At 39.7% G+C, this 72,089-nt stretch overlaps 2 protein-coding genes across 2 annotated transcripts in view; both read right to left on the reverse strand.

The window, feature by feature from the left end:
• Window positions 1-15,491: 15,491 nt before the first annotated feature.
• CAV1 (caveolin 1) lies at window positions 15,492-56,695 on the reverse strand. The gene is made up of 3 exons (XM_075274191.1): window positions 56,545-56,695; window positions 42,629-42,790; window positions 15,492-19,668 (listed from the first exon to the last, which is right to left on the reverse strand). The coding sequence occupies exons 1-3, from the start codon at window positions 56,572-56,574 to the stop codon at window positions 19,327-19,329; spliced, it is 534 nt and encodes a 177-aa protein (XP_075130292.1). The 5' UTR covers window positions 56,575-56,695; the 3' UTR covers window positions 15,492-19,326.
• Window positions 56,696-68,476: 11,781 nt separating this feature from the next.
• CAV2 (caveolin 2) overlaps window positions 68,477-72,089 on the reverse strand; it is a 9,926-nt gene continuing 6,313 nt past the window's right edge. The window contains exon 3 of the mRNA XM_075274292.1: window positions 68,477-70,444. Within this exon, the coding sequence (XP_075130393.1) occupies window positions 70,291-70,444 (154 nt within the window). The 3' untranslated portion in view covers window positions 68,477-70,290. The remainder of the gene's footprint in view (window positions 70,445-72,089) is intronic.

Genomic DNA, 72,089 nt, shown 5'->3' on the forward strand with positions numbered 1-72,089 from the left:
CTTATAGTCCATCCATAGTGCCGACAGAGTATAATGTCCTAATAGTGCTCCCACAAACTATAATGCTCCATAAAGGCCCTGCATTGTGTATAGGACATAAGCTGCTTTGTACAGCCTGGTTGGGCAATGAGGGACCAGCTGTTGATCCCCCACCAATCAGCTATTTAAGAATTATCCTAAGGATAAGACATGCAGACCTTATGCAGGTGAACAGACAAGGGGTACAGGTATAGATAGCGCTGTAACCCATGAACATCAACCTACAGCCTTTTTCAAAGAGACCACAAACACAACAGTCCCAACGAATTCTGCAAAGTATTTGAAATTATATTCTACCTTCTAAATAACTGTATTACTGAAAATCAATGTATCAATAAATGTATATATAACATGAATTGTTACATAAATGGTAAAATAATCATTGAAACTGATGTATTCATATGTAATTTTATTTCCTATGCTTTGTAATTTGGTGTGTTGCCTATAGTGTGGGTTAATAAGGAAAAGGAAGTTGTGTTTTATAATAATATCCAGTAGATGGCAGTAGATGCGTTACAATGAGTTTTAACTTCAGTTTTAGAATGGCTACCATGTATTGTAGATGGATTTTGTGTGGAGGTTTATGTCAGGCTGCTCTAAGGCTTGCTATGGTAAATCATTGTCATTTGTAGCAAATCTATTAATACAGGGATTCGACAAATTATGACATAAAGTTATGTGTTATTTCTAATCTATTAAACAAGAGAAAAGCATACACTGTGATGGGCTGCTGCTGCAGAACTCTTTGCTGAATAGCTTGCTGCCTTTTAAAGCTTTGGAGTTCTGTTCAGATCCAACAGCTTTCAGACTGGAGCTGTCAAACACCCCTGGCAAACTACTAACTACCCCTAAACATTTTATATGACTTGTACATAACACAGTATATGGCCAGTGGTTGCCTTCGTGTATAAAATGTTCACTTAGGAGCCTGCAAAGTTGTCATTTGTCAGAGTAACTCCCATGCTATAGGACTTCTTCAGACCAGGTAATAAATGATGGCCCATGTATATGAATGGCTAGCACATAATATCACACATTCAGTGCATATCACATAAATGGCTGGATGTAACTTCTTCTGGCCAGACACAACTGTGCCTCAATAAACTGACCGCCAGGATGATTATTTTCAGATAGGTCTGGATGATACATAATACTGTATATATTAAAGCAGTGAGGAGCTCATAGTTCTAATAGTAAATGTATAGGAAATCTTCATTATAGGTATTATAGTAGTAATGAAATGGATTGTAAAGCCTGAATTTTGTTCCCTTTTAAATGCCCTTTTCGCTGTGCAGTGAAGCGTCTTCTATTTTTGGACAACTTCTTTTCAAGTGGCTTTTTTTGTATATTCTTGCCAAGTGGGGAGGGGCAGGTCTATTCGACTAATGACTAAAACTGAGAGCTGCGTCCAGATGTGGCCCTGAGTATACACTAGAAGTGCACACAGTTCTGCTGGTATATAGCAGCTCCATAGTCATAATCTGATAAATGGAGCGTCAGTCTCTCCAAAACCCACTTTATATTGTGGGGTGTAACTACTTACATTGCCTGATAACTTTTATAGCATTTTTTTCACAGTTAAATGCCACCATTGTATCTATATGATAAGTAGTACAGCAATCCTAAAAAAAATGTGTACGTATATATGTATATGTCCAAACCACTGCTCTCGTGCAGGAAATCAGACAGAGAGGAATTGACCTCGGCTCCCCATAGACGCTTTCCTGCTCTGTCAGCAGAATATAGATACTGTCTACTGGTCCTAGTGTGTTTACTGTGCCTGCAGAGAGGAGGGGGACTGTTAGGATATCTATTAGCACATAGTGACATCCCCTCTGTCGTGTCTGATCCCAGGATACAAGTCTCTGTCTTTGGTGGATGCTGTCGAGAGAGATGGTGTCACCCACCTAATTTATTACCGAATACAAGTAACACATATACAAGGAAAGTGTTATGGCAATGGTGGAGCTACCCTTTAAGATTACATACACCTGTAGGAAATTGTTCTGCTCCATATTATAACATAGTGGTAACATGAATACAAATAATTATTATTATCATTACTATTATGATCATCATGCTGTAGCAGGTATATGTTATGTTGCCAAACTAGAAATCCCTTTCTACTGACGGTATCACACTGACACTCATCTAAATCCCATCAATATTATACACGCTCATTGGAATTCTATAAAATCCCTCATGCTTGTGTCTCACAGAATAATACTGCTTCAAAATATAGGTCATTCTTTGTAAAGATTTTATATAGTAGAAAATAATAATGGCTGGTATTATCATTCTCTTTTATGTCAGGATCTTATTTTTTGCTTCAGAAGAATACTGGTTATTCATGGCCAGGTTTCCTTTGAATTTGACCCATATAAGTATGACTTTTTGAAAGAGTTCCTGAATATGTCTGTATGATATTTCAATAAAATGGTTTTAAAATAAATACTACAATCCTCAAGCCTAGATAAACACTAAGGTTTTATCCTGACATGAACACGTGTTTGGAGAACAGAAGGTTTCTGCCTTTGAGGATTTCTTTTAAACCTGCACTTGTGGTGAAGACACGGCATGAACACGGCTGAGTACCATTGATTTAGGAGCTTTAACATATGATCGTTTCACTATTCCCACATTATTTTCTAGCCTGGTATGATGTCTCATGCAGCGAAGATTTCCACGCTTAAAAAAGATTTAACATGAAATATGCTGTTCTAGTGTTGTGTGCACAGCCGGCATCAAGGAAAATCAATGGGCGGCTCACAGAGTCAATATCATACTAGTTGTTTATGGAAAGGAAAAATATCATCGGAGAAAAATAGAAATAAAGGAACATTGTAAGATATATTATTAATTATGCCTTGGATTTATTCATTTTTAAATGTAAATATTTGGCTATGTTCTGCATTCATATACTTATATAATGAAGATAAATAAGGACATTTTAGTTGGTCATACATTTAATGAAAACTGTGTGAATTATGACCATGGGCACTTTCCTTCCAAAGCCTAGAGATGGTAGAAATATTTCCAAACACACAATGATAATCTTTACATAGTTACAGTTGCGAATTATGTAAAATCCATGAAAACAGCAAAATAATTGTAATCTCTTTGGATGCAAACTGAGTATTTTGTTAAAAGAATTGGGATGGGCATGCACATGTGTTTCCACCATATTGCTCTAGTGTAGATGCCAACTAAATTTGTAATGTCCATTGAAATGAAGGATCTTCTCTAGAGATGAGCGAACAGTAAAATGTTCGAGGTTCGATATTCGTTTCGAGTAGCCCCTCAATATTTGACTACTCGAATCGAATATCTAACCCTCTTATAGTCTATGGGGGGAAAATGCTTGTTTCAGGGGTAGGCAACATTCGATCAAATTATACTTACCAAGTCCAAGAGTGAGGGTCGGGCTGGATCCTCCGAGAAGTCTTCTCCTTGCAGCGTCCCCGCGGCATCTTCCGGCTCTGAATTCACTCTGCCAGGCATCGGCTGCATTAAAATGAATTCATTCTAACTAGTCGATTTATGGCCATTATAACGGTTTACGTTTTAATAGTCTGTCTAAAAAATAAGACTTGTCCTATTTTTGTATTTTTTTCACAGGTTCCTCAATAGACTCAAGTCAGAACTGATAGCGGTCTTGATTTTGCAAGTGCTGAAGTGGTGTGAGGTTTGATAATGGAACAAGTGGAATAAAGAAAAGTCATCAAGTTCCTTTACTTTGAAAGACCACACACCAAAGGAGACATTCGATGAGATGAAAGAGGTTTATGGTGATGATTCCTCATCATATGATGTAGTCAACAACTGGCATCGTCAATTCAAATGTGGTTGGACTTTGGTGGAAACAGCTTCAATTCGAGGGAAACTCCTCTCTGCTATTGATGGATACACCATCCAGCAAGTGGAGGTCGCCATTTTGGAAAATCGCCACGTAACCATTCGCCACCTAGCCCATAATGTCAAGATTACTGTGGGTTCCATAGAAAAAAAATCATTCAAGAACATCTTCACATGCATAAGGTATTCAGTTGTTGGCTACTCTATTTCTCTTAGAGGAACTTTTGGGCCCCCTCAGGCACAAGGGCCTGGGTGTGACTGCTACCTCTGTATTCTCTGTTCATACCTTAAAAACAGCCAAGGCAGCAGATGTTGGACTTTGAGCCTTGAATCAGGCTTCTTGTAAAAATGAAGTAGAACTTCAAAGTTTAGTAGAATTTCAAAGTTTACAGCAAATAAACCACTTTGGTTTGTGTTCATTTTGACAAATATCAGATGCTTACACTATTAGCTCACGACAATAACGCTTGTCTGGATTTATAGGGTACATTTGGTTTATACATTAAAAGTGATGGCATATTACTAGGAACCCCCAAACAAAATGCCCAAATTTTGGGATTCCCATTAATCTTGAGGAACTTCAGCCCCTTTACTGAGCTCCCTTGAGCAGTAGTGCTTCAAGACACCTGGCTGTGCAAGGAACCGTAGCATTAATCACTGAATGATATTGTGTGCTGTAAATCCCAGTAGTACACCGTGGCTCGGTGGGCAATACTGTGCAAGAAAAGACTGTTTAGGAGCTGAAGTGCTGAATAATTGACTGCATGCAGTCAATATATTCTTGGTTGGCTGTCAGTTCCTGAAAAGAAAATCTATGCAATAAAGCTACACTTTCTGTTGTCATTTTTGTGATAAATGGGTCCTACAACTAAATAGAAAAACAACATATATGTTGGTTAAACAAACAGAATTACTATGTTTGACAATAGTATCATTGCTGACAGATGTCTGAGCTTACAAGAGTAAGGTGGTACACAGTTGTGGTAAAGGGATTCTATCATTAGAATTCCTTTTTAACTTACCACCACCTCAGAATAGCCTTAAGAAAGGCTATTCTTCCCCTACCTTTGAATTCTTCTGCGTGCCATCGTTCTGTTGATATTTCTAGTCTTCGCCGTATGCAAATGAGTCTCCAGACAGCATAGGAGGTGTCCCCTGCACTCAGACAGCACAGGGGTGTCCGCTGTGCTGCCTGAAGACTTTCAAGCGACGCCATTCATCTTCTTCTTGAGACCGCCTCTTTGCAGCATCTTCATCCGAAAACGCCGACTGTGCATGTTCGATGGCCATTTCTGTTGGCTGGAGAATCTTCAAGCAGCACAGGGGACACCCTCTGTGTTTTTTGAGAACAGGAGACAGCCCCCTCTGCTTTCTGGAGACTCATTTGCATACATCGAAAACCGAGAATATCAACGGAAAGGCGGTGCGGAGAAAAATTCGAGAGATAGGGGAAGAATAGCCTTTTTTTAAGGCTATTCTGATATGGTGGTAAGTTCTAATGATAGAATCCCTTTAAATTTTGCTGGAGGTATAATTAAGGATAGGCTCACATGGCAATAGTACACATGATTTTTGCTGTGGAAATAAGTCTGGAGCGTTTGCCCAGTTTGCATACTATTTTTGCTGTGCAGATTAGACCCAACACTTATCTGCAGAGTACCCAGATTATATAACCTCAACCATCTTCAAGTCCTTAGGTTCATCCTTAGGATAGGTTGTCTATTGACAATAAGAACCAACTGGAAATATTAAACTGAACATAACTGAGTGCAAAAACATGATAAAAATGTGATGTGTATTTAATGCTATGTAGCACTCAGGCAGTCACCTACTTTAACTACTCCTTAGCCTTGCCCTGATTGTACATATTTTTCTTAAAGGAGTTATTGTTGGGTCACTGCATTCTAGCCAGTGGAACTCCCATAGTTCATAAGAATAGGGTCTTCAAGAGCCTCCAACTATTTGAACAGTTAGATTGACATATAATGTATTTTATTCTGAGACAGACTTGTTGACACACAAATGTAGTTATTTTTTAATACACTTATGGCACCAAAACTGAACAAAACTGCAGATTTGGAATTCCGTGGTAAAACATTGCTACATGTAAAAACGTTATTAACTCTTCATCACAAAGCCAAATTCATCTACACTAAGATTTTCTGTGAGTTTTTATGCAAATCTGGCCCTTCACTTCTAGAGTCTGGTCTCAATCTGCTCAAATATTTTCTCATATAGTTAGAAAACGTTTTACTAGGCACTGCTTGACACACACTTTATATACAAAAATCTCAGTGTAGATTCTAAGAAATGCCTAGCAATCTCTGAACCACTAAAAGCATAAAACTAATTTAGTATATATAGCTACGATTTCTAAACACAGAAAAACAGTAACTGCTTTATTAGGCCTACCTGTACACCTTAGGGTCCATTCACACGGAGTTTTGAGATTTTGGTGCTGAATCCGTGTCAGAATCCACGTGGAAAAATCACCTCCCCATAGAGTTCTATGGGTTCTGCTAGCTTTTTTTTTTCTGCTAGCGGAAAAAAAGCTTCCTTCAGGTGGATTCTGTTTGCAAAATCCAATGCAGTCAATGGGAGGTGGAAAATCAACATGGAATTTGTAAAAAATACACATGGAATTTGCATATTTCCTAATTTCTAAAGTGGATTTTTTCCTCGCCAAATTACTCATCAAAAAAATCAATGTGAATGGACCCTTACTGAGGATTAAAGGATTGGTACATAATTAGAAAAACAACTCTAATAAACCAGTAGCACAGCTATACGGGGAGCAGCAGTAGCAGTCACAATTAGAGATGAGCAAACAGTAAAACATTCAACTATTCGAACGAATATTGAACCCCATTATAGTCTATGGGGAAAAAAGCTTAGTTTCAGGGGAAACCACTCTTCGACTCAGGAGAGTCACCAAGTCCACTATGACACCTCAGCAAATTGGGACAACACCTCTGGAATGCAACTGGGACAGCAGGGGAAGCATGCCTGGGGGCATCCAGCATGCCCAAGTCCCTGTATTACGCCACTAATAATGCGGGAGCTGACTTTTTCCCATAGGAATGCACTGACCAGCATTGATTGGCCGAATGCCATACAAAGTACAGCATTCAGCCAACCAACGCTGGTTCTGCCGGAGGCTCGTCTGTGAAGACGCAGAGTCTAAGATCGGTCCACAGCAGTCTCCATTGTGGTCTGATCTCAGGTATAGCAGAGTTGACACAGCTCTGCTACATCTCAGGTGTAGAAGAGCTGTGCACTGAACTCTACTACACCTGAGATGCAGCAGAGCTGGCCGTGTGCTGACCTCTACTACACCTGAGATGTAGCAGAGCTGGCAGTGCGCTGAACTCTGCTACACCTGAGATGCAGCAGAGCTGGCCGTGTGCTGAACTTTGCTACACCTGAGATGCAGCAGAGCTGGCCATGCGCTGAACTTTGCTACACCTGAGATGCAGCAGAGCTGGCCATGCGCTAAACTCTGCTACACCTGAGATGCAGTGGAGCTGGCCGTGCGCTGAGCTCTGCTACACCTGAGATGCAGAAGAGCTGACCGTGCGCTGAACTCTGCTACACCTGAGATGTAGCAGCACTGTGTCAACTCTGCTATACCTGAGATACAGTGGTGTAGCAGTCTCATATGAACCAAATTTGAAAACTACTCTTCGTATAAAGTGGAGGCCACCTGATTTAGCCAGCCAATTACTTTTTCAAATTTTTTGTCAATGCCTACATTGTCGTAGTTCCTGTCCCACCTCCCCTGCACAGTTATTGTTGCAAAAAAAGCACCCGGGAAGGTGGGAGGGGATATGAATTTTTAGTACGTTTGCCGCGTGGTATTCAATTGGAATCGAATATCTCGAGCAGCCTGATATTCGTTCAAATACCAATTCGATCGAACAGTGTTCACTCATCTCTAGTCACAATCAGTACCTGAGGGGTCAAAAGGCTTTATTGCCTGAAAAGGATCTGACATCACTCCGAATTTGGCCCAAACTTTCCAAAAATAGAACTTTTTGTAGTTCAGTTTGCATAAATTAGCTAAAACATGCTGCCACCATATGAAAGCATGAAGAAAGCACGTGATCTCAGGGTTCAGGCAGGTTTCCCGAATAATGCCTCACAATCAGCCCCTACAACGCTCAATCATGGGGAGCTATAGGTCAGACATCACTGATGAGTTATAGGCATATAAAAAAACCTAGACTAGAGGACAATGTGGGGAGAGATAAGTCGTAGACAGTCGGACTGTAATGGAGGAGCAGTGAAATGTTTAGATACATGTTTTTATTCCATGGTAAAAACAAGAAAACTATGAAGGAACACATAAGGAATTAAGCCGAACAAAAAAAGTATTAAAAATTTAAATATGTTTTATGTTTTAGATTTTTCAATGTATTCCTATTTTGCTTTAATGATATATTTTTCCTGTTGTCTGTTGAATGCAGAAATAATTCACCACCTTCTCCACGCTCCAGCATGTGCAAGATGGAATTCCAGCAAGTTTCAACATATAGGGCGGTGGGTGCAAGGGTTCACCATTTGTCACTGGGTGTTTTTAACCACATAAGAATAGCTAAGAATAGCTGAACTACAGATACACCTTTCTGACCATGATGAGCAGCTCTTTTAAGCCACTATAAATTGACTTAAGGGAGGATACCACCAAATTTAATACATGGTCCATGCAGGGACAATGTTTTATTCTACCTAACTGCAGTGCAGCAACAATATTTATACCTTTGTTGCTGGCAAAACTGCCCTGTTATAATTGGTGGGGAGCCATCCAATGGGATACTTTCTGCAAGATACAGTGGAGCAGCTTCTCCGCTGTGTGACGTCCCTGATACAGGCTCATTAGTTGTAAATTCGTATAGCAGTGCTTCACCTTACACCCACGAAATGAGAGAGGGGAAGTGTAAGCAACGGCTTACCTTAGTGAAGATGGGAGTGTTAAATGGTCCAGACAGGAGGGTCCAGAGGAGCTGGATAGGACCCACATGGTGTTGTAACTGAGCCTGAACAAACATAGTGGTATTGGCATCTGGTCTTGTTGCATTTCTGGACTGTCTCTACTGCTGCTCAAAACAATGACCCAGTCGGTCATGAAAGCCATGAATTGTCCTTATCCATAGATTAGTATGGAAACCCCAGGGCAAACAACGGCAATAGTGTGAACTCCCCTAAGTCTTTTTGGATGTTGAAACAAATATATTAAAAAACTAATAAGACAAAAAAATGACAAACCAGTAGACTAGAGTAAAAAAAAAAAAAAATCAATTAAAAAGGTACTACAATACAAAAAATTCCTATTTTGGATGTTGAGTCTGTGAATTGGCTGAAATTTTTACTGTCACCACTGTAATTATCACCACTGCCACTCTATTCCTCTGATGTCACCTTGTTACAATGATACAGTTCTCAGGTTAACCTAAAGAAACATCAACAGTTTTTTTCTGACTTATCAAGACTATGGGATTCTTGTACATCCTTATAATTTCCACCTCTCTTTTCATAAAATATTTTCATAAAAGAAATTGGAACGGTCTTACCAATTTCAGTTGTGGTTTGAAAACAATTAATGTGAGGCCAAAAACCTTAAAATAAACAAGGGAAAAAGAGTCAATATTGTTGGATTCTGGAAGGTATACCCTAGTTTTTCCCTAACACCCCATTAAAATGTAATTCCCGCCCTTAGACCCTGACCCTAAAAAAACCTGATGCTGACCCTAAACAACCCTAGATAGGCCTCCTTCTGACACGTTTCGAAACCCATTTGTGCTCTTCAGGGAATATTATGGAGATAAAAATGTACAAAAGAGGTTACAAGACAGCTCACCATTATGACCAGTAAATTAGAGCCACACAAATTAGATCCAGGGTACACAAAAAAGTCCTGGACTTAGGGCTCAGAAGAATCAATAGATGAAATAAAAATTCAGCACCCAATATGAAAATGTTAAAATTTTAATCATAACGTTTAATGAAAAACTAAAAAATCCATGACTCTATAAGTATGGTGGACAAGACCTACACGTTTCAGGAGAAAAGTCTTGCCATGAGTAAGGGAGTTTTCTCCTGAAAGGTGTAGGTCTTGTCCACCATACTTATGGAGTCATGGATTTTTTAGTTGATTATGTAGATAAACCTAATAGTTTCAATACAAAGAATACAATACATCCGCAACCCCGTGTGCAGCTACATTCATTCTCACAGTGTAAGTGTGAAAGTACTAAGAGCAGTGAAAGGGTGACCTGGTCAGTGAGTATTAGACTAGAACACATAGGGGCATATTTATCAATAGACACTTACCTGTCCACATTTGTGTCAAAATTTATGTTGCACGGGATTTAAGACATATTTATGAACAGTATGTGCCAGGAATAACACAAAAAATAGGAAAGGTTAGACACTTTTGAAAACTATGAAAGGGATTCAAAGTTTGACAGTATTAACAAATGTGCCCCACTGTATTTTAATGAAATTTTTTCTGCAATTGTTAAAAAACAAACTGTATTAAAAAAATCTTAACAAGATGATGAGAATTAGCATTTAAAAACTTGGCCTGGTCAGTGAGTATTAGATTAGAACACACTGCATGATTAGCTGTGAATTGTTGCCGTGATAATGGCTCTTTTTCTGTATTGGTTAACAGAGAACACCATTGGCAAAAAAGCCCATATTAAAATGAGATTTTGCAATATAGACTACAACATGTGTGAGTCAGCTTTTTTATGTGATAATGGCAATTTTTTGCATTGATTAACTAATAACATTATTGCCAAAAAAGAACCCTGAACAAAATGAGATTTTGCACCAATACTTTTGGAAAATTTGGCTCGAATCTGGTTTGTTAAAAATTGGTTCACTTATATCTAGTGCTAGTGAAGAACAAATGAAGATACAACTAAGTGTAAACCAGATGGAATGCCATACCGCTTCTAAATGCTGTGGTATCCGTTTGTTACTATACATGTACTTTGAATTTTGCAACCAGTATTTTGTAAGCATCAAAGCATCCCCATACCACACACCATCAGCTCAACTTTTCTGCCCATCACAAAGACCAATGTAGAGATTTCCACTGATGGCCATTTCTTGTGTTTCTTGGCCCAAGCAATTCTGTTCTTGTTGCTGTTTCTCAGTAGTGGCTTCTTTGAAGCAATTCAACCATAAAGACCTGATTCCTATAGTCCTCTGAGCAACTAAGCTGTGTCTGGTACTTGATCTCTGCAAAGCATTGATGTCATCCCAAAGTTCTTGTTTCCTGATTGAACCTTGACCTTCCTGTCTGAAAGGGAGTCTGTCACCAGAATCCATTCAAATGTGTTTTTTTCCATTGTTTATTAATGCCTCTATTGCTACGGTAACACCATTTTTTTAAACATGAAAATTAGCTATTGTATATTGACACATGGTAGGTGTGTGTCCCTTAGAAGATTCTGCATTGAAGCCCAGGAGTGTCAAGGGATGCCTCCTTATTCAGCCAATTAGATGGCAGCAAATGTGTGCATTTGGAATGGTCAAGAGGCACAACTGTTTCAATAAAAACATCACTGGGAAACAGATGTGTATTCAATGACTGTAGCTATGGAAAAAATTCTTGGTGTCAGACCAGGTCTCTGGAGTATTTCAGAAACTGCTGATCACTTGGGATTTTCATGTACAACAGACTATAGAGTTTACAGAAAAAGAAGAAAGCAGAAAAAACACCGTCCCAAATTATTGGTTAATGAGGACAGTCGGAAATTAGCCAACCTGGGTCAAGGGGACAGTAACTCAAAATAGCCTAGCAATATGCAGAAGAGCATTTCTGAAGACACATTCTGCAAATCTTAAAGTGCTACAGTAGCTGGAAGGTTACACTCAGCTCATTAGACCACGAAACTAAGGCACAGTGGCAACAAGCTAAAATACTTGATTATTCTTATATCTTGTCTTATCCAAATATTTGCACAGTTTTTGTTGAAGGGTTTTTATACTTTACTGAAACTTAAAACTGAAGCTGCATGCATTGTAAAAGTCACTGTTGTGGACAAACAACTGACTACACTACAGTTTGGACCCAATAATCTGTAAATTCAGGTAGTCATATCAGTATACTGATAGTTTGCATTAAGTTTGTAGCTATGGATTCCTTTAACAAGGACAAAGCTTCAATTTGCTGTCCTAGCCCTTTATCTGATTAACACCCTTCCCCTTGGCAACCTCACCAGAGCCCCAGGTAGATCCCTTTTTATAATATTTTACTTGTAGGTTAGAAAAATTAAAATGTGAAAAATATATTTCATATAACTGACCCCTTGATAAGCTATTAAACATTATGTGCTAGACTATTGTTACAAAGGTTGGACTGGCTCATTGGAGGGACCAGTGAACCCCCCGGTTGGCCCTGTGCTTTTAGGGGGCCCTACCAGACCCCTACTGTTTTTTTTTTTTATTAATAAGCAGTGGAGATGCTGTAAAAGCTCCTAACTTACTTCTCCCTGCTCCTGGCCAGAGGGCCCGTACGCTGCACATTACATCATCGCAACGTGATGTGTGGTGCACAAGGACCCAGGATACTGTGGGAAGAGGAGAGGCCACGAGCAGGAGCGTGAAGCGGGGAGAGGTAAGTGATGCAACCAGCTTCTCCCTGGTTTTGCAATCTGGTTTTAATAATCGGATCACAAAACTGAGAAGTGGCACTGCCAACTTAGTTCTGCCACTAGTAGAGCAGAAATCCTGCTCTAATACTCACAGACCTGTAGGCTACGGGCCACATTGAGCCTGTGGCCTACAAACAAAGCTTTGATACTCACCTGACTGCTCTCCAGCGTCTCTTGACTTTATCTGGTTCGGGCATGCATGCATCACATCAGTGCGCCTGGAGCAAGAAGAAACACGACAGGGGGGAAGACAGGTAAGTAATCACCCAACACTGCTATAGGGGGGACCAATAAAGAGGCACACAGTGGCCCCTTCACTGGTCCCCCCATACAGTGACTCTTTCACTTTTTCCCCCATATAGTGGCCCCTTCATTCTCCACCCTAATACAGTGCTCCCCCCTCCACTCATACAGTGGCCCCTACACTGGTCCCCTATACCATATAGGGATCATTGATGGGGCCATTATATTTTAGGAGGGGCAGTGGTGGTGGAGGCTAATATTTTGGGGGACATCAAAAGCGTTGTCCAGGACATTTTTTTAAAAAATTGGGCCGCGATAGGTCAACCACAAGTTTTCTCTTCTAGCCCCATTGTCTCCCAGCACGGTTCGATATTGCAGCTCTCTTATTTTCCCATTGAACATGACTACTTGTGCCAATGAGGACTTCTGGCTAAAGAGCTAAAGAAAACAGCGGAGCTGCAGGACCGGACCATGCTGGGAAGGCATCAGAGCATGGGGGAAAGGTGAGTATGTTTTGGGGTTTTTTTTGGGAGGGGACAACCTCTTTAAAGTGTGGTGTATTTGGGGGTGTAGATTAAAGAAATTGTCCAGGCATAATTTTTTGTGGTTTGACTTCAGAATAGCCAAAAGTACATCATCTGTAGGGGCTGGTACAAGGACCAATCAGTAGTACAGAGCAACTTCTAGTGTCCGTCCTGTACACAATATGGGGCCAGAAGCAGAAACCTCTGTCTACCATGTATTAGTCGGGCACATTCACTGCATCTCAGTACATATTGAAGTTAGTGGAAGCTGAGCTGTAGTGAAGGCACTGGGCTGCTATACAGCAAATGGAGCTTTCTGCTTCCACCCCTGTGTTGTATACAGAACGGGTTCCAGAAGTGGCTCCAGACAGCTGATGGGGCCGTGTGTCAGGCCCCTAACAATCAAGTACTGCATTTATGGCCTATCCTGAGAATTGGACCTAGACAACCCCCTTATAGAGGTTGTCCATAAATTGGAATGAACATGGCAGTCAGGGAGAAGTAAAAAATTTTTAAAAAAAGCATACTCACCTGTCCCTAGCACCCCATTGTCCACCGTCTTTGTCTGTTCGGTCTCATTCCTAGAAATCCTTTACTAATTGGTCTTAGCGGTCACATGAGGTGAAGGACTCCCAGCAAGAAGGTGCCGGCACAAGACAGAATGGACAATCTAACAACAGGGACAGGCAAGTATGCTTTTTTATTTATTTATTTTTAATTTACACCTCCTGCTCGCCACATGGTTTGCTCCAATTCCTGGACAACATTACATCAGAATGTATCCATCTTTCTAATACTGATTGTCCTTAGGATTGTCCATCATTATTAAATTTGCGGGGGTCTGATAACCAGGATCTCTGCTGATCAGCTTTTCTAGAACAATTCTAGGAGCCGCGCTGTTCTCTTGCTATATAGGGAGTAGCAGTGAGTTTAGGTAGTGAAGTGGGGCCCATTGTATGGCAGGTGAGCAGCATGGCTCCCAACATGTTATTTCCTCTCAGTACAGCTGATCTGCAGGGATCCTGGCGGTTTGCCCCTAGAAACAATTCCACTGGTGAGCCCTAGACATTCCAATCTGTGTTACCCAAGCAGTGGTTGAGGAACAACATGTACTTCTCAGTCACCCTGCAATGTTTGTTGGCAAATGTAAGTCCTATTGTGCCCTAATAGCAAAAGTGGGCTATAAAATTATTAAAATGTGGTGTCAAGGTAAAATCCATATCATTGGCAGTTAAGATCAGGTTAAGTCATTTGGCATATGATCATAATTTTTAATGTGCCTTTTTTCTTTCAATGTTTAGTGTTCTACAGCCTGGAAGCTATAAAAAGCTGTGAATCCCTGGAGTGGACTAGTTTCATTATACAAATACTATAAATATAGTCATACATTTTTTATACCATACAACACCATAGCGCAATGAAAAACTGTTAAGCAATCAATGACGTTTTATCATTTCTTTTTTAGGTCCTACTCTAGGCCCCGTTCACATCTCATTATTTGAACACGTACTCAGTGTGCTGGGACAGCTCCCCACATATGTCTAATATATCAAAAAGGACCCATGCATTTGACATGTTCCAAAATATTGTCTTTTTGGCATAGATCATGACAGTATGCATTTGAATATCCTTAGAGAATACTCACGATGTATACCTCTGATGGAAGGAAAAACAGAGCCTTATGTATATATTGAAACCGGTGTACAGAATTGTTCATAGAACATTATAAGTTTATGTGCAACAACATGCTAAAACAGCCCCGTGATTTATAGTTTCAGGAGATATTTTTAGTAGTAGAACAAGGATGTTTGACTTAGAATAGTGTTAGTTATAAATCCTAAAATGTTGTAATAGTTATTTGCAGTTCCAAAAGCCTAGTAAAAAGGAGCATGTAAAAAGCTTTCTCTCAGTGTATTAAAGCAAGTCCAGTACAACATTGCCATATATGTAGATTTCGCTCTGTGTATTCTCCTGTGCTTAACACTTGGTGTTGGCTATTAGAACTAAACCTTTTGTTAATATAAGTCATTATCCAATGACAACATGACCATTAGGTAGCCTTCTATGTACACGGTGAATTACTGAAGAGCAGCTCACATCCCATGGAACAAATAGCCCTGACATTTTTACATTCCCATGCAATTTATCAAATAACTTACTCTAAACACGTTAAACTTTTTATTGTGCACATCTCTCCTTGTACATGGATACATGCAGCATGTGTCGCATTGTAAATTATACTATGTATCAATCAGCAATGCCTTTACATTCAAAGTATAGAACACATGACATTAGAGTACAATGCAAACAGTGTTCCAGAAATTACTTGTCATAGAATAGGAGCAGAAAACATCCCTGTGTAGCGATGGGCAGGTTTTGCTATTATGAGAACAAAACAATGACATCATAATAATCACTGCACACAGCTTATACTGGAAGAACAGATATATGACATCATAGAACATACCCCAGGACTTTGCCCCATAAGAAAATGTGCAGATCTATATATTCATGTCCACAGCTTGTGTTTAGGGGCACACTGTCTACATTGAAATCTGTATATCTATGGCACATAAACACTTTACTATATGGAAATTTGTTCTGAAACACAGACATCTGTACAGGAAAATGACTATTAAATGACAGACATATATATTAATGAGCCTGTAAGCACTACCCTGGTGATTTCTGTGGCTGAAAAGTGCCCCAGCGCACATTGTGAGTCGCTGCTTAATACTGTCTATGCCACTGTCTCTTAGCCACAGATCAGGCTCCTGAATGTCTTCCTGAATAAGTTCACTATAATCACCTGTGACACACTGGAAAGGACTGGAGTGCATTTGATCAAGAAGAGAGATTCAACAGCAAGGTCCATACTCAAAGTAACATGGGTGGTGTTGGCCCCCTTCACACGGAGGATACGCTGGCTGATTCGGAACGTGTAAACATTCCGAATCAGCAGCGTTTAAAACAGGTCCCATTGCTTTCTATGGGAGCCGGCATACGCGCGCTCCCCATAGAAATGAATGAGATGCTTTTTCCCATTCATTTCTATGGGGATTGCGCGTATGTCGGCTCCCATAGAAAGCAATGGGACCTGTTTTAAACGCTGCTGATTCGGATCGTTTACAAGTTCAAAATCAGCCAGCGTATACTCCATGTGAAGGGGCCCTTAGCTGGAAAAGCACCAGGCAGCCACAGGACCAGAGTGGACCCAGAGTAGCACTGAATTCCTCAGTGTGTAAACAGTGGTTTGGCATAACAAATGCACCATGTGCTTATATGTTATTTAAAGGGAGTCTGTTACCAGAACCTTGCAGATAGATAGGTTCACCTGAATCAAATATTTCTCCATAGTGCACAGAAGCCTCCACTGCCAAGATATTGCTGCTTGTGTCAACATGTAAATGAGCTCTTTGGAGCAATGAGGATGTTGCTGTTGATCCAAAGAGGTAAGCACTAAAGCTCACCTTGCTCCAAAGAGCTCATGTGCATATTGAAAAAAACACTGGTATCTCAACAATGCAGGCTCCAATTCATAAAGGGAAATGCTGTTTATTCAGGTGACCCTAACTTATCTAGCTGTGGGCATGGGTTGATATGATGGGTTCTTTATCATAGACTATTTAATAATGACTTGGCCACTGGCAAATATCTTTTAAGCCTCAAATATAAAAACTAGCAGAGACAAAAAGTGGCATTATAGCCTGTGGCAACCAATGAAATGTCTCTTGGCTTTTCACCAAGGCAGCTTAGTACCCTGATTGGTTTCTGTGCAAAACCTTTTTGTCTATCCAAACAAACAGAAAAAGACTTAAAAAAAAAAAATCATCTCTGGGTAAATTGGATTTGGATTTATAGCTATAAGAAGGATACAGATATGTGCCCTTATTATACATATGTACAACAAGCCCAAAGTCAGTGTCACACAAAAGTAATACAGGGTTATGTTGTCTGAATTAGGTCCACATATCCTACAACCATGAGTCAGATTTTATGGTTAGTTTGGAAGGTCAGACCTGCTATTGGTCCTCTATTTGCAGGTATAATGCAGTCGCAGATATGCATTTATATTATGATCAATGATTAATGTAGGGAACATCCCTCCTGCAGGTATACATTACATTTTATAAATTCTGACTATTATTTGCCATTACTTGCTACAGAAAGCTAACGCTATTACTACCATTGCCATGTAGGTGATGTATATCTGGTTATTTCTATTATATGTGCAGCTACTTTTCAAGGCACTTCCCATTTCTAAATGCTACTCCTGCAGTTCACAGCTAGTCTTGCCTATAAACAATCGTGGGCATGCTTGGCGGGGATTTGCAGGCATATGTTGTCTGAACGCTTTCAATTAATACAGCCCAATATACCAGTAAAGGTCATATATGTACATCATTTTCACAAAAGAATCAAATGCTGAGCTTAACAATTCCATATTTCCATATTTTTATTATTTTATTGTTATTTTGTACTTGAAACATCTGTCGTGAATATATTCATATATTTGATTTTGCCAAAACTTGTGGCTAAAGAAACCAATGACATATAAGATAAATGACAAGTTATGAATCATTTGTTTTGGTGCGTGAATTCACAGAAAGAATCTTGCCAGTCAGCTCACATGGAAGCAGCATACCGTACATCATAGACACAATAAAAGGCACTTTATTTCTAGTATGTATAGTGTATATGTAGTACAAAACACACCTTTAACTGTCCCTATTAGTGATTCCTCAGTAGATTTAGGTGTATTAGTAAATAAGGCAATTGAGCTTATTCTTTGCACGACTTACAGTATATGCACTTTGTATGTCACCAAGTGATGTGAGTTGATTGGTTTATATATACTGTATTATATATTTATTTCATTTTATATCCCCAAATACATCTTAAGATAACAAAACATGTAAGTGTGCTGAATACAAAAGTGAATGATCGCAAATATCTGAAATAACGTATCAGAAGGGTCCACTATAATGTTTGACATCAAGCATAATAGATGGTATTGGTATATAATGTTAGCATATCCAAAGACAGGCTTTAATTTGCAGCAACTTATTCCATAAATATTCTGCACCACAACATGTTTAGATTTTGATTTTACAGTGTATGAAGGACATAACAAAATATACATTTGCATAATATACATTGGCATAGAATTTCACAATACAAAGTTCTAGTGAAGGATTGCATAGGGAGTGCATAGGTTGATGGAAGAATTTTTTAAAGATTTTTTAAAAACATGTGCATTAACAAATAACGTCATAGATTATTAAAGCCATTGTCATTCATTATGTAAAAGTAGCCAATAATTGTCACCTTATTTTGATATCTGATACATTTGTATTAATAAGCCAGTATTGTATTCATCAGTTTTACTTTCACATAGGTTTCACAGAACCACTAGTAAGAATATTCTTCAGGTTATGTATTCATGCTTTGGTGACACTAAAAATCCGTTATGTATATAGTAATCTTGCAATGAGATTCAATGTAGGTACATTAGATCTTTGACCAAAGCTGAACAGATCTCCTTTACTAGTTACAGCTCAAAACTAGGTACAGATATCATGAACGAAACCTCTGAAACACAGTATACAGAATTCAGTAACAAAATATATTTACATTTGTTGCCTTTTTGTTATTGCTTTGGTTTGTTTCTTTCTACTAGTGTTACTCATCTAGACTTCAGGATATTTCCACCAAATAATACATTTGCCATATAACCATCTTTTTTGTAACATATTTATGATGGTAACATATAAGCATGTCGTATAATATGTGCATAAGAGAAAAAAAATTGTATATCACACTGCGCCAAAAATTACTTATATGGCTGATAACAGCTTCTTTAGACAAAACTATGAGGATACAAACTTGCCCCAGGACACACTTTAGTGACTCTTTGATCTTATGTCAGTGCTCATAAAATGTTGTTGATTTAAAACAAACACATAAATTCTGACTATCTGTACTTTTCTGACTGTCACTTATACTTCTTTGCGTAGAGAAATTTGAACAAAGCTGAATATCTTGCCCATGGCTTCAAAGAGTGGATCACAGAATGTGTGGATGCAGATGGAGTAGACCCGGCTGATGCATTGAATTTCAATCAGGTAGCCTTTTATGCATGGTACAACAGCCCAGATATGCAGGAATGACAGAATGGCAAAGTAAATGCCCCAGATTAGTGACAGTGGAATGCCAAAGATTGTTGACAGCAGACGGTAGAACCAGTATTTCGTCACAGTGAAGGTGGTGAAGCTTGCCTTCCAGATGCCATCAAAACTGTGTGTTCCTTCTGGTTCGGCAATCACATCCACAAAATCAATCTAAATAATGAAACAAATAGTTATAAATAAAAAGTAAGACTAAAAATCACAGCATTTTCCAACGAATTACATCTTACTTAAAGGTCATGTCTACATTTTGCAGTGGTCCAATGCATGTAAAATAAATAACAAGGCGACTTTACAAATATTCTTGGTTGAAAATCTCCTAACATTTCTGCCGCTCCTGTATAGGACTGCAGTATGCGTCTTCATGGTTACATCATACTGTCTTTCATCTACCTCTCTTCTTCATACAGTAGAAGAGAGTGGGCAGATGGGAGTACTACATGACTATAGGATCAGACTACTCATGCCTGTAACCATGAGTCACCAAGGCCTGTGTAGGGGCTAAATTCCTAGCACTGTAGGATACTTTTAACCCTTAAGTACTATCATGGTGTCTATCATAATGATATGTGTATGATAGTGGTGCATGGTAGACACCATCATAGTACTTAAGGGTTAAACGGGAATACTTGCACAATGATGCGTCTTTGCTTTAACTCAGCAAATTGATACAACGTAATCATTGGTTGGTATAGCAATATTTCCCATCACAATTCTCTGTAACAAAGTACATACCAAAAAAACCCCACAAACATGTAGGGATACGGGACTGTATAACATGTTGACCAGACTGTCAAACTAATTCTGCACCTCTTTTTTGTACATTTCCCGAAGTCCAACTTCTCCTCTGCTCTCCTCTGGTTGGCTGAACTATGGTTAGCATATTGGCCAATTTGATTAAAAAGAAAATGTCTGTTTCGGCAAAATGGTCATTGACCAGATGATTGTTGGTTCAACAACTGTTCAACCACCAACCAATATATTATACACTTGGGGTCATAAGGCAAAAATCTTGTTCTGATAGGATCGAGCGGATTGTACCCCATGTTTAGTCCTTTACATCAGCTTAAGATGTTGGGTAAGTATAAAACAATATTTGCTCTAGGAGACATGTTATTCTTAAAGTTTAGAGGTAGCGCCAGTAACACTACTCTGGCTTTGTTCTAGGAAAGTAATGCTTTATTTTATCTTGACAGATGAGTAAATACAATATCCGTTGATAATGTTAACACATCCAAACTATTCATATTGTGTTCACAGTTTTTCTCCAGTGAGAACTATTTCAAAGGTTACAGAATTGCCTATCAAAATTATACAGCAGAAAATCATTAAATTCATATTGCTATAATAATCTGCAAAGTTAGCTTCATCTGATATTAAATAAGTAAATCTATATTGCAAATAAAATTGCAAATAAGCTGCTGTTACACATGGGAACTACTTTCTCCAGCAAATGACTTTCAATTTTGTAGCTACATCTCTGATAGACCGCTCCAAAATTTGCATATATATTTTCCTCCCATCAAATCCTTAGTTTGATAATATTTTTCATGATGAATTACAGAAATGAGTATCCTTCAGTTAGTTAACGAAGATGGTCTAAGGGCCTCACCTCAATCAGCATAGGTAGTAAGTCATATGTAATCAGAATAAGACGACGCGTTTTGCCCATCAGCAATGCAAGGGATCTTACTAAAATTATTTAAGTTTGATAGAGAAATGGAACAGTATAAAACAAGCTGCTATATTGGTTAAGGGAGCTGTCATTTCCTCGGCATGACATCAAAGGGATTCTTAGATGAATTATTTCTCAGAATTGCTACTGATGTTTTATTAGTAAGAAAGTTTTACATTTTTCAATTTATTAAAAAAAATCCTAATAATATTCAGACACGGCGGGCCATCCGAAATGTCATCTGCATTTTAATATCCACTTAATGGAGTGGAGTAAGTCAATTCCAAAAATAAATAAATAAAAACTTATATTTACTCCAGTAGTAATTTCCAAATTATCCACTCAGCCCATCTGTACAGAATATTTAGTGACTGTGCGCCAATTGTAAAAATTAGTTTAGGCTTGTAGTAAGGCAATTTTTCGGGATTATTCAAGGTTGGCAATCAAATACAATAACTCAAAAGACCACTTAAGACCATATCTTATGAGTGGTTATATAGTATATTCAAATGCCACCAGAGAGGTCCTTATCTGGGAAAGTTTCACTAGTACGAGTCAATGAAAATGGTAAAACATGCTAAACATTTGCAATTGACTTCAAACTATATTTGATATATGTCTCCCTGCCGGTGAGAAGCTGAAAATGGCTCTGCATAGTCAATACATAATACAATTATTTCATGATAGTGCTACTTATTTATGGCCATAGTTATGATGCTAAGTTTTAGTTATCCCTTTATACAATATGTATCTCATCTTCACAGACCTCACATTCTGAAGTTAATGAATGATGGTAACACTGATCACATTCAATGGATTTTCTGCGAAGATGACAAATACTGAAAGCTTAGATTCTATAGAGAATATTTGTGTATGTATTTTCATTCTGACGAGCAATTTAAGAAAAAAGGGCAAAAACAGTAAATTCTTTCCTTTCTGCTTTTAAGGTAATTAATATTTATTTCAATTACTTATTTCCAATGGTGTTTTTCATTTAATTTTTTATGCTCTGGTTACTTGTTATGAGTTATGTGGCAGACTTTTTCTGAGAAGAGTCACGCAAATAAGTGTCCTTTAAAAAAGTTAAAGGGTTATCTGTGAACTAAAATTTACCAGCATTAGGATCTGAATCTGCAGGTTTGGAACCCTGTGTTTCTGGACTGTTTCTGTCACCAGATCATGTGTCTAACACCTGTCTTCCTCTTCCCCTATCCATTCAATTGGTATGACCTACCAATTGGCTGGATGGACTGGACCATGGGGTCTGGTAGACATGCTCATTGTAATGACACAGCTAGCCCGTTCTCTTTTGTTTATAGGCCGTAACAAATTACAGTACTGGCTAGAAACAGCAGAAAAACTGATAGGACTCCATGTATGAAGGAAACGATTGCCTGGCATAAACTTTAAAGAAAAATGCCCATATACCAAAATACCTGTATCTAAAGTGAGGGTATATTTCAAAGAATTTGCATGAAATAAGAAATGTTTATAATGTTACCATATCTAGTAAAAGGCATTCTGCTGTTGTGATAGCTTATTTGTATGTAACCAACCACAAAATCTACTGAAACAGAAGAATAGTTATTGTACTAGGCATATGTGTAGGCATATGATACAATGTATGTTCACTATAATCTTCTGAATGTCATAGATCATTATGGTTAAATATACTGTATCATCTCAGACTACCAATAATTAGGATCAGAGTAGTCAAATCTAATTCACACGCCTCAAGATTTCTATTGCTACAAAATCTGATGTAAGATTCTATGATTTCACCACTGAATTACCCCTTCAAACAAAAACGTGAATTTATCATCAATAGAGATGGTCTTGTACTTGTCTGTTCTCTCTGTCTACATCTATGTCATACAATGCACTCTTAGTACTGCTGGAGATAGAATAGAGGTAGAGATAGACTGGAGGTAGAATACACGGTTTATACTTGCATTATAATAAAAGGGCAAAGGTCTTAGAAATATTTTGCCATACAGTCCTGATATGTTACACCACCATATAAACTAAACATGTCTGCCTTATCCCTACAACTATACAGCTTACATCATGATACAAACCCAGACATTTTCCGAATAAGTGCAGCAAGGGATGAGGACACAGAAGAAGACTTGGCCATGGTCATAATGGGAGCTAATTGTTTTTCTATTCTGCACAATTGCTGGCTGCTGATGAAACAAACTATAAAGCTATGACTGCCATAACCAATGATTTCCTCCCTGCTCTGTTTACATATGCACAAGTGAGAGCTTTGTTGTTCCTCTCCATATCTCAGTCTAATCTCATTGTAAGTAGACATTAAAAAGAGGATCTGGCAATGTCCATCCTGTCTTAGAATAAATCACTTAGCTGGAGACATAGTTTATTAGAAAATATCAAGTAGCTTCACAGAACAATTTCCCTTTAGATTACCCATTATCAAGAAATTGCTCATAGATATACAGGATTTGGGGTATCATATACAATACTGCACCCTCTTCTGTAGTTATATTTAGGATATTATATTTAAAGGGATTGTCAAAGTCTGGATATTCGTGGCTATAGATTAGCAGTTTGGAGCACATACAAAAATATGCAACATTATCTGAATAACTGAACAAAAAAAAAGCACATTTCCATCTGCATATAATAATAATAATAATAATAATAATAATACATTTTATTTATATAGCGCCAACATATTCCGCAGCGCTGTACAATTTGTAGGGTTAGAGCATTCCAGAGAAGTGGTGCAGCTCGGGAGAAGTCTTGTATACGAGCGTGGGAGGTTCTGATAATATAGTATGTAAGTGTTAGGTCATTGAGTGAGCATATACTAAAATTCCCCAAAAGACTACCAAATCTACTGAGACTACCAAATCTGAGTATACATTGAATAGTCTGGGTGGCCATTTTGGAAACCATGAATACGAAGAACCATGGCAAAAACATTAGAAATGAGGACATCAGTAATGTAACTAGATATTGTTAATTTATTGTGAAATTGTTATTGGGAGGGCCTCTTTCTTTATCCTTCTTATGCATGAAAACTGGCAGTTGCACTTTGTGTCACCTTAAGGCTTGTGTACAAAAAAAGTAGCCGGCAACCTTCATACATGATGTTCTTGCTGAATTAATCTTCTCCAATACAGTTACAATACATAAATATTTTATTGGCAATTCTGTTTGATATTAAATTGGTAGTACTCACTGTTTTATCTCACCATATCTCCAAACATGCATTACAATGAGTGATATATACTGTATATCCTTGTAAGTGCCATCAAAGAAGCTAATGATGTGTGAAATATTCTGCCTTCATTATGATGTGAACCAATGTGGTCTGTAACTAGCACACAACATCAGTAAAAATCCTTCCCATAGTCACAACACAAACTCTCCCATCCCATATTACTTCCCACTCACAGATCTGGCCTCAATCCCAAAAAGAAACGCTGGGGCCTGGGAAAACTGTCAAGCCACCTTAACATCACGCTCATATGTATTCAGTGCGATACAAAATAAAATACTGTTTAAGGAGTAGAGATGAAATGATATATACAGGCTTACATTACTTCTCATTTATTTCATTTTGTTTTAGTCTTACAGCTCGCTGCTTGGTAAATGAAAAGACATCCTGGGTCTTGTGAGGAATAGATCTAAAGGTCTGATTGTAAATGTCATATTAAGCAAACATTCAAGTAAGAACTGCATCAGAATTAATATGGAAAAAAATCTTTCACTCCAAACTAGGATAAAGTTTATGCCAACCATCCACAGCTTTGTCAGCCAGTGTACGCAAAGCAGAGCCCTTGCTTAGAACAACTAAATATTAGGACGTAGTTGGCCACTAGCGTGTTTGTTGAACTTGTTAACTTGAATTCCCTCAAGTGCATTTGTCAGCCACACTTCATTTTTGTCCTACTACTCCCAGGATAAACCCTCTTTAGTTGGATCTTACAAACTATGGCATTAGTTTCTTCACACAAAGATTTGTAGAAATGGGTTCAACAAAATGGCAACTACGAGTGTAAAGTTATTACTGCGTCTAATAAATCTTATGCTTTTTATCGGTAGGTGATGATCTATTCCTTATACTACAGTATGGGCAGTTAAGAATGGGATTTTATGAGCTTCTTGTATTTTTCGCCTTGGCAAATTAAACAACTGATATACCGTATAAACTATAATATTGCAATTTTTGCATTTGGTTCCATTTTGCAGAACCCATAAAACATAAAAGAAAAACATCTGTGTAAATTCTCCACGAGAAGGTGGAAAATATAGATGTTAGGTTCCATAGAACAGCTGCTATTTCTGGTCACTCTTATCTTTGGGCAGACGAAAAATGAAAATCATAAATCCACCATGGGCAATCCATGTCCCCATTGAGAACAGACATCTGAGAGAAAGCTTCCCCATCCCTCATATACTTGTCTGTGAATTTAGACAAATAAACCCTAAGAAAGGGTCAAAATCTGGGCCTCACAGCAGGAGATACAATTTGACTTTTTCAATATAAGATTATCCCCAATAAGGCATAGCTAGCTATATAACTGTGTACCTGATAGTAGAAAGTAATGGACGGATACTCCTGAAATCTGTGTATAGGTAAGGCATCACAGGCTAAATACAGAGGGAATACAGGGAAATTCTAAAGAATGTTGTGCGAGAAACACTGAACAGGTGCTTTTTGCTCCAGCGTACCTGTATGTTTCTCTGTGGGATTCCTAATACTCTTAGTCTTTGCATTATGCAAATAACTTATTTGCAATGCTAAAGGGAAAACTCACTCTAGAGCCACCTTTTGGAATATAAATCCCCATTTCTAGAATGTGAAGCCATTTGTTTAAATCCTATCCACTACATTGCAGCTCTGATTTAGCCACTGGCACGTTTGTAGCAGCTAAACTGCTGCACTCGCCGGCATGTGCCCCTGGCCTAAAATATGTAATGGGAGCTGCAGCATGATTTCCCATGTCCATACAGTAAACTTTGTTCTTTGAGGCTTTAGATGTACGTTTACCATTACCGAGTTGGCTAAATAAGGATGCCTCTCCATGCAATTCTAGGTTATAAGGGGTTACTTTTTTGTTCGATCAAGTTGGACCATTTGCTGCCAGTTTCCCTTGTGCTGAGACACTGCCTATGATCCGTAAGTGCCAAATTTGTTTCTTATCATCTTCCATACAGAATGAAACCCTTTCACCTTAAGCTGTTATGGAATGTTCATCCTTTCTATTCTAGATTAAAAGTTTATCAGTAGACGGAGAAGAAGAAAAATTCTTTCAATGTTTTCATAAATAATATTTTTCTTAGCAACAATGTGAAATGATATAAGCAGTCAAGTGCAGGAGCAACAGCGCAAAATGCATGAAGTAAATAACTAGAATAAGACGTCTCTGAGACACGTATGGATTCAAGAAGGGCCACATAAATAAAAGACTAAACATATGGTCCTTTAAGATCTAAGGCCAACTCTGAAGATCTGTAAGTCTGCTGCTTTATATGTTTTCTGGCTATTTATTAAACTTAATAAAAGCATATTTTCCCTGTTTAAAGCATTATCTGATCTGTAACAAGTATGGTATAGAAGAGAAGGAGCTGAGCAGATTTTGTTGGAAAAGGTTCGGCATAACTTGTCATTTATTCATTTCAATCTTAGCTTTTTCTATGCATAGTCATGTGGGTGGTCTTATTCAGCCTTCCCCATATCAATGTGCATGCAGAGATCAATGTCAGGGCTCGTTCACATCTGCGCCCGGTGTCCGTTCTGCAGGTTTCCGTTTCCTGCACAAAACAGAGGCAGGATACGGAAACCTGCAGGACTCTCTCACCCATTCATTTGAATGGTGAGAAAGCTGTCCAGCCGTGAGCGACGGTGAGCGTTTTATGCTCTCCGCTGCAAAATCGTTTTTTTAAATCCGGACACAGAGTCGGACATGCAGTACTCTGTGTACGGATTTTAAAAAACGGTTTTGCGGCGGAGAGCATAAAACGCTCAGCACCGCTCACGGCCGGACCCGGACTGTGTTTTCCGTCTTCTTGCATGCAGAAGACGGAAAGCACAGAACGGAGACCAGAACGCAGGTGTGAACCTAGCATCAGTCACCCATTAGAACCATCCACTAGGCATAGACAATTTAAAGAGATTTTGGCAGAGATTTAAAGGGGTATTCCCATAACCATGTTTAACTTTGTAGATAATTAAAATTAAAACATTTTTGCAAGTGTAAATAATTAAAAAATTTGCAGCACTTTTTAAAGATTTTCTCTAACCATCTTAGTGGTGACAGTCTTTTGTGTTGTTTGGTTGCCAATGGTTATGACCATGAATAGGATGCGATCACTGGGAGCACTGTACACTAGATATCTTCAGCAATCTCTCATAAATAGAGATGAGTGAACAGCATTCGATCAAGTATATGTAGATCGGATATCAGGCTGTTCGAAATGTTCAATTTGAGTCGAACACCAGGTGGCAAACTCGCTAAAAATTCAATTCCCCTCCCACCTTCACTGGCGCTTTTTTTGCACCAATAACTGCGCAGGGGAGGTTGGACAGGAGCTACGACAACGGAGGCATCGAAAAAAAATCGGAAAAAGTAATTGGCTGGCTAATTCAGGTGACCTCCAATTTATACGAATAGTGGATTTAATATCCGGTTCATATGAGACTGTGAACTATGTGACTGTGAGACAGGGATAGATGTACAGGCAGGGTTAGCTAGGGATTACCTTTATTTAGGTGTAAATGTCACTCACCCAGCTCTTTGGGGCTCTATCTGGTCGGGATCCCTGTCAGCTTGCGATATGCGGGAGCTGACTTTTTCCCATAGGAATGCATTGACCAGCGTTGATTGGCCGAATGCCATATAGAGTACAGTATTTGGCCAATCAACGCGGGTTCTGCCGGAGGCTCGTCTGTGAGGAGGCGGAGTCTAAGATCGGACCAGAATGGAGACTGCTGTGGACCAATCTTAGACTCCGTCTCCTCCGGAAGAACCAGCGTTGATTGGCCGAATACTGTAGTCTGTATGGCATTTGGCCAATCAACGTTGGTCAATGCATTCCTATGCCGAGATGTAGCAGTGCTGGCCATGCGCTCAGCACTGCTACACCGGAGATGAAGCAGAGCTGAGTTCGATCGAACAGTCGAGTATTGAGCGCCTACTCAAATCGAACTTTGAACATTTCACTGTTCGCTCATCTCTACTCATAAATTCATAAGTTCCAATGAGATACAGCTTATTTTTTAACCTGTGGATAAGGGATATGTTGCATTTGTGGGAAAATTGGAAAATCCATTATCATATAAACAGTGAAAACCTCCCAATGTGTATATTGAAAAGTTTAGGTATCTAGTACACATATATTCATATATTGCATTGGCTCCCAATGAAGCAGAATGATAGGGTAGAAAACATGTTGGATTTCTTTCTGGTGATGAAGAATAGTACAAAAAGGTATGTAAAAGGACACTCTTGTTTTTTATGTTACACTCACAGCTATATGTTCAGCATGTAGGTTGGAAGCATTTCCAAGTTTAAAGAGGACCTCTCACGTCCTCTGGCAACAGTGGTATTATATACCACTAGAAAGCTGAATTCATGGCACTGTCAGCTTTGACGGTTCGTGCCCAGACGCTGGTGATATCACTGCTGTTAGTTTTGGCACCGATATGCCTTCACTGTCTAAAGGGCGGGATTTACTGCTCAGCGTCATTGCCCAGCGGTAAGAAGTACCCCCACTCAGTATGAGGCTATTGAAGTGTACTGTCACGGGAGGCGTTCCTTATTTCCCAGTGATATTTCCAGCACTGGGGGGCATATCAGTAACGCTGACAATGCGCTGAATTTAGTGCAAGGGAACGTGAAAGGTCGTGTTATAGCTTGTCTTTATATATTTCCCTATTTTTATATAGTTTAGCATTGTGTGTATGAAGTAAATGTTGCATTGTTAGCTCTATTTTAATGTAAAACTTTTGTAACAAAACTGGTTTTCATTACTAAATTTCCATAAACACATTATACTATTTTGATTTTTTTAGAATGGTTTCTTTCCTATTGATTTACTTTCCAGCTAAATAAATCCAGTACATTTGTCTGCAGCTGCCTAACAACTGTTTGGGAAAACTCGACTCATAAATGAGGCACTGCAGAAAATTGGAACAAGTAGGTGTAAGTGATTAAAGAAAAAAATGGAAACTGAGTCATCTTAAAGGAAAAGTGTGGCAGGGTTAGAGTCTGACATATATGAAAGATCTTCTACACGCACACAAGAAAAATTCCCTAGAAGCTGTGAAAGCTAAATTGTGCGAATGAATAGAACTTGTAATGCTAGACAAGGCCATGCAGGCAAGGTGGGTGCTAAAATTATTTTCACCTTCAAGTCATACATAATCTTACCAAGATTGATGATCTATCTCTCTATTTATCTAGAAAATGGTTTAGGCAAAAATTGTTTGTCACTAGACAAAATACTACATTCTTGTCAGTCCACAGCTGATCCAGCTTCTTCAGGGTGCCAGAAGTAAAAGAGATGGGCAGCAATAAAAGCAGATCTGCTCCTATTCCAGTAACAGGAGCAGAGCTGTAGTACCCCAGTGCCACTGGTGCACCTAATATTTCCATATGAGCAGAGCTGCAGTACCCCAGTGCCACTGGTGCACCTAGTATTTCTATATGAGCATAGCTGCAGTACCCCAGTACCACTGGTGCACCTAATATTTCTATATGAGCAGAGCTGCAGTACCACAGTGCCACTGGTGCACCTAATATTTCTATATGAGCAGAGCTCCAGTACCTCAGTGCCACTGGTGCACCTAATATTTCTATATGAGCATAGCTGCAGTACCCCAGTGCCACTGGTGCACCTAGTGTTTCTATATGAGCAGAGCTGCAGAACCCCAGTACCACTGGTGCACCTAGTATTTCTATATGAACAGAGCTGCAGTACCCCAGTACCACTGGTGCACCTAGTATTTCTATATGAGCAGAGCTGCAGTACTCCAGTGCCACTGGTGCACCTAGTATTTCTATATAAGCAGAGCTGCAGTACCCCAATATCACTGGTGCATCTAGTGTTTTGATATGAGCAGAGCTGCAGTACTCCAGTGCCACTGGTGCACCTAGTATTTCTATATGAGCAGAGCTGCAGTACCCCAGTGCCACTGGTGCACCTAGTATTTCTATATAAGCAGAGCTGCAGTACCCCAGTGCCACTGGTGCATCTAGTATTTATATATGAGCAGTGCTTCAGTATCCAGTGCCACTGGTGCACCTAGTATTTCTATATAAGCAGAGCAGCAGTACCCCAGTACCACTGGTGCACCTAGTATTTCTATATGAGTAGAGCTGCAGTACTCCAGTGCCACTGGTGCACCTAGTATTTCTATATCAGCAGAGCTGCAGTACCCCAGTACCACTGGTGCACCTAGTATTCCTATATGAGTAGAGCTGCAGTACCCCAGTGCCACTGGTGCAACTAGTATTCCTATTTGAGCAGAGCTGCTTCCTGTTCCTTCCATTTCTATAGCCTCCAGTATTTGGAGACAGTCCACTGGTCAGATACTGATGACCTATCCTTTGGAGGTAATTAATATGAGAAATGCCCAGGGGCCCAGAAAACCCCTTAAGTCGTAGCAGTAACAGAAGAACCCACAGAGTAACAGAGGGTACAAGGAGTTTTAACCCTTATCTCCTATCCAGAAGACAGTGGATTGCTTTCTGATCACTAGAAATGTAAGTGCTGGGACTGCCAATGACCACAAGAATTTTTTGTCTTAATGAAGTGGTAATGAGCATGTAAACCACTTCTCTATTCATATTAATATTCATATTCATTTCTATGGGACTGATTGAGATGACAGTACTGTGCTCTGCCAATGCCATAAAAGTAAATGGAGTGACTGATTAGCATTTATGTGGATAGGGGATAATTGCTTTGCTTGTGGAAAACCCCTTTAGGCTAAGGCTCCATGTAGCGAGCCTCAGGCAAAAAGTGCTGTGGGAAAAACAATAGTGGAAACGCATTGCATTTTTTTTTTCTGCAGCGCTGTTCACAGAAAGTCCACAGAGTTTTCCTCTGCAGACTGCCTGCTATAATTATACCTATAGGGAAAAAGCCAATGTATCCATAGGTATAATTGACATGCTGCAATTTGAAAATCGCAATGGTTTTGGAAATCACAGCAGGTCTACTGCAGGTATTTTTCTGCAATGTGTAGACGAGATTTACTGGGCAGTGTGAATTGATCCTCCCAGTGTCAGGTGATCCTCTCACTGCCCAGGGCGATGAGTTAAAGAGGACCTTTCATGGGTTTGGGCACATGCGGTATTATATACCGCTGGAAAGCTTTCCCGATCTGTGCCCTGGGTACCGGTACCGTAGCGCTTTACAGTCAGAAGGGCGTTCCTGACAGTCTGTCAGGAACGTCCTTCTACACAGCAGCGCCTATTGCGCTTTACAGTGTGAGCGGGGAGGAACGCCCCTCCCCTCCTGATAATACCCGTGTATGGGCGAGCACTGTGAGCAGAGGGAGGGGGCGTTCCTCCCCGCTCACACTGTACCACGCGATAGGCCAGGGGTGGGCAATTAATTTTCCCATGGGGCCGCATAAGAAATTGAAACTATGCTAGAGGGCCGTGCCACGGCAAATTTAGCTCCACCCACTTCTACGTTGACTCCGCCTATTCCCAATCATCTTTCCATGTGCCCCCACAAAGTATAATCCTCCTACAGTCACCCGCACACTATATGCCCCCACATTATAATGTTCCCTTCCAACTGCCCCACAGTATTAAGTCCCTCTCCTGGTGCCCCAGTATAAACTGGTGGAAACTAGAGGGGACATGAAACTGGAGCAGCTGGAGGGGGACATTAAACAGTGGGGGTAGTTGGAGGGGGGCAATAAATTGACAGCTGGAGCAGGACATGAAACTGGGGGCAACTAGAGGGGGACATTAAAATCGGGAAGCTGGAAGCTGACATTAAACCGTAGGGGTAGCTGGAGGGTGACATTAAACTGGGGGCAACTAGAGGCAGACAAGTCCCCCTACAGCTTCCTCCACGGTTTAATGTCCCCCCAGTCTAAGTGCCCTCTTCATCTATCCCCAGTTTCATGTCCCCCCCCTCCATTTCTCCCTCAGTTTCATATCCCCCTTTATTTTCCCCATTTCATGTCCCCCCCCCTCCATCTCTCCCCCAGTTTCATGTCCCCCCCTCCATCTGCCATCTCTGCCCTAGTATAACATTCCCCTTCCATCTCTGCCCCTAGGTTACTGTGACACACACACACACACACACACACACACACACACACATAGACAGACACACATATAGACAGACACACATATAGACAGGCACACATATAGACAGACACACATATAGACACACATATAGACACACATATAGACAGACACACATATAGACAGACACACATATAGACAGACACACATATAGACACACATATAGACACATATAGACAGACACACATATAGACAGACACACATATAGACAGGCACACATATAGACACACACACATATAGACACACACACATATAGACACACATATAGACACACATATAGACAGACACACATATAGACACACATATAGACAGACACACATATAGACAGGCACACATATAGACAGGCACACATATAGACAGGAACACATATAGACAGACACACATATAGACAGACACACATATAGACACACATATAGACAGGCACACATACAGACACATATAGACAGACACACACCATTTATAGACACATATAGACAGACACACACCATATATAGACAGACACATAGACAGACAGACATAGACACACACACATATAGACACACACACATATAGACAGACACACACATATATATATATAGACAGACACATAGACAGACAGACATATAGACACACACAGTCTCTCTCTCCCCCCTACATCTCACCTTACATCTGTCAGTACTTTATGACACGCTCCACATCTCCATCTTCGGCCGGCACTAAGACACGCCCCCTAGACACGCCCCCCTTAGACACGCCTCCCTAGTCAAAGCTGTGCGGGCCGGACTGAATCAGTCAGAGGGCCAGATGTGGCCCGGGGGCCGGACTTTGCCCAGGTCTGCGATAGGCACTGCTGTAGAGAAGGACATTCCTGACAGAGTGTCAGGAACGCCCTTCTGACTGTAAAGATCTATGGTACCGGTACCAGATCGGGAAAGCCGACAGTGTGCTGAATTCAGCGCACTGTAGACTTTCCAGCAGTACATAACACCACATGTGCCCAAACCCATGAAACGTCCTCTTTAAATGCAGAATGGGCTTGTAGGATGTTGCAGCAATGCTTTGAGTAGAAGAAAACTACCCCTGTGCTCCAAGATCCTCTTCATTTGAATAAAGAATAAAAGTGCTTTATCTCTGCATCCCTGGGGCTCTGAAATGTAAGAAAGGTATGGTTTTTATTCTGCTAACAGCATCTACAGCATTGTGGGAGCAGTTTAAAGTAGCTGAGGGTAATGATAGACTACCTTTAAGCAAGAATATAGTAGCAGCAGGTATGCCCTTAGTCCTATGATCCTATCTATTGATTTCCATCACTAATCTGACTGTGTAATTTCTTGAATCTGACTAAGTAAGCCTAGTCCTCTAACTATTCCTTGCTACAAGCAAGATTTTTCAGAACTGTGCTCTGTATGATGCAGTGAGATGGATCAGAGATGCTTTTGTATCTCCACCATTACAGCAACTAGAGCCTGATCACAAGTGCTCCATATAGTCCATATGACACCAACTCTGTAAGGTCCATCTATTACTGTCTATTGGCTGAGTGTTGCTGTGAGGTGTTGCTACTTCACAGACAGTGCCTGAGTCATACACACGTGTAATTCATACATACTTTTCCTCCGCAATACATGTGGTGGTGGCCATTTTAGTTCACCCAAGAACATTTAGAATATACGGGACAAACCTGGCTCATGACAAAGCAGTTCGCCCACTGTTAGAATTAATGTGTTAGATTGCAGTTTTATTTTAATATTGAGCTTAGGCTATGTTCACACAGGATGATTTAATACATAATCAGAAAAAGATCAGAAAAGTAGGTTGAAAATGTGACAGTATAATGAACGCAGGCGGAGAATCTGAAAATACTGAGATATCTGAGGTAATGTTTGCCAGTACTGGAAAAGAATAGTCTGGAAGGATTTCTCTTGCTGAGGAGCTCAGTGCCACATACTTGTGAACAATTTACTGTAAAACATTTGGAAGGGCTTTACTCAGTTTTGTGGAAAACCTGATTCATGGCATCATTTGTTTAATTGAAAGCATTTTACATACATATATTTCCAGTGTAATCCTTCTCCGTGAAATCATAAATCCACTGGCTATAATGTATATTCACCATGTTATTAAGGAACGAGCTTTGTGATAGAATGGAACAGTAATTCCATCTTTGGTTAAAAGAAGACGGATTGGTTTATGGTTCCTTCATGTTGACTTCTCTATTATAGGCAAATATGTCTTCATGCTAGTGGTTAGCTCCACCTAGTAGTAATAAAAAGGCTCAATTCATTGTATTGCATTTAAACTTCTCCATAGCAGCACTCTAAAATTAAATATTTGGTCAACATTTCTTAAATCTAATTTATAAAAAATATTTCTTGTTGCTTAGATAGTTCCAAAATTTCTGCAGCCCTGTATAGAAATTGTCACCATCTACATCAATCCTGGTGCCAATTCCTTAGGGCCTATTTCACATAAAGCTAATTAGTATATTATTTGGAGTGGGGTGGAAATCAGAAAACCCAAAGGAAACCAAAGCAAACATAACAGGAGGAAATACACTTGGTTTGATTTAATCCTAGAACCCCACAGTTAAAGGGATCAGTGCACTGGGCAAATGAATACCACAACCTAGATGATATGGGCACAAACTCTACAGATTGTCTCCAAGGTTCACTGAAATTAACTCTCTGCTTCCATTATATCTATAGGGAAACCACTGACGTTTCCATAAGTATAACTGACATGTTGCGATTTCTAAAACCGCAGCAATTTTGGAAATCACAGCATTTCTGCTATGCGTATTTTTCTGCAATATGTGGATGGGATTCATTTGATACTCTCTCAAATAGGATGAGAATTGCTCCTGAGTCTGTATCTCTTATTCACTGGTACGTAAAATAATGTAATCTGTGCTTTGTATATTAATATTTTCATACGTTTGATCCATATTATTCCATGTTTTCTGAACAAGATATAATATGAAAATCCATTTCAGTTTTCCATAAAGAATAATTTTAAAGGGATTTCCTCATTCTGCCTATGATTTTTTGTTTCACAGTTGGCAGACGTGGAATTTACCATCAGAAAGGCAGAGTGGGAAGCTGACAATACAGAATCCGGGGCCCATTGTCCCAGACACAGGCATGTTTACTTATTTAGCAAATAGTTTCCCTCAATGTCACACTTGTATAACAGTTCACTTGGAAAGAATGTATCTAATGAATAAGACAATCTGTATTGCTACTACTATTTGCCTGTGAATTAGAAATGCATATTCAGATATATCATGTCCTTGCTAGATCACAAACAACATGGAGATCTGTGTGCGTCTAGTGATTTTATCTCTTCCTCAGTCTACAAAAAGGTGCAATAGTTGGTAACCACGTGAGAGGATTTCAGTCACAGTTACTTGCAGTTTGCCAGGCATGTACACAGAAACATAATAAGACATTTCTCTTACTAAGGCCACAAACAGAATCTAAGAAGAAGTACAATGTGCCATGCTGTTAAGTTGCTTTATAAGGTAGTCTCACACACAGCATTTTTGTATGCAAGTTTTTGGGTCAAAGCCATGAGATGATTCAAAGACAGTGGGAAAAGCAGTATAAAGAAAGAATGTATACTTCTTGCTAGATCCACTTCTGACTGCAAAAAACACTACATTTTACAGTACCTACAAAGTGGATGAGTATCAGAAAATGCCCATGTTTTTGAAAATCACAGCATGTCATTTATACCTGTGGAAATGCTGGTGTTGTCCATTTAGGTATAATGAGGGCAGGAAGAGAAAAACTATGAGAAAACGCAATAAAAAAAACGCTATGAAAAAAATGTTACCATGGCATCTGAGTGGTTACTTTGACCTTCCATATGAGGATCGGGGCGCCTCTCCCCTCCCCTCTCCATGGCACTACTGCGGGTGCTATCCAATTACCATCGCAGCCAAGAGCCTTCTGAAGGCTCCCAGCTCTGCTATAGTAATGTGACTAATGAAGCCTACCTGCATAAGCGAATCTACAGTAGTACTGAAGTCTATGGCACAAGTGATCTAAAGATCATATGTTCAAACTCTCTGGGGGTGAGCTAAAAAAAAAAAAAAAAAAAGGAGTAAAAAAATAAAAAGTTTTAAAAAATACTGAAGAAAAAAGTTGAAATCACTCCCTTTTCCTAGATCACATAAATAAATAAGAGTAAACATAAATGCATTAGGCATTCCTAAGTCTACAAAAACTCCAAAACACTTAAAATCGAAAAAGATTTGGTACGGTATGGTATATACGGTAAATGCTGTAGTGTGAAAAAAAAATCAAATTGGCCAAATTGCTGTTTTTTCGGTGCTTTGTCTCCCTATAACAATGTAATAAGAAAATTTCCCCCTCATGATATCAATAAAAGCTGCATATAGTCCTGCAAAGAAGATACCTCACACAGCTCCATATAGTGAAATATAAAACAGTTACAGTGTCAAAACATGGTGATTCAAAGAAATGTTTTTTACTTCAAAATTTAGAATTTTTGGAAAATTATTAAAGCATGAAAAAAACTACATACATTTGGCATCACTGTGACTGCACCAACCCAGAGAATAAAGCCAACATATTATTTGTACCGCACAAGGGAAGCTGTAAAAATTCCTAAAAAAATGGCGGTACAGCTTTTTTTTCAATCCACCTCATTCTGAAGTTTTTTCCCCTTCCTAGTACATTGTATGGAATAATAAATGGTACCATTTTGAAGTACAACTGGTCATAGAAAAATCAAGCCCTCATATAATTACTTGAATGGAAAAATGAAAAAGTTATTGCTTTTGGAATGCAGGGATTAAGGCTAAGGCCCCACGCAGTGAATTGCTTGCAAAACGCTGCGATGTATAAAAACGCAGTTCTTCTGCAAATTTTTCTCTGCAACGTGTGGACAGGATTAGCCAGAATTCCATCCACTTTGCAGGTACTGGAAACACTGAGTTTTTGCTGCTGCATTTCCACCGTAGCCAAAACGACGCATTTTCGCTACGTGGCACTCCGATCTTAAAAAACGAAAACACATAAATTTTATCATTTTTTGCATCTGTTAAAGGGATGTAAAGATGTGATCTGAAAGGAGTCTAATACACATAATATTAACATGTGAGCATTTCAGTTGGTTTTAATTTATTTTTATTGATATTGAAACCACAGAGTCCATAAAATGTATCTACAGAACAAACCTACACTGTTACTAACAAAAGAAAGAAGGTTTAAAGAGAGTTTAAAATATGTATGACTTAGAGGAGCATGGCTCATGTGGGTATATGGCCAGACATGTTGGAGGATAATTATTCTCTGAGGCAACATCTTCTGAAGATCTAAGTGTCAGTGCCAACACCTGCAAATAGCACACATTATGTCACACTACTCTTACAAAACAACGTATAATAACTCACTATAGAAGAGTGTTTGACAATAGATAATTGTCCCTAGAATATGCTTAGTTTCCAAACAAGGGCTCTCTTGTAATTCTATAGCAAGGTATCCATAACTGTATTCAGTACACAATTTCACATATCTGATAAAAATCAATAATTCAGCAAATAAATACATAACAGGGGGCTTTACCTGCTTATAATTTGGGTCAAACTCTGCAGAATATTAGAAATGTGAGAAAAAGCTGATTCATTTTTCACATATATTGAAAATAAATCAACAGGGGTCAGGAAATAACCCATGGATAAGCAGGGCGGTGACACCACACATCAGTCCCACACAATAGGGTTCCCTATGGTAACACCTACTTTAGGCTAAAGCCCCACAAAAATTTAGCATTGGATTTTTTTGTGCAGTATTTTTATTGAGTTTTTACTTTCTTTTGCTTCTTTTGCTTTTTCGTTCCCTATTAAATATACAGGAAGAATGTTTGCAATTCCTCAGCTACTGCTGTATTTTAAAAAACAGCTTTTCTGCAGCTCTTTTTTCCCAGCATTGTGTGGATGACACTGTAAAACATAAAGCAGCTAATTAAAGGGGTTGAAAAGCTTTTTAAGGCTAAGGCCTCAAGTAGGGAAACCACAGCCAAAAAAATGCTGCAGAAAAGACCACAGCATTGTGGTTTTTTCTGCATCATTTTTCAAATAAAATCAGTTTTCCTCTGCAGACTTTCTGCCTCTGTTATACCTATACAGAAATGCCAGCGCTGCCATACGTATAATTATGTGATTTACAAAAGGGAAAGTGTTTTTGAAATTGCAGCATTTCTGCTGCAGATTTTTTTTCTGCAATGTGTGGATCGCATAAGCCAGATTCCTATCCACTTTGCATTTCTTTTTTTGCCCCGATGTTTCTACAGTAGCTACAATGCTGTGTTTATGCAACCCGAGGGCTCGGCCTTAGGCCTACATTTACAATAAGGATTCTGAGCATCCCACTGTAAAAACATAAAACATTAAAAATGTATTATATTCATTGGGGGGATTAATCAAGATCGCCATATTGTACTTTGGTTGTTATGTCCCCTATGCCAGCAGAGGGCATGCTTTGCCTCATCATGAGTTAGGCACATCCTCTCGGCCTCCTTCACAGCTGCTAGCTAGCATAGATTTTGTCATTTACACCACTTTTGGTGGCATAAATGACGATAAGTGTGATGTAGAGGATAACCCTGCCCCCTGCCAAAAAATGGCAGTGATGTTTATTTAGAGAAAATTGATCAATCACATAAAAAAATATTATTGTTCAATGAAGTGTAACATGTAAGTGAACAATCATTATTGTGAGCTCTAGGATTACTAGCTTAATCATTTGTAAAATTTCTGTTTGGTATGTTTGGCTTGAGTGCTCCAGAACTAAATATTTAGTCACTGATGAGCCATTTTCACTGCCTGACAACAGACCATAAATATTTTTGGTCATTATATTTTAGGCAAAAAAAAAAATCATCAGTTGACTTTACCTTGCTTTTTTCATCTTTCAACTATTTCAACTATTGCATCATATATGGTTAAACGGGGTCTATCATTTCCCCCAGCTACTTTAAACAACTCCCATAGTACTGTAGATGCTGTTAGCAGAATGAAAACCTTCATATCTTTCTTAAGTTTCAGAGCCCCAGGGGTGCGTAGAAAAAGCACTTTTATTCTTTATTCACATGAGGATCTTGGAGCACAGGAGGAGTTCTCTTCTATTACTGAGCACCCCTGGACCATCACTAAATCCTGCACCCATCCTGCATTCAGCTAGTATCCATGGACAGTGTGACGATCAACTGACACTGGAAGGATCAAATCACACTGTCCAGGAGGAGTAGCTGAATGCAGAATGGGCGAGTTTAGTGATGATGTATCAGTGCTCAGTAATAGAAGAAAACTCCCCCTATGCTCCAAGATCCTCATTTGAATAAACAATAAAAGTGCTTTTTCTAAACATCTCTGGGGTTCTGAAACTTACAAAAGATATGTTTTTTATTCTTCTAACAACATCTACAACACTATGGGAGAGGTTTAAAGTAGGTGGGAGCAATGATAGACTCCCTTTAAAGAGGTTGTCTAGGCAAATTTTATATAGGCTGGCGGAATTGAAATTTTTTTTAAAAAAATCATACTCACCTGTTCATGACACTCCAGTGTCCTCCTAGCGCAGTTGGGTCCTGCTGCTCCAGCATCTTCTCAAATTGAAACTGCTCACTTTCTGTGACCTCCTAAATCCCTTCAACTGAAGCTGCTGATTGGCCTCAGCGGTCACGTGTGGCTAGAACTTCCGCCACAAGTCAACGCAGGACTGAGAGGGCTGGACCACGCTCAGAGGCACTGAAGAAAGGTGAGTATAATGGGGTTTTTTTTAAATCACCTCTCCCAGCCTATTTAAAAAATAAATGTATTGTCCATTTTTGTCTGGACTACCCCATTAAGTAGGAAACAGAACATTAACAGAAGTAGCTATCTGCTGTCAAGCCTTATTTTGCAGTGGCTGGGTAAAATTATGTTCTTTCTGAGTGACTAAGCTGCAATCTCAATACTTATGACAGGGCGTATGGGCCCCCTAAGGCTCCTGGGTGTGACTGCACCCTCTGCACCCCCTCAAGTTATGCCCCTGGCTATAAGGTTAGGTTCACACCTGCACCTGTATTTCACAAATCTGCTTACAAAATGCATTTTTATGCATTTCCAAAAATGGAACCTTACACTAGGTTCACACATGCTTATTGGTTTCCGTTCTTCGGGTCCCCAAGTGAACCTGAATGCATGTGTGAACCTAGTGTAAGTTTCCATTTTTGGAGGGGTACTAAATAGCATTATAGTGTTTGGGAGACAATAATGGAGAATTATCCTGTGTGTGTGTGGAGTGGGAACTAAGGAGCATACAGCGTGGAGGCACCATTATAACATGTGGAGGCAACAAATGGGCCACTAATGCCTTCCACATAGTATAATGCCATGTTAGTGCCTCCCACATAGCATAATACCATGTTAGTGCCTCGCATACAGTATAATGCCACATTACTACCCCCATACAGCATAATGTTCTTTAATGCCCCACACACAGTATAATGTCATGTTAGTGCCACCACACACACTATAATGCCATATAAGTGCCTCCCTATACAGTATAATGCCACATTAGTGCCCCCTACACAGTTTTATGCCATGTTAATAAACCCACATGTTATACTGCCACATTAGTGCTTCCCTACACAGTATAATGCCATGTTAGTCCCCCTACACAGTATAATGCCATTTAAATATCGGACATGTTCAGCTCAGACCTTTATCACAGTGATATAATTTTTACTTGTGAGTCTATGAACAGTTGCTGACTCTCTGCATCATCAGCAAGTATTGCTACTCTGTGTAGCAGTGCTAGGACTCTGCACTTCACCCATTGCAATATTTCATAGTGTATTTCATTAAACATTAAGAAAATACTATGTACCGGTACATTGAAGTTAGGCTTCAAGGCCTTGAGTTCACATTCTATTAGCAAAATGTATTAGTGACTATCCTTAGGGATCACAACAGTCAATCTAATTCACATACTTTTAAGATATTGCTATTTATATGTACTATTCATTTGGTGATGCTATTAAAAGCAAAAACTTTATATTTGGCTAGAATGATCCTGGTGCCCAATATCTAGAAAGGAAAAAGAAGATGTTAAAAACAGGAAAAAAGGATAGCCCTTTTTAACACATTCCTTCCCTAATGTTTTAACCTTTTGTAGCCAAAATAAGTTTGCCTTCCTCTTCAATGTGGTCATTTGGGAGTGGCACTGGAGTCTTGGCAAAAAACTTATGTCAAAGGAAATGTTCAGAGATTAAAATTGTGCATCCACCTGCATTACCCCTAGTAAACTTTCCTAGCCCAAGTTCAGGAAGGAACTATAAGCACATCCTTTACAAGTGAATAGATCTGAACTTTCATGGAGAATGCAATAAAAAGAACTAAACATAGAATACAAGTTTTCCGTAGCTGAACTTCAATCACCGCCTGCTAGGCACATTATTTACTGCAGTGACTGTTGGTTCCAATAACAGTGTCTGCCACATTAAACATAGCTGCAGAATGTGCTGTCTGCATTGTGAGCTGTCACTAAATGGGCTGTGTTCATGCCCTGCTCCACTGGGTAATTATGTGCAGAGAACATATTAGTATAACATAATAGACTAGTATATTTTATATATAATAAACGTGGGTTACGGATAAACAGTAAAGACACACAAGATAGGAAAAATCAACAAGTAGTAACGTAAAAGTCAAGCTGGCACTTATAGTTCTACATCATCTGGAAAGCCTAAGGTTGTCTAAGTGCAAAGTACTGTAATAGCAGATATGTGTCCATTCTCTTCAATGTACAGTGAATATGTTATTATTATATAGAAGTTATTTACAAGTTACATTACAGCTTTATACACCTAGAGATGCCGTACTACAACTGCTAACATAGTCTTAGTTATATAAGCAAACTAATGTTATATCCTAGGGTAGTACATTCATGTTTCTACATATACATCAGGGCACCCTTTATAATAATATACAGTACATGCAAGTAAAAACAGGTGATATCTAGATAACAGTGGTACTATATGTTCTAGGAAACATCCGCCGCTTACATAGCACTCACATATATATACGTATATATAATTATATACTAAGGACAGGAGGATCCTGTCAGTCAAAGCCTCCACCCACCTTCACCACATCGTCATTCAGGTGCTTAGGGTCTCTGTTGACCAGGTTGATCTCCTTGGTGTGGACATCTTTCTCATTGAAACTGTCATCTGCCATGACCTTGTTGTTGGGTTTATAGATGTTGCCTTGGTCTCGGATGATGGGAGTAGTGTACAGGACACCCTGGATGTAGCACAGCAGCGATGGGAAAGAGAGACAAGAGGAAGAAAAGAAAGAAAAGACTTTTAACAAATGAATAGCATAGATGGGAGGCAGCAGCTACTTGTCAGTATGAGCAGAGAAACTTCTCCAGCACTGTTACTAGTAAGGCTTGGTATATAAGAGATTCCCTGCACAACACCACACCCCTCTGTACCAGAGCACCATCTCTCTCCAGCAGGGGTCATCACATCGGGAATATTCCTCATTCCTCGGGGATTCCGAGCCCCCTCACCCCTCCCAAAAAGGCAATCCCTGCCTGTCACACCCTCAGAGTTTCCATGTGTAGCAAGAATTTTAGCACATATCTCCAGCTATTAACCCTTATATTCCCCCTAGAAAAGTCTGCAGCTTATGTGTCAGAAGGACAACTTATTCAAAGAAGAAACCAGAGGAAATCTTCCATTGAAATGGAAAAGTTTCCTTATTTCTTTATAGGTCACTTAAAACCACAATAACTTCAAAGACACTTCAGACCACAGATACATGGTGAGAACTGTCACTGACACAACTGACCTGAGTCTAAATAAGGCTGCGTTCATATTTGTGTTATCAATTCTGTTGTTCTGCTCCCAAGATGGCAATGCATCAGAAATAATATCAAAGATGTAAAAGTGACTGACGTTCTAGGTCTGTCATGTAATGGACAATTGCACACCAGCAGCGCCCAATTGAGTATAATGGAGACTCATTTTACTGGCCAACATGGAGAAGCCTGATGTGCTATTTTGTTCAGTTATTTTGATGTAATCTATAGTAGAGGTCCTGAACATAGTCTAAGCAGTGTCACATTGGGATACATTGGGTTATACTGGAGAAATTGATGCAAAGGGTCTCACTGTCACATATTGATCATTTGAGTAAGCCACAATGCTTTCTAAAGAGCTGCTAAAGCATTCCAGAATTTACTAAACCACGCACAATTGCTGAAGGAGAGAAACATAACAGATACGGGTTTGACTGTGTATACACCGGCCTGTTGCGACTCTCACAGGATTGTATTTAGTTTTCAGTGGTATCAAATAGCGGTAAAAGCATACCTGCTATCAAATATGTGTTAAGGTTTAACCAGGTGATTTGTTCACATCTAATCCACAAAACAACACTACATGTAGCACTCTGTAAAATAGTGGACAATGTGATGGAACCCAATGAATTTATTAAAAGTGAATGGGGTCCATCTAGTGCTGTTGGTGTCCATTATGTAACAAAGCAATCATAGCTTGATGTAGGTTTTTTGCTCCTATGAGAGAATAGTAAAACGAACCCCTATTCTAGGGAAAGTTCTGAGTCCCAGAGGTGCTGTACATACCCATCAGACATCTATGGAACATCCTATGTATATGCTTTCCTAAATACCAAATGGGAGTTCTCCTATACAACCAAATATATAGATAAATGCACAGTCCCAGTTACAGCTTTTCATAACCAACCCTCATGTCCATGTCCAAGCAACAGTACTCAGAAAATTATGGCTGTCTTATTACTGCCAGGACAAGGCTAACCACAGAGTGACCATTAGAATATCAGCTATAGTATCCCCATAATAATGCAAGCCAAATGGAATTCAAAACAGTGGCAGTCACAAGGCCCCCATAAGATATATTACCTACATAGCCATGCCAGCAATAAGACCTGCAAATCTATACTAGCAACAGGGCTCACAATCATGGGGCCACCATAACTTTATTAGGCACACTACACACACAACACTGCCACTCACAGCACCACCATGACAATGTCATTTAACACATGTCCATTACATAACAGGATATAGAGCCAGTACTTTGCACCCTATATCACTGCCAGACACAGAACCTTTAATATTTGAGTTAAAGGGGTAGTCCCATAACAAGGATCCTATCTATACTGCTAGTTTATGGGGATATAAGACTTTTCCTAAATACATTGCTTTATCAAAACTGCTTTGTTTGCCCACTATCTTAATTTATTCACTTCATTGTTGACACTGGCACTTGGGATTACCTGCTCATTTGTCAAGTGACTCTCAGGGGGGAGGGAGGGGCTGACAAGCAACGGAGCTCCTCATACAGGGGAGGGGGAGGTGAGAGCTCCGGGATTACTGTGCTGTCTATCTTCAACATTTCCACTTATCAGCCGGTTTAATTGAATTTGGCTAATAAGGGCTGAGATAAGGAGTCCGTTACCTCTGTATGTAATGCAAGCTGACTCAAATCCAGCTCTGCTACATCAGTTTCCACATCAGCGTCATACTGTGGATCATAGCAGATAGCAGAGCAAGTGAAACCCCACCCACCAATGTGTGAGAAATCCAGGAAGTGAAGAGAGTACAGAGCCTTCAGGCTGCAAAACAAGAGTTATGGGAATACCCCTTTAACTTGCCTTATTATCAGTTATAATGCCCCTGTTACTGTCAGCCACAAGCCCTTTCTTTCCCAGGCCAGCTTGCTGGCTCTTATAAAAGCACATACAGGGCAGTGGCTTGGTGTGTAGCACTTTCAGTTGAGGCCAGTCCCTGATAATCTGACATTTGTTTCTCAGTAGAGGCAGCAGGGAGTGGGGAGTGCCTTCACAATAGTACATACTTGGGTTCACACGCTCCTACATGTGCAATTAGATGTGGAATAAGGATAAAGAACCACTCCCTGCTGCTACTACTGAGCCACCAATGTTAGGGTGAAAGCGTCGGCACTAAATATATAATAGTGGCATCTTCAATATTACAATGCACATGGGCAAGTAGAAGTTACACCCACAAGAGCTCTGAAAAGGCAAAAGACTCATGCATATCAAACATAAGAGCACTATTGCAAAAAACAATTTTACAGCCGTTTCAAATAGCACGCTCCCATAGAAATGAATGGACGTAGCCGGCACACGGGGGTTAAGCTGCCGGCTGCTGGCAAAGTCTGCGTGCCGGCCAGTTCCATTCATTTCTATGCGAGCGTTCTATTCGAAACGGCTGTTTCGAATAGTGTTCGCTCATCTCTAATAGTTAGCTCCAAGGGGATGTCCGAGTTCTCAAATACTTGGGCAGGTCCAGGATATGATGCAAATTAATACACCATATCTACCTTTCTTTATTTCCACCACTTCCAGTATATTGAGTCATCAGCGTTATTACATCTGTTTACATGGTTGTAGAGGGGAGGTTACTTATTACATGCATCAACCATGCAGCAAATCACTGGACTCACCACAAATGCCATATACCACTTGTGTCAGTGATTGGTAGTAGTACGTAGTGATGTGTGTGTATATGGACCCCTCCACATTGCAGCCATATAATGAAATCCTGGTGGATGGAACGGAAAAGCAGAATCTTCCTGCTCTGAAGTAGAGATGAGCGAGCCGGCTCAGAATGACCTCGAGCAAATTTCCCAAAAGATTTGTGTTCACCTGAGCACAAAACATTTGGGGCTCATCACCTGGAACCGGAAGTGAAATTATTATACTCTGGAATCTTTTCACACCCTTGAAGTATAATAAGAGGTAGCCCAGGAGAGAGTTAACAAACATTTACGCGCCTTCCCTCACTTCTTCTGGATCTCCTCACAGTATCTAACACTTTCTCTGTCTCCTGGATGATGTCATACACCTGGGGTCACCGTTGAGGCCTTTGAATGGGCCTCAGCACTCACATGGGGCATGCTGACCATCATGATGCACTCATGTGAAGAGACCCTTCTAATTGTACTAGCGAATAACCCACAAATAGCACAATGATCACACACTCCATTCCATATTTGGAATAAAAATGGCTGCATCTCCACAAAAAAATACAATACTACACAGCAGAAGAAGGACTATACATTAAGTATGAGATATATGAAATACATTTAGATGCTGGTACTTAATTTAAAGATCTAGAGCATCTATCTCAGGAAATGCAGGTTTGGATTACCCCCTCCTATATTAGGTAGGTTAACCTTGAGAATGCCTTCCGCAGAAAATGCAGTTATGTCACCAAATAGGCTTGCATGGCATACCTGGCAACAATAGAAGACTGTTATCTGTCTGAGAGCACTTTAGACGTGTAGAGATACCTGGGTTCACAATCATGCACCTTGTAGAACTTGGGAAGATAGCTTATAATTGTTTACTTGCCAAAATGTCAATTGCTATGGTGGTGTCAAAGTGGGCTTTCTTGCCCAACCCATTCCTTTACTTCAACAGTATTAGTACGTGAGGGGAGGAGGGAAAACTCTTGACAGATTTGTTTTAAGGTTAGTGCAATTCACTAAATCTATGAGACTATACTGAAATGTATTTATGGCTATACAGTATGAGACATCTTTGTGTCTGCTGATATAGAGAGTCAATAAACTGGGAAATATCTAAAGGACTTACAAAGTGAGGTACATTTACATGCATGCACGTTCACATTTCACATAAACATTTATTTTTGATGATTGTATTTGCAATCTATGGTCCACTTTATACTCACTGCTCCATCACTTCCTTTACATGGGTGAAACCAGCGACAGAATACCCCAAGGGTAATGTAGTAGATAAACCGCTCTGTTCACAGCCATAGAGCCCCTGTAATAGCACTGGCGACAAAGCAGATCTACAGCTGTAGTGAAGAAGACTACAATCTCAAGTTCAATGATTTCATTATTAGCAAGGACTAACAAGGACCATGGGCCATGAATTATCCTTCTTTTGCAATTGTAGATATAGAAATATAAACCATAATTTGCGCTTATTTTGATTCAGAAATTCCACAAAGTGAAAAATGTCAGACTCCATCTCAGCCATATAACAGATCATTGATCTATCTTCTTGAGAAGATAGATCGATGTCTGATGTGTGCCTGAAGAGGTGTATTCATTTATATACTTTTTTTTTTCTAGTAAAATGAAGGACATCATGATGGAAACCCACAGTACCTTATAATAGCAATAGGTTCCGATTGGCAGTAATTGGGTCTGTCATGATATGTCCTGGCATTGCCATTAACTATAACAAAAGAGAAAACCGGAAATACAAGCACAAATGTGAATATAATCTTCAAACAGATTGTCTAGGATTATGTAGAACTGTTATTAGCATTCATATTCTCCATGTCTAATACTTCCTGTCATTGAAAAAGATAATTGGTCAAACAACTATACTGGAATGGATAATCTTTGGCAGAAACTTTCTTGCATGTCTCTACAACATGCTGGACAAATATCTATTGAAATGACAGGGACCTACTGATGGATCCATTTAAGCCTACGGATGTGCTGAACTAAGTGTCATTTACAGTCCTTTTATAGTCCTTTCAGGCTGTGAGACAGGCTTGTTGCTTGTCATTGAGACAATGCCATTCTCCTATACTCCATACACATCCAACTACACTCATTTCCTTCCGTATATAACAGAATGTAGTGCACTGTGCCCTGCACCCTGTAAATTCACATTTGTTTTCTCTTTTCCTGTGAATTTTGTCTTCTATAATGAAAGCCTTTACAAAAACCTTGATGAAGATCCAAGAAGCCCACCCTGGCTAAACCTTCTTACATAGAAAATAGAGCCGAAGAGCCTGCCTAATAATCTTGCTAACCAAACCTACATGAAATTGGGAAGTTGAGGGTGTAAAGCTCCATACTTCCCCTTAATGGCGGCAGAATGGGAGAGTGAAAAAAAAAAAAATCAGGGGAATTTATTAACACATTTATGCCAGTTTCCTGACATGATTGTAATGTATTCAGGGAAATTTTTTGAGATTGATATAGGAATCCCCATCTTAATAAATTACCCCATTGAAGCAACTCTATGTATCATTCAACTCTATTTTGTTTTTGATGAGTTGGAGATACTAAAACTGTAGTCATTCAAAATGAAAATATATCCATATATGTAATGTATACCATCACGACTGGAACACAGAGATCCATTCTTAGGATTTACTTTTCCTGTCAGTTCTAGGACATTGTCAAGAACCTATCTATAGCTATATTACATAAGGCTGTGTTCACATCTGCATTAGAGATGAGTGAACACTATTTGAAACAGCTGTTTCGAATAGCACGCTCCCATAGAAATGAACGGACGTAGCCGGCACGCAGGGGGTTAAGCGGCCGGCCGCCGGCAAAGTCTGCGTGCCGGCCGCTTCCATTCATTTCTATCTGCATTAGAGACACATCAAAGATTTAGCAACATCACACACAAAAAAGTAGAATCTCACCACACTATTGGGTCTCAGAAAAAAATTGGACAGAAACTGAACAGAAAGTGTTTCTTTTCTGTATTTTCACTTGTGCCTCATAAATTTTACAATATATGGCTTAGGCTCCATGTAGCTAGTTGCAGCAAAAAAGTGCTGCTGAAAAGACTGTGGCAGAAATGCATTGTGCTTTTTTCCCCAGTGTTTTTCACAGAAAGTCCGCAGAGTTTTCCTCTGCAGACTTTCTGCCCCTATTATATCTATGAGGAAAACTATAACATTTTCGCAGGTATAATTGACTTGCTGCAATTTTCAAAAATTTAAGTATTTGAAAATGCAGATTTTCCACTGCAGATTTTTTTTGCAATGTGTGGATGGGATTAGCCAGAATCCCATTTACTTTGTAGGTACTGTAAAATGCTGCATGTTCACAACATAGAGCTCCAGCCTGAGGCCCGATTCAAGTCTGCATTCAGTATTCTGTTCATGAAGACCACTTGGGGACCCCCGAACGGAACACCAAACACATTGACAAGCGGTGAACTTCTGAAAGCCCATACGGAGAGAAAAGTACTTCATGAACTACTTTTCTCGCCGCATGATTTGTGTGGACAACGCGCGGAAAACACACAGACACCATTATAGTCTATGGGGTCCGTGTGCTTTCATTGCTCACCACTTGTGAATGTAATCGGTATTCTATTCGGGCGTCTCCAAGCGGGCCCCATACAGAATACCGAATGCAGATGTGAACCAGGCCTTACATAGCAGTTCTAGAACACATAGTACACATCATCATGAGGTCATATAGAACCATATACATGTCAGATTGTGAACACGAGAGAAAATGTTACATTTGTCATAGAGAACATATAAATCTACAGTATATCTGCAGTGTTGGTACTTACACCAAACAGTTTTTTATTTGGTTAAACAAGTCACTGTTTTTCCAGTTACCAAAAGCACAATGGCTCCTTTATTGGGAATTAAAGTTTGTGAAACACTGAACCACTCCACCACTATGCTGTAAATATCAGACGCCAAGTCAGATGGTTACATCCTACTGCCAAGATATGATTTCTGTAAGATTTCTACACATCAGTACCCAGCACACTGTACAATAAAAATGCACAAACAGCCACATTTTGGGCGTTGTTCTACATAATAATGGGTAACTTTTATGTGGGAGTAATTCAATAGTATAGAAAGGATATTCCGTTATGTTGGAAGATACAGAATGCATCATGACCACAGGCTGGATCATAATGCACGTGTAAGCTGCCATAAACAGCTCCTTACTTTGCTTCATTGGGTAAATCTGCAACCTTATGATCAGAAAATAATAATAATAATAATAATAATAATGCAACAGCCACTTGTGAATTCTGGTAATAATGTATATTATGGAGTTGTCGTATATGTAGATCATTCATGCACAAAGTTACCGAGTTCACTAGATTCTAGATTTTTACAAAAACATTCTTTGCTATTTTCCAATGTGTTTGATTTAATACCTAACTCTTTTATGCTTCCTAATAACACGATGTTTACAGGATATGTCATTTCTCTGTAAATGTTTTATTATTTTGCAGGCCTTAGATCCCCTTTCATGTTTTCACAAGTTGGAAATTCTTGGCAGATTAAACTATCCACCATTGGCAGACACCCTCTTCAATACTTCAGTACAAGGCATGCTTTAGGTTGAAACAAGTGACAGTTACCAGAACAAGGTACCTCTTATTACCTGCACACAATAGCCTCTAGAGTGGATAGAGATTCACAAGTGGACACATTTAATACGAACGTGTGGATTTATGGAGGAGGTATGCCTGGTACAGGAGGAATGGCAATGTGTGTTATCCAGGTGTTGGATGACAGGGTGCCAATAAGTCACTCTGCCTTGTTACACCTTTGGTTAAAGTTTGTATCTGTGTAAATAATCCGCATACAACATATGTCCTGGGGGGGGGGGGGGGGGGTTGGGGTGAAGCTGGGAGAGTCACTGGTGGAGAAGTACTTGGGTGAATTTGTAGATCATAGATTAAATTACATCATGTAATGTCAATCCGCTGCTTCTAAGGCCAGCAGAATATTGTTATGTATTAAAAGGAGTATGGACTCACAGGACGGGGATCTAATATTACCACTTTATCAATCATTGGTGCGGCCCCATCTGGATTTTGCAGTTCAGTTCTGGGCACCAGTATATAGAAAGGATGTTCTAGCATTGGAAATTGTTGAACGGAGGGCCATAAAACTGATAAGGGGCACGGAGGACCTCAGTTATGAGGAGAGATTAAAGGAGTTACATCTGTTTAGTCTGGAGAAGAGATGTTTAAGAGGAGATATGATAAATCTATATCAATATATAAATGGCCCATACAAGAAATATGGGGAAAAGCTGTTTTATGTGAAAACCCCTCAATAGCTAAGGGGGCACTTTCTCCGTCTAGAGATAAAAAAATGTAATCTCAATAGCTAACAAGTCTTCTTAACTGTAAGGACTGTGAATCTGTGGAATAGCCTACCCTAGGAGCTGGTCACAGTGGTCGCAGCTTCAAAAAAGGATTGTATGCCTTTTTGGAGCAAATTGCCTTGATGGATTTGGAAAGGTATAGACTGTCATGACTTTTCCCATCCCCTGGTTGAACTTGTTGGACAGATGTCTTTTTTCAATTACACTAGCTATGTAACTATGGTTAATGTCATAATACATAGGCCCCATAAAAGTGTACCTTGTTTTGCTTTTCAAGGATGTCTGCCCTATGTTTTATTAAATAGATAATAATGTCTGTTGCTGACATTTACTCTTCTGCAAAGAGAGAAAAAAAAATCTACTCTCAGGTCCCATATAGCAGAAAAGCAGTTTTTTTTATTGTTGTAGATTTTGCTGTGTTTTTTTCATCCAAAACCAGGAGTAGATTGAACAGTATGGAAGAAGTATAAGTACTTACTTTGCATTTCCCACTCCTTTTATAGCCACTCATGGGTTTGGCTCAAAAAACCACAGCAAAATCTGCTACAAAAAATTGTTTTTTTGCAACATGGGATTTTAGCCACAGTTCCTGAATCTAGACATCTGTATTCAGTATATTGGTCTTTTCAGCAAGAATACTAAGTCTACAGTAAGTGTCCTAGAGCCAATACCTATACAGTAATGGATAAAATAACACAATAACTGCCACCCCTATGCAATAGTGGAACTGTTACAGGACATCTCTGATTCACTGAGTCCTTTGTTCAGAAGCACAGTATTTAAAGGGATTTTCTGGTTTGTTTTTTTAAGTAGCCTTAAGACATTGTCACTATGATGTGCCAGCATACTTTTCTAATTCTCCTTCAATGATGACATGCCATACATGCACTCCTGACCACTGTAGCAACTCACTGAAAGTAATTGGGTTTTGTGGTTCCATATAGTTTCAGGGCAAGAAATTTTTGTTGCCCTTTTAGCTGTATGTGTATGGCATCTTATCATTGCTGGACAGATAACAGACAGGCAGGACCTTTTTAGAGACCTTGGACAACCACTGTAAGTCCTCTATAAAAACCTATTAGGTTGGAAATCAATGGCAGTCCCAGATTACAGACTAGACCAATATGATCTTCTCACATATAATTATAACAAATCATAAGATCATTTTTGCTAGATTTTTTGAACCATTATCAGTGTAGTGGTGTAAGATGAGGACATGTAATAAAAATAATGATATTTGTTAATAATAATAATAATAATAGTTATTATTATTATTAATGAACCATTCTGACAGGTACTAAATCAGCTCAGCATATAGGAGCCTTGGTAACTGAAATGGTTTTGCATTACTATTTGCATTTCCAATACACTGATTTTTGTAAAAAAATATTATGTAAACTCCTTCGCCAGCTGTGGATTTCTATGAAGCAACAAAGCTAAGCTTTGTGTAATGATCCCACTTGGCATTAAAGTGCAAAGGTCTTGACAGTTTACTTGAAACAGCATATCCATGTTATAAGCTACACCACAGCTAAACAAATTTCATTGCATTCCTTCTGTAACGTACAGTGTCATATTTTATGTGATAATTTGTATACTGGAAAATTAGAATTCTTTTACCAAAAAATAGAAAAATATCATTATCAAGTGGAAAAATCATTGTATCCATATCCTTGACTACAGGAAAACTAGTCCCGCTGGTGAAGTGAGAAAGGAAATACAAGAAACAATATAAGTCACATTCCCAAACAGCCAGGTGTCATTGTTGGGCTCATGTCTTATTCATGTTTATATATTGGCTATAAGGAACATAAATGGTCTTGTAATCTACTGAAATACTCTTTTATTTTTCCCAGTAAAGAAGAGACACTGTACTGTGCTCAAGCCTAGACTGTCCCATCAAGGGAATAGAATGTTCTCCAGAGGGCCAAGGGACGAATGAAATAACAACACCTGGTCATAGTGGAGTAGATAAAATACAGAAGGGAATAAACTACATGAAACTGGACACTTTTTTGGATTACTGGAGGGTCTTGAGTCAGTCAAAAAGTAGACATGTACTAATATTTTTGTATAGTTAGATGGTGGAGCCTAAGAACATTTTGAAACTATGTCATAGACTGGCACAATCTCAGAGTACTGCAGTCTGGTTGCTGTAGGGTTTACTAGATATTCCCATTTGGTCCTAAAATAATGTAGTCAACATGACAGACTTCCCTCAGACTTGGCTTTTGTGTGAATATGTGTTTGTATGTATCAGGTATTGTGTAAGCATTCAAACTGCTGTGAAACTACAACTCCCAACATGCTCCATTCACTTCCATGGGAGTTCTAACAACAGTAGAGCAAGTATGCATGCTGAGAGTTGTAGTTTTACAACAGCTGGAGTGCCAAAGGTTGCAGTATAAGCTATTATGTTTCTAATTTTATCCATGGAAATATAAAATATTTTTTAAGCAGTAAAAATAGCATACATATAATACCTGTAACTGCTAACTAGAATATTTTTATCATATTAATACCATGTAAAATATCCTTTCCCAAGTTTTGTGGCCTAGCTCCACAAAGGCAACAGGAAAGACCTCTACTAGTTTTGAGCTATAGTGGGCAACGTGAATCTCAGAGGCCTCATGTAGTACTTGGATGACCTTATTGTGGCACCTGGCTCATCCCTTTCATCTCTACAGTTACACAAGGTAGCATACAATGCTCAAGGAGTTGTGAACTAACAGATTATTACAATATATCTTCTTCACATCCCACAATTATAAATTTCATTGATCAAGTTCTGACTTGATACTGACTTCTTGACATGGGCATTGATTTTCTGCCATATAGGTTTGACTACAGAGACTCAGATTATACCAGGTTCACACCTGCCTCCCGGCCTCCATTATGCAGGTTTCCGTTTCCTGCCCAAAACTGGGCAGGAGACGGAAACCTGCAGGCATTTTTCAAACCCATTCATTTGAATAGGTTTGAAAATTGTCTGGCCATGAGCGCCGGTGAGCGTTTTATGCTCTCCACAGCTAAACTGTTTTTTTTAACCGGACACAAAGTCGGACATGCAGGACTTTGTGTCCGGTTTAAAAAAAAACGGTTTCGCCGCGAAGAGCCCAAAACGCTTACCGGCAGTAACAGCCGGAGGTGGTCTGTCAGGTTTCCGACAGACGGAGATCGGGCACATGTGAACGAGCCGTAAGCGAGACCCACATCAATCCTGGCGAACAGGTCCTTAACTCTCTTTTGCATAAAGTAGTCATACAGTCATCTACCATAATGGAGAATGACATACTGATAGGGAATTTAGACTGTGAGCCCTACTTGGGACAGTAAGCAATAGCAATATCTGTAAAGCGGTGTGGAATATGTTGGAGCCATATAAGCAACCAAAATATAGAAAGAAGTATTGACTGCAAACTATAAGTACAGTCACTTCTTCACTACAGAACCTTAAATATAAAGTATAACTCACTGAGGGAGTCTACAGCCAAATCAAGGTCCCACATAATATGCTAGCTTGGCCACCATTGACTATACTGACTATACAAATATAAACTACATTATAATATCATTTAACAAGGTAGTCTCTGACGACTGATCGCTGATCTCTGTGCACCATAAATGCTGAGATTCTTCATTGCACCCTTTTAGCTTTAATATTCAAGGGCATGTTCAAACCTTCCCTTATACTGTATATGTCAAACATTTTGATAGTTGTAATAGTAAGCAATCCTCCTAGGTTGTAGTGATTCACTGTACCAAATTTAATAGAGGATTTATCCACATGTGTAATCTTGTTTGCCAGCACAGGCCTGAGATCAGTTCTTGGGCACCACCACAACAGCCATTATGTGTTTAAGTAAACTTTATTTAAACCACAGGGTAAACATTTCAGTAAACTGTTCATACTGTACAGCCTTTTTAGACTACACTTTTTGCGCCTATCTATCTATCTATCTATCTATCTATCTATCTATCATCTATCTATCATCTATATCTATCTATCATATCTATCTATCTCCTATCTATCTATCTATCTATCTATCTATCTATCTATCTATCTATCTATCTCTCTCCTATCTATCTATCTATCTATCTATCTATCTATCATCTATCTATCTATCTATCTATCTATCTATCTATCATACTATTTATTTATACAGAACCACACAATGTATATGCATAACATGTGCATTTACGTCAAGCAAAAAAAAAAAAGACTAACCTGAGGCATTGGAAGGATGTATTAAAACCTCGCCCATAAATGGTAGGTGAGGGCTTATATTCTAGTACTGTGAAAGCATGTTAGCAAGTGTCATACAATGCTAGTGCACTGTTCATGATCATAAACTGAACCATATACCAATTAAAGCAATATCATAACAACAAATCTTTAATTAACATTTCCAGACTCCTCTCACTAGTACCAGTGAACTGAATCCACCTCAATCCTCCCTCTGTGGAAAAGGGAGAGGCAGAACTACTATGTTTCTCCTATAAAATGGACTTTGAAGGATTGCAGGGAAGGTCAGCATTGCCAATGATACCCTGTAATTTACTTTCCTCACAAATCTCACTGTTTTTTCCACTCCCACAGTCTGAGGTCACTCTCCGCATATATTCTCCTAAATATAACTGAATTTGCTATGAGGATATAGTACACCTGAGTAAAATGAGCTTTTCCCAGATTGCTTTTCGTTATAGCAATAGGTACAAGAATGCCACGCTGAATCCACACAGAATAAATACTCTGTCAAGAGAGCCAAACTTGCATTCCGTTCTCTACTCCCCCAAGCACAGTTATTATTACTTAAATATATTTTCAAGGAGGTAACAACCCAACGTCAGGCATATCAGCTGAAAATGATCCTGCACAGGGCAGTACCAGCTAGAAAACTCCAAATTGCACTACAAAGCCCTGATAATCTGCACATTTTCATGTCATCAACTCATTTGTAGATTATTTTCATTTTATTATGTGACAGGTATATATAAATGTAAAAATCCCAAGAGTTTTCCAAAGACAGTGTCTATCTGAGTAACTTACAGGAACTCCCATGCTAAAGAAGACAGACTATGTGCACATGCACTGAGCAGTCCTACCTCTTCATCTATGTATTTGCCACCAGACATGCTGTCCCTCAGTTGCCAGAAGTTCTGATTGAGATTTTGGTGAGGTATGATTTAAGGGAGGAAGATCCTGCATTGTGTAAAGGCACAGCTAGCAAAGGAGGGGAAGGAGGTGGCTGAGAGCATGATTGTTGCTGGCCCACTTCCAATGTTTGTTCTGCTTGGTTTTGGCTTAGATGACAGCCGCGTTGAACTCAGACACATCCCTAGGGCTCATGAAAAACCAGAAAAAGAAATAAGGTGCTGTGAGCCACAAAATTTTTCATCCTCAATAAAGCTCTGATACATACATATGTACGCTTTGACTCATCTGGCTGGCACATTACATATTTCACCTAAATAGAAAAGTCACCACTGTGAATTGTTAAACATGCTATCTATGTCAGTATGTGGCATAACAAAAAGAAGAAGTGGTACTCACCTCTCTGCTCCCCTGGCAATCCAGTACTGACTTTATGACAATCTTCCCAGTCTCTGATTACATGGCCACAGTGTATGCTTGCATCGCTGCTCCAATCACTGAGTCACAATGGAAGTTATATGGCACATGATCCCTGCAGCAATTGGTTGTTTTTTAGCATTTGCATGCTGGCTGTATGTAACAGAATTTAGAAAACTTCATAAAATTGCCAGGGAGAATGGAAAAGTATATATTTTCCTATGTTATGTCTTTTGCAGCTGATTTTATTGTCTTGTTTTCTAGGATTTTAGGGAGGCTGAGAATTAGAATTTGTTTTGTAAAGATCTGATACAAATCGGAACTATAATCATGAAGTTAAAAAAAAAAGAACAGAGGCAAAAAACAGAACCTGTGAATAAGTGCTACATTAGGGCATGTTCATAGTGGGCAAGGATTTCCTTTGTGCACTCTGGTTTCCTTCCATACTCGACAAACATATTAACTGGCTTTCAAAGAAATAGACCCTAAGGAATTCAGACTACGAGCCCCATTGTGGACAAGGACTGATGTACAATTGGCAGAATGTAAGCAACAGAAATGAAAAAAATAAAAGTAAAGTGAATGCATTCAATGCATAATGCATACAACATGTGTACAAAAGTGCAATCTAATGGTAGAGTTGGATACAGTTAAAACTACATCACAACTGGATTGGAAAAAAATGCTTTCAGTTTTGATGCAGTTTTTGATTTCACAGGTAAAACTTGGCAAATAAATGTGTTTCACCAATAGACTTAAGGAACTTTACCAAAACAGCATCAAAATTGCATGTGAATTCTTATATGATGCGGATTACGCTGCTTCTGATTGCACTTTGTGAATACACACAAAGGCTAAGGTCCCACGTTATGGAAAAACTGCTTTTTTTGTTGCAGATTTTAATACAGTTTTTGGAAACAAACCTAGAAGTGACATTAAAACGAATGGGAAATATGTAGAAAGCTCTCGCTTCTGTTCAGTCCCATCCTGGCTTTGGCAAAAAAAACAAACTAAAAAACCTGCAGCAAAATCCACAACAAAAAAAGCAGCTTTTCTGCAAAGATGGAAATCGGCCTTAGGCTAGTTGCAAACAACCGCGTGCTGCTGGTCGGCCAGCCATGAATTAAGGGCACGTGCAGCACACGGGGGACACGTAGATGTCCCCCGTGTGCCGCAGGTGCTGTGCTTCTGCGGCATCTTTCATTAAATGAATCGGAGCCACATAAGCAAGGGCCGCAAAATAGGGCAGTAATAGGACCTGTTCTATATTTCACAGCCTGCAGACGTGACTGTGTAATTTGCGGTCATGTGTAGGGGCCCATAGAAATGAATGGGTCATTGTGCTATCCGTACACGGATCGCACACTGACCACGGCCGTCTGCTACCAACCTTACAAACATCTGAGACATTCTACACTCCAAAGACCTACTAGTTGGTCAATTGGCATCCTATGAAATTAAATTGTGATTCTCATTGGAGACATGGACGGATTTGAGTAAGTACAGTTCTTGTACAGTGCTTCAGAATATGTTAGTGCTATATAAGCAACATTCATAAATATAAAAACTAAGAAATTTTTTTTGTATCTGCTGCATATTCTGCTACAGAAAGGTGGCACATCTCACCCTTGTTGTTATAAGGGATGAAATCACTGGTCAAATCCACATCAAAACCTGTATTAGGAATGAGGCAGCCCTTTTTGTTATATCCTAATATTTTCTCGCTGCGTGTCTAAACAGAACATTATATGGTTATATGACCATGTGATTAAACTAGCATACTCAATAGTAACATTGGTTGTATTAGAGAAGCTTTTTCTTTCTTTTATTATTTACTAAAACCCAACCATAAACATTACATTTTTGTCTGAAATGTTCCCTTTTGCCCAATAAATGGCCAGGGAGTGGACATATAGATGCCACATATGGGTATTACCACAAGGGGTCAATGGCCATGCTGGATATTTTTTGGCTGCCTGTTCTCAATGCGCTTTTTTTTTTAAACTGAACTACACCGTGATTGGAGCCCATTGCCAATATGGACATCAATAGTGTATGGCCAGCCTTAGGTGATTACTAGAGATGAGCGAACACTAAAATGTTCGAGGTTCGAAATTCGATTCGAACAGCCGCTCACTGTTCGAGTGTTCGAATGGGTTTCGAACCCCATTATAGTCTATGGGGAACATAAACTCGTTAAGGGGGAAACCCAAATTCGTGTCTGGAGGGTCACCAAGTCCACTATGACACCCCAGGAAATGATACCAACACCCTGGAATGACACTGGGACAGCAGGGGAAGCATGTCTGGGGGCATAAAAGTCACTTTATTTCATGGAAATCCCTGTCAGTTTGCGATTTTCGCAAGCTAACTTTTCCCCATAGAAATGCATTGGCCAGCGCTGATTGGCCAGAGTACGGAACTCGACCAATCAGCGCTGGCTCTGCTGGAGGAGGCGGAGTCTAAGATCGCTCCACACCAGTCTCCATTCAGGTCCGACCTTAGACTCCGCCTCCTCCGGCAGAGCCAGCGCTGATTGGCCGAAGGCTGGCCAATGCATTCCTATACGAATGCAGAGACTTAGCAGTGCTGAGTCAGTTTTGCTCAACTACACATCTGATGCACACTCGGCACTGCTACATCAGATGTAGCAATCTGATGTAGCAGAGCCGAGGGTGCACTAGAACCCCTGTGCAAACTCAGTTCACGCTAATAGAATGCATTGGCCAGCGCTGATTGGCCAATGCATTCTATTAGCCCGATGAAGTAGAGCTGAATGTGTGTGCTAAGCACACACATTCAGCACTGCTTCATCACGACAATACAATGCATTAGCCAGTGCTGATTGGCCAGAGTACGGAATTCGGCCAATCAGCGCTGGCTCTGCTGGAGGAGGCGGAGTCTAAGGTCGGACCTGAATGGAGACTGGTGTGGAGCGATCTTAGACTCCGCCTCCTCCAGCAGAGCCAGCGCTGATTGGTCGAGTTCCGTACTCTGGCCAATCAGCGCTGGCTAATGCATTCTATTAGCCCGATGAAGTAGAGCTGAATGTGTGTGCTTAGCACACACATTCAGCTCTACTTCATTGGGCTAATAGAATGCATTGGCCAATCAGCGCTGGCCAATGCATTCTATTAGCTTGATGAAGCAGAGTGTGCACAAGGGTTCAAGCGCACCCTCGGCTCTGATGTAGCAGAGCCGAGGCTGCACAAGGGTTCAAGCGCACCCTCGGCTCTGCTACATCAGAGCCGAGGGTGCGCTTGAACCCTTGTGCACACTCTGCTTCATCAAGCTAATAGAATGCATTGGCCAGCGCTGATTGGCCAATGCATTCTATTAGCCCGATGAAGTAGAGCTGAATGTGTGTGCTAAGCACACACATTCAGCACTGCTTCATCACGACAATACAATGCATTAGCCAGTGCTGATTGGCCAGAGTACGGAATTCGGCCAATCAGCGCTGGCTCTGCTGGAGGAGGCGGAGTCTAAGATCGCTCCACACCAGTCTCCATTCAGGTCCGACCTTAGACTCCGCCTCCTCCAGCAGAGCCAGCGCTGATTGGCCGAATTCCGTACTCTGGCCAATCAGCACTGGCTAATGCATTGTATTGTCGTGATGAAGCAGTGCTGAATGTGTGTGCTTAGCACACACATTCAGCTCTACTTCATCGGGCTAATAGAATGCATTGGCCAATCAGCGCTGGCCAATGCATTCTATTAGCGTGAACTGAGTTTGCACAGGGGTTCTAGTGCACCCTCGGCTCTGCTACATCAGATTGCTACATCTGATGTAGCAGTGCCGAGTGTGCATCAGATGTGTAGTTGAGCAAAACTGACTCAGCACTGCTAAGTCTCTGCATTCGTATAGGAATGCATTGGCCAGCCTTCGGCCAATCAGCGCTGGCTCTGCTGGAGGAGGCGGAGTCTAAGGTCGGACCTGAATGGAGACTGGTGTGGAGCGATCTTAGACTCCGCCTCCTCCAGCAGAGCCAGCGCTGATTGGTCGAGTTCCGTACTCTGGCCAATCAGCGCTGGCCAATGCATTCTATTAGCTTGATGAAGCAGAGTGTGCACAAGGGTTCAAGCGCACCCTCGGCTCTGATGTAGCAGAGCCGAGGCTGCACAAGGGTTCAAGCGCACCCTCGGCTCTGCTACATCAGAGCCGAGGGTGCGCTTGAACCCTTGTGCACACTCTGCTTCATCAAGCTAATAGAATGCATTGGCCAGCGCTGATTGGCCAATGCATTCTATTAGCCCGATGAAGTAGAGCTGAATGTGTGTGCTAAGCACACACATTCAGCACTGCTTCATCATGCCAATACAATGCATTAGCCAGTGCTGATTGGCCAGAGTACGGAATTCGGCCAATCAGCGCTGGCTCTGATGGAGGAGGCGGAGTCTAAGGTCGGACCTGAATGGAGACTGGTGTGGAGCGCTCTTAGACTCCGCCTCCTCCAGCAGAGCCAGCGCTGATTGGTCGAGTTCCGTACTCTGGCCAATCAGCGCTGGCCAATGCATCCCTATGGGAAAAAGTTTATCTCACAAAAATCACAATTACACACACGATAGAGCCCCAAAAAGTTATTTTTAATAACATTCCCCCCTAAATAAAGGTTATCCCTAGCTATCCCTGCCTGTACAGCTATCCCTGTCTCATAGTCACAAAGTTCACATTCTCATATGACCCGGATTTGAAATCCACTATTCGTCTAAAATGGAGGTCACCTGATTTCGGCAGCCAATGACTTTTTCCAATTTTTTTCAATGCCCCCGGTGTCGTAGTTCCTGTCCCACCTCCCCTGCGCTGTTATTGGTGCAAAAAAGGCGCCAGGGAAGGTGGGAGGGGAATCGAATTTTGGCGCACTTTACCACGCGGTGTTCGATTCGATTCGAACATGGCGAACACCCTGATATCCGATCGAACATGTGTTCGATAGAACACTGTTCGCTCATCTCTAGTGATTACACATTCCTAAGTAATAAATATTCAAGGAGAGTGTATATGCTAAAATTGAATTTCATTGAAAACTTCCTGCCTGACTTTTCTGTTTGCATTGCCATTATATACTTCCATGTGTAGATGGGTGATTATCATATAAATCAAAATCACAATTAACGGGGCATTTTACCTCGATTATGATTAATGAATAATTTTTGTAGACCACACATCTATTTGAAAGCCACACCTCAGTGGCAGATCGTAATAATCAACTACATTGGCATCCACCGTGCAGGGGGGAGTCTACAGGGGATGAGTATGTGTTGGGTGAACCTGATGACATTTGGCTCACAAGGTCCATCCAATGGTTTAGATAATACTCCGGTGTCTCTTCATATCATTATTAGAGGCTCAGAGTACGAGAGCTAACATAAAAATCAGTGTAACTCACCTACTCTGGGCTCTGGCACTACCCCGTCCTCTTATGACCTCCTGATGTTATGTTTACTCACTTTCCCTGGGTCTCCGCTTATTCTCTGCAGACCCCAGAGTATAAAAATAGCAGTTCCGGTTTGGATGTGTTTGGTTTGAATGAAACCACGAGTAGAACCTCACAAATATTGAAAAAAACAAAATAACTGACATGCTCTAAATTACGTCTGTTTACCAGGTTGATGTTCAGTTATTATTTAATTTCCTAGCTCTTTCATTTATTGTGAAAAGTGCTGTGTGAAAAACTGTGATGGCGTTACCGCTGTCGTTTTTCTCTCCACCGTGCTTTATTGCTGTGGGACACTACGTGGTGCCTTAGACTAAAGGAGTTTTTCAGTCCCAAATAGTTCATCAGTATTTGATCTTTGGTTTCATTCTAATATTGAATAGGAGCAGACTTCACATGGTCCCTGCCCACTATAGCAGCTTTCAGTTCCTGGAAACTGCTGGAACAGCTGATCTATGCAGGGTCTGGGTGTTGGACACCCACAGATCACATACTTGGTCTATACTGTGGATAGCTCATCAGTATGAAAAATCCATCTGGGGCCGGAAAACCCTTTTAATGCACTGCAAAACAGCTTCAGTGCCCTAGAAAACAAGCCATTCTTGCACAAATTTTAAATTTAATTAACTAATTAAATCCAAATTAATTTTAAAGACAAAAAAATTCCTCTGCCCTACATGTGTGAAGCTAGGCTATTGCAGAACATCATTATATGTGCTCATTCACACATGGTATGTATGGTATCCATATATGACAGATCCTGAAAACAATCACTGCTTTCCAGTGAGACTAGACAAACCTTGATGGTGGTCAATGCAAGCGGAGTCTGCAGATAAAAATTGCAATATGCTGTATATTGGAATAAGTGTTCCCCTAGAAGAAGTGTATTCCTGTATTCTGCATTTTTCTAGAGAAAGTTACATGTAATATTAAAGGGCATAATACAGCAATTCAGTACCATTTTGGATGTACATCCCAAGCACATGCCTGTGTGCATGAATCCTAGAGGCATATCCCATAAAATTACCCTTGGCACACAAACTGACATAAACATCATTAGGTAATATAGACCCTTTATACTGCGGCAAATAAAGGGTTACCTTAGTCTAGAATATGATTTCAGAGGAACTTTAATGTCATTCTAAATCCACATATGGAAAAATCTCGGAATCATAGTAACTACTGTGAAGGATTCCCATAAACAGAGCAAGTTTCCATGAAAGCATTTTCCAGTATTCCATTCTTTTGCTAGAATTGTGGCGGCGTGTACATTATACAGCGCTGGCACTTCCCAGTATACTTCACAAACGCGCACCATGTGTCACTGTACCAGCAAGTCTATTAGGGTAGTCTGACATATAAATGCAGTAGAAGAACAAGTGAATGAATGGCTATTATACAGTATATTACTGGGGCTTAGCTGAGCATGTGAAATAACACATTGCCTATATTACAAGGGAAAAGACTGATCCAAATATATCTTGGCAGTTTTTCAACAAATGGCCATTTTTTAGAACTCAACTGTTTGATAATATGCACTAAAAATAGTCACTTTTTACTAAGTACAGATGTTGAATTGATTCTTACCAAAAAAGGCAGAGGGATAAAAGACTGTAAAACAGAAAGAGATTTATTATACGTGTGGTCTGTGTAAAGCTCAGCAACTGTACTAGAATCTGACAGTGCAGAGAGAGCCGGAACAGTGAATATTGGGATTAGAGGACATAGGGTGTCCATCATACCCTATTACACTGAGATCCTATGGGGAAAGAGCTCCCAAGGAATATATGACATTTGTGTTAGATTCTGCTCATTTTTCTATTTCATCGTTGGCCATGATGGGACATGTTTTGTGAACGCTCTGTTTTCTTTTCCATAGATCTTGCTACAACTATTTGTCTCTGTAAAACAGCAGGCATCAAAATGATAATATTTGCTGGCTATATAATGAGGGATATTATCTGTCTCCCATATGTCTGACACAACTATTCACCCACATGCTTGGAGTGATTTACTTACATTTGTTGCCATGGCACCATAACAAAATGTAACAATACTGAAAAACACCACTGGAACATATTTTTGGATGTGTATTTCATTTTATTTTTACAGCAATATTAAAAAGCAGGGTATTGTGTCATGTAAAACTTGAACTATAACACTAAGACAATTTTGTAGTATGGTATCTTGAAGGGTTTATTCAACTCTACCCTATGTGCTGTAAATATGGAAATGATGCCAGTCACATGTTGTTTGTCATCAATGAGGCCTGTGATTGGCTACAGTGGTCACCTGACACAAATGGAATATCACTGCTGACATCATCCAAGACCTGTAAAGTGAAGTAGCAGACATAGTTAGACACAGGGAACCTGGGAAAGGTGAGATAAAGCGGTTGCCTGGGGTTAAATTGATATCCATTGAATGCCAGCAGATGGCCAGTGCAATAAAGCCAGAGTGCTGGCTAGTGCAAATGCAATAGAAGAAGAAGTGACAGCCCCATGCTCAGAAGTTCCAGAATGGAAGACAGGTAAGTATAATTGGGTGAGGATTAAGTTAGGTAGGAAGGGTTAGGCTAGCTAGGGAAACAGGGAGGGGGAAGGTGATAGCTCTGAGTGAAGCCCAAGGCATTATGGCAGTTGTAGGAAAACACTGAACAGGAAGATGCCTGCGTAAACAAATGCAAAAGATGCCAGGAGCTCACATAGAAATGCAGAAATCCAAAAATTTTTGTCCAGAAAGTCCCTTTAACCTTTTTTAGATTGTATTCCCCCTATTTTCAGCATATAGAAAACTTAGAGCTGCAATAATGTCTAGCTATGTAATACAGAGCATACTAATATACAATGAACAGTGCAGCTACTCAGCATCTGAACAAATCCTCGATTGGTCATGTGATTTGCAGATTGACATGTTGAATGAAATACCACCCAGAAGTAAGTCTATAACAGCCCGCATTTTACTCCCATAGACTTACATAGAAACCGATTCTTCACACTGGTGTGTGAATCGGCGAGGTCAGTCTGCTGATCACATGACCAGTTAGGGACCTGTACAGAAGTTGTATCGAGTGAAGGATGTACCTGGTGAGTGGTGGTGCACCTGTGTTGTTCACTCTACATTAGTACTTGAGCTGTTCAGTGTTTTACAACTCGGAAAAAGAACAAGCCAACCGTTAAATCAGCACAAGTTCAAACCATTTATAAAAATATATAAATTTTATTAAATCTTTGGTAAATAATTACCACTAAAATCAAAATACAGCAGGGCAGATGGTTTTAGCCAGAGACTTGTTCTTTTTCCGAGATGTATGCTCTATTTCTCTTTAAGCCAAATTTGGTATGCCATAATGTGAGGTATTTTTGTATGAACTGTTCAGTGTTTTAACCAGGTCTGTTACTTACAGCAGGCATCATCCTTTCTTGTGAGGAAACGTTTTATATGCAGATATTCTTATTGGAGAAGAGTTACTAAAGCTTGCATAAGGGGCTGCCATAGCTCCAAACTGAACTACACCCCTAATATTTAGCTACTTAATTAAAGACGTGATGTCATTAGATACTATGAGCAGATGGGCCATTTTTTGCAGTGTTTTTTATTTCACTGTATTTACAAAACATCAAAAATCAAAACATAGTAGCTTTATTGACAAGGATTAAACTGGAAAGTCCATCTCAGATATGAACGTCATGTTAGGGTCTCTAGTTGAGGACAGAAGATGGATTTAGTCCATACGGTGTTCAGTATGTGTGAAACATCATGAAGTGTGTCTTTAACGGAGTGCAGTGGAGAAAATGAAACGATGAGTCACTTGAGCCCCTTACTGCCATATGTGCTACATATATGTGTATTACAAGTGCTCAATTTTACCTTTTTACAAACTAAGACAGGGCAGCTGTTTCTTTGGATACCCTGGTTACAGTGGGGAAAATGCAAAAAAAAAAAAAAAAAAAAAGTTTCCGTGTTCAGCAACAGTTCTTCTAAGACCTCCCGGGGGACATAGTATAAACATAAATATATATACATGTACTAAGCTCACTAGTTCACTAAGTAGGATGTTTCTAAACATAGTAAGAACAGCAATATTAATAAATTAAGGACAACTTATACAAAATCTTTTCCCATATAGTGATTTTCTAGTCTGCTCAGCTCCTCTTGCTCTATAACATGCTGCCTGCAGATTTGGCTAAAAATCAATGTGAAGTTTTTCTTTAAGAAGAAAATCTTCATTAAAAAACCCAAAAACATACTTACAGGGTTTATCTACACCTCAGCTATTTATCCATTTCACTTTATTTGCTCATTCTGTTCTTTCATTACAAAAATGTTTGGGTGCGGCCATGACCTGGATACACTGGAAAATGTTTTTTTTTTTTTTTTGCATCTGTAGATCTACTTAATAGTTTAGGTATTACTTTTCTGGCTCATGACAATGTTGTCTGTAACATAGTTTTTACTAACGCGTGGGGAGGAGGAATATTTGGCATACTACAATAGGGAAAACAGATTAAGTTAGAAAAAAACTTGTTCTTTAATTATATGTATCAGCTTAGAATCTCTTAGAATCCTATTGTAATTATCTGTCTGCAATTTAGGGAGTGGGAAAGGAATGGTCATAAGACATTGATCAGTGGTGGTTCGCCTACTAGATCCTACACAAATCCTAAGAATGTGATCAACTTGATTCTTACTGACAATCTTATGCCTTGATCGACTACCAAAGACAGACAGGGAATGCATGAGTTGTGGACTCTCCCGCTGCTGATTGACAGCTTTCTCCCCATGAACAGTAATAGGGAAAAAGCTGTAATTCAGTGCCAGGAGGACAGAAAGAGCCCATCACTCATGAAGATGAGGACTTCTGGCTCACACAATGCTTGGGTCAGGTTACACCTCATACACCATGATTTATGAAAACTACTGCATACTAACAAATGTGGCACACAGCTATAATTTGATAGATTCCTATATTATAGATCCCCCTTAATGTTTAAAATACTTAACACCTAACAGTAAGGCTACAATTTCAGGTCAGAGAATTACTTACCTACAGTTCTATCTACGTTACTTTATTGCTCTGTGCTTTTCTCATCTAAATTGGTGGATGAATTAATGTTTTTTGCCCTCGGAGGAGAGATTCAAGTGTTTACTTCTAATGATGGAAGATTTATTATTATAGCATGCTCTTACATGTTACAAGATGTGTTGGTATGCATACGTTCTAACATCAAGTACAATGGGGTAATTGGGGAGCGACCAAGATGCTCTTCAGAAATGGGAAACTTGCACACACATAACGGGATCATTGTATACACACACACTCAACCCCAATATGAGCATAAGAAGGGGAAAGATTTCCATCTGTACATAAATGCCTCAGTTAGAAGAAAGCTGTCACATAGGGTAAGTGCACACAGAGTTTTTTTGACAGGATTTTGAGACCGTATTCGCCTCAAAATCCTGACCAAAAAGACGGCTCCCATTGAAATCAATGGGAGCCACTCGGGAGCTTTTTCTGAGAGCCGGCTCCCGGAAAAAAGAAGTGAGGTTCTTATTCTTGAGGCCGTTTCGCCTCACGATTCGGCCTGAAGACACACCCTCCTCCGGTCTAAGCCCATTCATTGAGCATAACTCGGAGCGGAGTGCGTGGCTGGATGCCGGTGCAGTGCACCGGCTTTCAGTCACAGCTACCCGGCTTTTGGATCGGAACTTGAGGCGGCCTCTGCTTCAGGTTCCAATAAAAAAAAAAAAAAACAGTGTCAACTTACCCTTATTCCATATTGTATTTGTGGGTTAGAAAGAATCACTCATATTTTTGTATACTGTGATGTACCCATACATTTCTATGGGACAAATGTATGTTAAGACAGTGATTCGTGTCCTCAAGTCCCTATATAGAGACTTTAAAACAAACACTTGTAAGTTTCACATTCACTGATTGTAACCACATTACATTAAAAAAAAAGATGAACGCTGCATATACTATAAACACAATCTTTCGATATATTTATTAAAAATATACAAGCAATTATTTCAGTGCATTCAGTTAATATACATGAAAATACATTTGTTCTTATTATAGGGTGAATTTACACAGAGTTTTTTTTCAGGAGGATTGGGAGCTGGAATCTGCCCCAAAATACACCTCCCATTCATTTCAATGGGAGACAGTAGCAGATTTTTTCCTCTAGCTGAAAAAATGACAACATGACATACTGTATTTTCTGGCAGATTCCACCTTGGGGAAAAACCACATCAAAAACTGCTATCATTTTTTTTTTTAAAGCAAATTTCCAGGTTCATACAGTTTGCAGGAGTAAAAAGAAAAGCGTCAAAAAACACCTCAAAAACCCCATTGTATTAAAAAATTGAGTCAAAACCATTTCCTAATTCCTGAAGCAGATTTTTTCACCCTGCAAAAAACTCTGAACATACCCTTAACATACATGGAAACAGTGTTCTTGGAAAATATGCAAAGCATACAGAAATAAGCAATTCTGTCATGTAAAGCTGAGCTAACAAATATGGTATTAAATACCTTATATAAATCTGCTGCCTCTATATACAAAAACTCTGCATGAAAGGTAAAAGGATTAAATGTGTATCAGTTATGCACAGTCAGTGACTATTACATGTCTGCTGTTAGCACTTGTTCTTGCGTTCAACATTTCACATGACATTCTAGACACCCCTTTCGAACTTTAAGGGGTATTCTGGCCACCCACCCATCTGCATGACTCTAGCAAGGACTAGTTAGAATGGAGTAGAAGTTGAGTAGAGGTGAGAAATGTTTTGCCTAGAATATCTCATAGATCAGTCCCATAGAGCCATTCTTATTTGTCTCCAAGTAGCATGTACAGAGAATATTCAGATTATTTCTTTCCATTACTTTGTTAATAAAGATTATGGGAATTTTGCTCCTTTTAAATGGTTTCCCATAGCTGAACAAGTCAAAAAGACTTTCTTGCTGATCAAAAAACCACTTGATAACTGTAAAGTACTATCCATTGATAGTGAAGAGACAACCCGTGGTGAGGAGCACCATTACATAAAGCGGACATAAAATCGTCTGCTTATGGGCATTCTTGTATGTATGAAGTTATAGGCTTTTGGGACTGTATTAACTGATTGGGGTATGTTCTAAGCTATAGAAGAAGAAACCCCATTGTTTTCCTTTGTTTTCAGTGCAATGTCTTAGCTCTGGTACTATGTAATACATATTTTAATAAAACTACTACTTTAGAATTTCATACAGCATTAAAAAGGTCACCCAAGAAATAAAAAGTACTTGCATTGTATTCACTACAGTAGATGGTCCTTACTTACCAACATACATGCTTGCTGCTACATCACTGCCTTGGTTTCCCTGATGTCGCCCTGCCTCTGGTTCACATTACTGACCCCACCCTATGCCAAGGACAAGCAGTAGTAGAGAGTAGAGAGGCTTTTGCTCTCATGATCCAGTGCTATCAGGTGAACCGAACTAGAAAACTTTTGGCCCCCGTGCAAAACATAAGAAAATTTTCAACATCAGCCTAGCAGAGGAGGAGGATGTATATTGATAAGTAGAACCATCTACTTCAGTGAATATACTGCAAGTACTTTTTATTCTCCAGATAACACCTTTAATGTGTCCCTACTCCATTTTTCTGCTGTGTGTTTTCAGCACATACACAGTACACAGACTGATTGAGACAGGCATCTGTTGGAGTAGATCTGGAAAGTACACATGGACGTGTTAAGGACACTTTCTGTGAACTGAGCATATTTATTCAGGGTAGTGAAAGATAAACTGTATTTATCGCTAGGTGTTCAGATAAGGTTCTTGGTGTCATCACTGGGTTAAAATGGCTGATCTATTCGCACGTTCACTGATGACAAGCAGCGTCCCATACTTGCATAGAAAGGGGCTATAAAGCTTTCTGTAATGCTCTTCCATACGGCTTGTACCGGTGGTATCATCATTAGACAGGTTCTGACGAATGGCATCACGACCCTGAAAACCAAAAATTCACAAATTACTTAGAGAAAATTGCAAACTATAAAGTAAAACATTGGTACAGGGAAGATGGAAGATAAAGATGGATAACATGGATAAAGATTATGATCCAAATCAAGATTAATGATTTTTTTTTTACCTAGATTACCATTAATAAACAATCACTTTAGGGCACTCTTGTTTTTATATGCTACACCCCTTATTTATATGCCACTTTTTGGTTTTGGTTATTCACCTATCACTGATCCTGATTGGATAGTATACAGTCAGCGACATGTCCTTTAGCCAATGGCAGTATCAGATGGGATGGCATGGATACAAACTAATTGAAATAATCAATGTGAACAAATTTAAAATGGTTAACATACGATTTTCCATTTTGGTTATTTTTGGATGAATTGTCTAGCCATATTTCTATTGCATCAAAACACAGCCTCGATATAAGATAGCCATGGTTACAATTAAAAAAAAAAGTAAAATCATAAAAAGAAGCTAAAGAACTTCTTGAAAACATATCCTTTTTTGATTAACTGTTAGTGATAGTATTACAAGTAAATCTGCACCCTGTGTGTCCAGTACTGTATACACAATGCTGCTCAGTTACCCGCTCCTGGCTCTATGTAATAAGCGTAGACAATATAACAACTGGCGCTCTATGCCAAAGGCACACGGTATAAATAAATTGCTTCTTAACTGGAATGTGATCTCTTTTGGGTTCAGATATAGGTCATTGTTAAAGTGCCTCTATTAAGAAACATTGTCTGGAAAGGCTTTAACCAATGCAAAGTGTTCTACAACACAAAGTTATATGAACCCGTGTAATGGGAATCCGTGCCACTCACTACCTGCTGACTTGGCTAGGTAGGCAAGGGAGTATGAGTGAGTGTCTGCTTGCAGGCTCCCAGCAAATCAGAATTGTTATGACGCTGAAGGGATGCAGTGAATCCCACCCAGCTGAATAACTGATAGAGTAGGCTGCTAAATAAGGGCTCGTTCACATCTGCGCCCGGTCTCCGTTCTGCAGGTTTCCGTTTCCTGCACAAAACAGAGGCAGGAGATGGAAACCTGCAGGACTCTCTCACCCATTAATTTGAATGGGTTTGAAAGATATCCGGCCGTGAGCGGCGGTGAGCGTTTTATGCTCTCCGCCGCGAAACCATTTTTTTTTAATTGGACAGAGTTGGAAACGCAGTACTCTGTGTCTGATTTTAAAAAAACGGTTTCACGGCGGAGAACATAAACGCTCACCGCCGCTCACAGCCAGACTCACTCTGACAGGTTTCCGTCTTCTGCATGCAAAAGACAGAAACCACAGAACGGAGACCCGAAAGCTAGTGTGAACCTAGCATAAATTAACAAAGTGACAAATTTGTAGCAGAAATTTCTGTGGCTGTGCCATTCATCTGAATGGAATTTGCAACGTCATTCAGATTAAACTTTTTTTTTTTTTTTTTTAAAGGCACCTTCACCATCTGCCAAGTCCAGCTCTTTGTATCATTCAATAGCTGCTGCTCCACCGATTCTGGCACAGTCAGAATTTTTGGAGATCAGATTGTTCAAAATGACTTTTTTATTGCAGTCCACTGCTCCGTTGCTGAGAAATTCTGAATTTTATAAATTTGTAAATGACCTGAAAAGGGCT

This window comes from Leptodactylus fuscus, chromosome 5, assembly GCF_031893055.1.
Source record: "Leptodactylus fuscus isolate aLepFus1 chromosome 5, aLepFus1.hap2, whole genome shotgun sequence".
NCBI classification, from domain to species: domain Eukaryota; kingdom Metazoa; phylum Chordata; class Amphibia; order Anura; family Leptodactylidae; genus Leptodactylus; species Leptodactylus fuscus.

Excerpts from the sequence above, each read along its gene's own strand:
- CAV1 (XM_075274191.1), bottom strand. The coding sequence starts at position 56,574 with ATGTCTGGTGGCAAATACATAGATGAAGAG. Across the intron at positions 42,791-56,544 it reads GCAAATACATAGATGAAGAG|GGTGTCCTGTACACTACTCC; the intron begins GTAGGACTGCTC and ends TGCTACATCCAG. Across the intron at positions 19,669-42,628 it reads TGAATGACGATGTGGTGAAG|ATTGATTTTGTGGATGTGAT; the intron begins GTGGGTGGAGGC and ends TTCATTATTTAG.